The sequence below is a fragment of the Lathamus discolor genome, chromosome 22 (genome assembly GCF_037157495.1).
Source record: "Lathamus discolor isolate bLatDis1 chromosome 22, bLatDis1.hap1, whole genome shotgun sequence".
In the NCBI taxonomy this organism is placed as follows: Eukaryota; Metazoa; Chordata; class Aves; order Psittaciformes; family Psittacidae; genus Lathamus; species Lathamus discolor.
Genome location: NC_088905.1, coordinates 5,050,178 through 5,118,501, shown reverse-complemented (window position 1 = coordinate 5,118,501; position 68,324 = coordinate 5,050,178). Strand labels below are relative to the sequence as shown.

The 68,324-nt window shown below is 50.8% G+C and overlaps 1 protein-coding gene and 3 long non-coding RNA genes across 30 annotated transcripts; 3 read left to right on the top strand and 1 right to left on the bottom strand.

Moving 5' to 3' along the window:
• Positions 1-17,410: 17,410 nt before the first annotated feature.
• On the top strand, positions 17,411-22,856 carry LOC136003532 (uncharacterized). Of its 3 annotated transcripts, XR_010608120.1 has the most exons (5): positions 17,411-17,952; positions 18,052-18,221; positions 18,308-18,361; positions 18,473-19,475; positions 19,831-19,964. It is a non-coding gene; the product is annotated as an uncharacterized LOC136003532 (long non-coding RNA). The 3 variants fall into 3 exon arrangements; XR_010608121.1 differs by lacking the exon at positions 19,831-19,964 and adding an exon at positions 22,675-22,856 and having other exon boundaries at positions 18,052-18,361; XR_010608119.1 differs by having other exon boundaries at positions 18,052-18,361.
• A 35-nt stretch (positions 22,857-22,891) lies between these two features.
• Positions 22,892-24,607, top strand: LOC136003530 (uncharacterized). Its single transcript, XR_010608118.1, has 2 exons — positions 22,892-22,984; positions 23,657-24,607. It is a non-coding gene; the product is annotated as an uncharacterized LOC136003530 (long non-coding RNA).
• A 5,647-nt stretch (positions 24,608-30,254) lies between these two features.
• LOC136003582 (uncharacterized) lies at positions 30,255-51,663 on the top strand. Of its 20 annotated transcripts, none has more exons than XR_010608142.1 (13): positions 30,255-31,652; positions 31,734-31,829; positions 31,912-32,492; positions 33,098-33,157; positions 33,249-33,304; positions 33,398-33,454; positions 33,546-33,601; positions 33,686-33,829; positions 34,052-34,254; positions 34,343-36,026; positions 39,203-39,272; positions 48,951-49,069; positions 51,569-51,663. It is a non-coding gene; the product is annotated as an uncharacterized LOC136003582 (long non-coding RNA). The 20 variants fall into 20 exon arrangements; XR_010608145.1 differs by having other exon boundaries at positions 51,586-51,600; XR_010608146.1 differs by lacking the exons at positions 48,951-49,069; positions 51,569-51,663 and adding an exon at positions 41,738-43,261.
• On the bottom strand, positions 31,266-60,487 carry LZTS1 (leucine zipper tumor suppressor 1). Of its 6 annotated transcripts, none has more exons than XM_065659320.1 (9): positions 60,127-60,487; positions 59,566-59,629; positions 53,139-53,193; positions 45,154-45,641; positions 43,907-44,728; positions 39,325-42,669; positions 35,401-35,495; positions 34,430-34,485; positions 31,266-34,345 (listed from the first exon to the last, which is right to left on the bottom strand). In XM_065659320.1, the coding sequence occupies exons 4-6, from the start codon at positions 45,502-45,504 to the stop codon at positions 42,004-42,006; spliced, it is 1,839 nt and encodes a 612-aa protein (XP_065515392.1). In that variant the 5' UTR covers positions 45,505-45,641; positions 53,139-53,193; positions 59,566-59,629; positions 60,127-60,487; the 3' UTR covers positions 31,266-34,345; positions 34,430-34,485; positions 35,401-35,495; positions 39,325-42,003. The 6 variants fall into 6 exon arrangements, with proteins under 6 accessions (XP_065515392.1, XP_065515395.1, XP_065515394.1 ...); XM_065659323.1 differs by lacking the exon at positions 59,566-59,629 and having other exon boundaries at positions 31,266-34,045; positions 34,309-34,345; XM_065659322.1 differs by lacking the exon at positions 53,139-53,193.
• Positions 60,488-68,324: the final 7,837 nt, after the last annotated feature.

Below are 68,324 nucleotides of genomic sequence, written 5' to 3'. Positions count from 1 at the left end.
AGGGTCTCTAGTGTCTCTATAGGGTCTCTATCGGATCCCTAGGGTCTCTATAGGGTCTCTATTGGGTTCCTAGGGTCTCTATAGGTTCCCTAGGGTCTCTAAAGGGTCTCTATAGGGTCTCTAGGATCTCTACAGGGACTCTATAGGATCCCTAGGGTCTCTATAGGGTCTCTATAGGGTTCCTAGGGTCTCTATATGTTCCCTAGGGTCTCTATAGGGTCTCCAGGGTCACTATAGGGTCTCTATAGGGTCTCTAGTGTCTCTATAGTGTCTCTATAGGGTCCCTAGGGTCTCTATAGGGTCTCTATAGGGTCCCTAGGGTCTCTATAGGGTCTCTAGGGTCTCTCTAGGGTCTCTATAGGGTCTCTATAGGGTCTCTAGTGTCTCTATACGGTCTCCATAGGGTTCCTAGGGTCCCTATAGGGTCTCTATACGGTCTCTAGGGCCTCTATAGGGTCTCTATAGGGTCCCTAGGGTCTCTATAGGGTCTCTATAGGGTTCCTAGGGTCTCTATAGGGTCCCTAGGGTCTCTATAGTGTCTCTAGGGTCTCTCTAGTGTCTCTATAGGGTCTCTAGGGTCTCTCTAGGGTGTCTATAGGGTCTCTAGGGTCTGTATAGGGTCTCTATAGGGTTCCTAGGGTCTCTATAGGGTCTCTAGGGTCTCTCTAGGGTCTCTGTAGGGTCTCTAGGGTCTCTCTAGGGTCTCTCTAGGGTCTCTAGGGTCTCTATAGTGCCTCTAGGGTCTCTCTAGGGTCTCTCTAGGGTCTCTAGTGTCTCTACAGGATCTCTATAGGGTCCCTAGGGTCTCTATAGGGTCTCTATAGGATCCCTAGGGTCTCTATAGGATCCCTAGGGTCTCTATAAGGTCTCTATAGGGTTCCTAGGGTCTCTATAGTTTCCCTAGTGTCTCTATAGGGTCTCTATAAGGTTCCTAGGGTCTCTATAGGGTCTCTAGGGTCTCCCTAGGGTCTCTATAGGGTCTCTTGGGTCTCTATAGGGTCTCTAGTGTCTCTATAGGGTCTCTATAGGATCCCTAGGGTCTCTATAGGGTCTCTATAGGTTTCCTAGGGTCTCTATAGGGTCTCTATAGGGTCTCTAGTGTCTCTATAGGGTCTGTATAGGGTCCCTAGGGTCTCTATAGGGTCTCTATAGGGTCTCTATAGGGTCTCTATAGGGTCTCTATAGGGTCTCTAGGGTCTCTATAGAATCTCTATAGGGTCCCTAGGGTCTCTATAGGGTCTCTATAGTGTTCCTAGGGTCTCTATAGGGTCCCTAGGGTCTCTATAGGGTCTCTATAGGGTTCCTAGGGTCTCTATAGGGTCTCTCTAGGGTCTCTTGGGTCTCTATAGGGTCTCTAGTGTCTCTATAGGATCTCTATAGGGTCCCTAGGGTCTCTATAGGGTCTCTATAGGATCCCTAGGGTCTCTATAGGGTCTCTATAGGGTTCCTAGGGTCTCTATAGTTTCCCTAGGGTCTCTATAGGGTCTCTATAGGGTCTCTAGGGTCTCTATAGGGTCTCTATAGGATCCCTAGGGTCTCTATAGGGTCTCTATAGGGTTCCTACGGTCTCTATAGGTTCCCTAGGGTCTCTATAGGGTCTCTATAGGATCCCTAGGGTCTCTATAGGGTCTCTATAGGGTTCCTAGGGTCTCTATAGGGTCTCTATAGGGTCTCTAGTGTCTCTATAGGGTCTCTATAGGGTCCCTAGGGTCTCTATAGGGTCTCTATAGGGTCTCTAGGGTCTCTATATGGTCTCTATAGCGTCCCTAGGGTCTCTATAGGGTCTCTATAGGGTTCCTAGGGTCTCTATAGAGTCTCTATATGGTCTCTAGGGTCTCTATATGGTCTCTATAGGGTCTCTAGGGTCTCTCTAGGGTCTCTATAGGGTCTCTATAGGGTCCCTAGGGTCTCTATAGGGTCTCTATAGGGTCTCTATAGGGTCCCTAGGGTCTCTTTAGGGTCTCTATAGGGTCTCTAGGGTCTCTCTAGGGTCTCTCTAGGGTCTCTAGGGTCTCTATACGGTCTCTATAGGGTTCCTAGGGTCTCTATAGGGTCTCTATATGGTCTCTAGGGTCTCTATAGGGTCTCTATAGGGTTCCTAGGGTCTCTATAGTGTCTCTAGGGTCTCTCTAGGGTCTCTATAGGGTCTCTAGGGTCTCTATAGTGTCTCTAGTGTCTCTATAGGGTCTCAATAGGGTCTCTATAGGGTCTCTAGTGTCTCTATAGGGTCTCTATAGGGTCCCTAGGGTCTCTATAGGGTCTCTATAGGGTTCCTAGGGTCTCTATAGGGTCCCTAGTGTCTCTATAGGGTCTCTATAGGGTCTCTAGGGTCACTGTACGGTCTCTATAGGGTTCCTAGGGTCTCTATAGGGTCTCTATAGGGTCCCTAGGGTCTCTATAGGGTCTCTAGGGTCTCTATAGGGTCTCTTGGGTCTCTATAGGGTCTCTATAGGGTCCCTAGGGTCTCTATAGCGTCTCTATAGGGTTCCTAGGGTCTCTATAGGGTTCCTAGGGTCTCTATAGGGTCCCTAGGGTCTCTATAGGGTCTCTATAAAGTTCCTAGGGTCTCTATAGGGTCTCTAGGGTCTCTCTACGGTCTCTATAGGGTCTCTAGGGTCTCTATACGGTCTCTATAGGGTTCCTAGGGTCTCTATAGAGTCTCTATAGGGTCTCTAGTGTCTCTATAGGGTCTCTATAGGGTCCCTAGGGTCTCTATAAGGTCTCTATAGGGTCTCTATAGGGTCTCTAGGGTCTCTATACGGTCTCTATAGGGTCCCTAGGGTCTCTATAGGGTCTCTATAGGGTTCCTAGGGTCTCTATAGGGTCCCTAGGGTCTCTATAGGGTCTCTAGGGTCTCTACAGTGTCTCTATAGGGTCTCTAGTGTCTCTATAGGGTCTCTATAGGGTCCCTAGGGTCTCTATAGGGTCTCTATAGGGTTCCTAGGGTCTCTATAGGGTCCCTAGTGTCTCTATAGGGTCTCTATAGGGTTCCTAGGGTCTCTATAGTGTCTCTAGGGTCTCTCTAGGGTCTCTATAGGGTCTCTTGGGTCTCTATAGGGTCTCTATAGGGTCCCTAGGGTCTCTATAGGGTCTCTATAGGATCCCTAGGGTCTCTATAGGGTCTCTATAGTGTTCCTAGGGTCTCTATAGGTTCCCTAGGGTCTCTATAGGGTCTCCAGGGTCTCTATAGGGTCTCTATAGGGTCCCTAGGGTCTCTATAGGGTCTCTATAGGGTTCCAAGGGTCTCTATAGGGTCTCTATAGGGTCTCTAGGGTCTCTATAGGGTCTCTATAGGGTCTGTAGTGTCTCTATAGTGTCTCTATAGGGTCTCTAGTGTCTCTATAGGGTCTCTATAGGGTCCCTAGGGTCTCTATAGGGTCTCTATAGGGTTCCTAGGGTCTCTATAGGGTCTCTATAGGGTTCCTAGGGTCTCTATAGGGTCTCTAGGGTCTCTCTAGGGTCTCTATAGGGTCTCTTGGGTCCCTAAAGGGTCTCTATAGGGTCCCTAGGGTCTCTATAGGGTCTCTATAGGGTTCCTAGGGTCTCTATAGGGTTCCTAGGGTCTCTCTAGGGTCTCTATAGGGTCTCTAGGGTCTCTATAGGGTCTCTAGTGTCTCTATACGGTCTCCATAGTGTTCCTAGGGTCTCTATAGGGTCTCTATAGGGTCTCTAGGGCCTCTATAGGGTCTCTATAGGGTCCCTAGGGTCTCTATAGGGTCTCTAGGGTCTCTATAGGGTCTCTATAGGGTCTCTAATGTCTCTATAGGGTCTCTATAGGGTCCCTAGGGTCTCCATAGGGTCTCTATAGGGTTCCTAGGGTCTCTATAGGGTCTCTATAGGGTCCCTAGGGTCTCTATAGGGTCTCTATAGAGTTACTAGGGTCTCTATAGGGTCTCTAATGTCTCTCTAGGGTCTCTATAGGGTCTCTAGGGTCCCTCTTGGGTTCTATAGGGTCTCTAGGGTCTCTATAGGGTCTCTATAGGGTCTCTATAGGGTCTCTATAGGGTCTCTATAGGGTCTCTATAGGGTCTCTATAGGGTCCCTAGGGTCTCTATAGGGTCTCTAGGGTCACTATAGGGACTCTAATGGGTCCCTAGGGTCTCTATAGGGTCTCGATAGGGTTCCTAGGGTCTCTATAGGTTCCCTAGGGTCTCTATAGGGTCTCTAGGGCCTCTATAGGGTCTCTATAGGGCCTCTAGTGTCTCTATAGGGTCTCTATAGGGTCCCTAGGGTCTCTATAGGGTCTCTATAGGGTCCCTAGGGTCTCTATAGGGTCTCTATAGGGTTCCTAGGGTCTCTATAGGGTCTCTAAAGGGTGTCTAGGGTCTCTATAGGGTCTCTATAGGGTCCCTAGGGTCTCTATAGGGTCTCTATAGGGTTCCTAGGGTCTCTATAGATTCCCTAGGGACTCTATAGGGTTCCTAGGGTCTCTATAGTGTCTCTATAGGGTCTCTAGTGTCTCTATAGGGTCTCTATAGGGTCCCTAGGGTCTCTATAGGGTCTCTATAGGGTTCCTAGGGTCTCTATAGGGTCTCTAAGGTCTCTCTAGGGTCTCTATAGGGTCTCTAGGGTCTCTCTAGGGTTCTATAGGGTCTCAAGGGTCTCTCTAGGGTCTCTCTAGGGTCTCTCTAGGGTCTCTCTAGGGTCTCTCTAGGGTCTCTAAAGGGTCTCTATAGGGTCTCTATAGGGTCTCTATAGGGTCTCTATAGGGTCTCTATAGGGTCTCTATAGGGTCTCTATAGGGTCCCTAGGGTCTCTATAGGGTCTCTAGGGTCACTATAGGGACTCTAATGGGTCCCTAGGGTCTCTATAGGGTCTCTATAGGGTTCCTAGGGTCTCTATAGGTTCCCTAGGGTCTCTATAGGGTCTCTAGGGCCTCTATAGGGTCTCTATAGGGCCTCTAGTGTCTCTATAGGGTCTCTATAGGGTCCCTAGGGTCTCTATAGGGTCTCTATAGGGTCCCTAGGGTCTCTATAGGGTCTCTAGGGTCTCACTAGGGTCTCTATAGGGTCTCTAGGGTCTCTCTAGGGTCTCTATAGGGTCTCTATAGGGTTCCTAGGGTCTCTATAGGGTCTCTATAGGGTCTCTCTAGGGTCTCTATAGGGTCTCTAGGGTCTCTATAGGGTCTCTAGTGTCTCTATACGGTCTCCATAGTGTTCCTAGGGTCTCTATAGGGTCTCTATAGGGTCTCTAGGGCCTCTATAGGGTCTCTATAGGGTCCCTAGGGTCTCTATAGGGTCTCTAGGGTCTCTATAGGGTCTCTATAGGGTCTCTAATGTCTCTATAGGGTCTCTATAGGGTCCCTAGGGTCTCCATAGGGTCTCTATAGGGTTCCTAGGGTCTCTATAGGGTCTCTATAGGGTCCCTAGGGTCTCTATAGGGTCTCTATAGAGTTACTAGGGTCTCTATAGGGTCTCTAATGTCTCTCTAGGGTCTCTATAGGGTCTCTAGGGTCCCTCTTGGGTTCTATAGGGTCTCTAGGGTCTCTATAGGGTCTCTATAGGGTCTCTATAGGGTCTCTATAGGGTCTCTATAGGGTCTCTATAGGGTCTCTATAGGGTCCCTAGGGTCTCTATAGGGTCTCTAGGGTCACTATAGGGACTCTAATGGGTCCCTAGGGTCTCTATAGGGTCTCTATAGGGTTCCTAGGGTCTCTATAGGTTCCCTAGGGTCTCTATAGGGTCTCTAGGGCCTCTATAGGGTCTCTATAGGGCCTCTAGTGTCTCTATAGGGTCTCTATAGGGTCCCTAGGGTCTCTATAGGGTCTCTATAGGGTCCCTAGGGTCTCTATAGGGTCTCTATAGGGTTCCTAGGGTCTCTATAGGGTCTCTAAAGGGTGTCTAGGGTCTCTATAGGGTCTCTATAGGGTCCCTAGGGTCTCTATAGGGTCTCTATAGGGTTCCTAGGGTCTCTATAGATTCCCTAGGGACTCTATAGGGTTCCTAGGGTCTCTATAGTGTCTCTATAGGGTCTCTAGTGTCTCTATAGGGTCTCTATAGGGTCCCTAGGGTCTCTATAGGGTCTCTATAGGGTTCCTAGGGTCTCTATAGGGTCTCTAAGGTCTCTCTAGGGTCTCTATAGGGTCTCTAGGGTCTCTCTAGGGTTCTATAGGGTCTCAAGGGTCTCTCTAGGGTCTCTCTAGGGTCTCTCTAGGGTCTCTCTAGGGTCTCTCTAGGGTCTCTAAAGGGTCTCTATAGGGTCTCTATAGGGTCTCTATAGGGTCTCTATAGGGTCTCTATAGGGTCTCTATAGGGTCTCTATAGGGTCCCTAGGGTCTCTATAGGGTCTCTAGGGTCACTATAGGGACTCTAATGGGTCCCTAGGGTCTCTATAGGGTCTCTATAGGGTTCCTAGGGTCTCTATAGGTTCCCTAGGGTCTCTATAGGGTCTCTAGGGCCTCTATAGGGTCTCTATAGGGCCTCTAGTGTCTCTATAGGGTCTCTATAGGGTCCCTAGGGTCTCTATAGGGTCTCTATAGGGTCCCTAGGGTCTCTATAGGGTCTCTAGGGTCTCACTAGGGTCTCTATAGGGTCTCTAGGGTCTCTCTAGGGTCTCTATAGGGTCTCTATAGGGTTCCTAGGGTCTCTATAGGGTCTCTATAGGGTCTCTAGGGCCTCTATAGGGTCTCTATAGGGTCCCTAGGGTCTCTATAGGGTCTCTATAGGGTTCCTAGGGTCTCTATAGGGTCCCTAGGGTCTCTACAGGGTCTCTAGGGTCTCTCTAGGGTCTCTCTAGGGTCTCTCTAGGGTCTCTCTAGGGTCTCTCTAGGGTCTCTATAGGGTCTCTATAGGGTCCCTAGGGTCTCTATAGGGTCTCTATAGGGTCTCTATAGGGTCTCTAGGGTCTCTATAGGGTCTCTATAGGGTCACTAGGGTCTCTATAGGGTCTCTATAGGGTTCCTAGGGTCTCTATAGGGTCCCTAGGGTCTCTATAGGGTCTCTAGGGTCTCTATAGTGTCTCTATAGGGTCTCTAGTGTCTCTATAGGGTCTCTATAGGGTCCCTAGGGTCTCTATAGGGTCTCTATAGGGTTCCTAGGGTCTCTATAGGGTCCCTAGGGTCTCTATAGGGTCTCTATAGGATCCCTAGGGTCTCTATAGGGTCTCTATAGGGTTCCTAGGGTCTCTATAGGGTCTCTATAGGGTCTCTAGTGTCTCTATAGGGTCTGTATAGGGTCCCTAGGGTCTCTATAGGGTCTCTATAGGGTCTCTATAGGGTCTCTAGGGTCTCTATAGGGTCTCTATAGGGTCCCTAGGGTCTCTATAGGGTCTCTATAGTGTTCCTAGGGTCTCTATAGGGTCCCTAGGGTCTCTATAGGGTCTCTAGGGTATCTATAGTGTCTCTATAGGGTCTCTAGTGTCTCTATAGGGTCTCTATAGGGTCCCTAGGGTCTCTATAGGGTCTCTATAGGGTTCCTAGGGTCTCTATAGGGTCACTAGGGTCTCTATAGGGTCTCTATAGGGTTCCTAGGGTCTCTATAGGGTCTCTAGGGTCTCTCTAGGGTCTCTCTAGGGTCTCTTGGGTCTCTATAGGGTCTCTAGTGTCTCTATAGGATCTCTATAGGGTCCCTAGGGTCTCTATAGGGTCTCTATAGGATCCCTAGGGTCTCTATAGGGTCTCTATAGGGTTCCTAGGGTCTCTATAGTTTCCCTAGGGTCTCTATAGGGTCTCCAGGGTCTCTATAGGGTCTCTATAGGGACTCTAGTGTCTCTATAGGGTCTCTATAGGGTCCCTAGGGTCTCTATAGGGTCTCTATAGGGTTCCTAGGGTCTCTATACGGTCTCTATAGGGTCTCTAGGGTCTTTATAGGGTCTCTATTGGGTCTCTAGGGTCTCTATACGGTCTCTATAGGTTTCCTAGGGTCTCTATAGGGTCTCTATAGGGTCTCAAGTGTCTCTATAGGGTCTCTATAGGGTCCCTAGGGTCTCTATAGGGTCTCTATAGGGTCTCTATAGGGTTCCTAGGGTCTCTATAGGGTCCCTAGGGTCTCTATTGGGTCTCTAGGGTCACTATAGGGACTCTATAGGGTCCCTAGGGTCTCTATAGGGTCTCTATAGGGTTCCTAGGGTCTCTATAGGGTCCCTAGGGTCTCTATAGTGTCTCTAGGGTCTCTCTAGTGTCTCTATAGGGTCTCTAGGGTCTCTCTAGGGTGTCTATAGGGTCTCTAGGGTCTGTATAGGGTCTCTATAGGGTTCCTAGGGTCTCTATAGGGTCCCTAGGGTCTCTATAGGGTCTCTAGGGTCTCTGTAGGGTCTCTGTAGGGTCTCTAGGGTCCCTCTAGGTTCTCTATAGGGTCTCTAGAGTCTCTATAGGGTCTCTATAGGGTCTCTAGGGTCTCTATAGGGTCTCTATAGGGTCCCTAGGTTCTCTATAGGGTCTCTATAGGGTTCCTAGAGTCTCTATAGGGTCCCTAGGGTCTCTATAGGGTCTCTAGGGTCTCTCTAGGGTCTCTATAGGGTCTCTAGGGTCTCTATAGGGTCTCTATAGGGTCCCTAGTGTCTCTATAGTGTCTCTATAGGGTCTCTAGTGTCTCTATAGGGCCTCTATAGGGTCCCTAGGGTCTCTATAGGGTCTCTATAGGGTTCCTAGGGTCTCTATAGGGTCCCTAGGGTCTCTATAGGGTCTCTAGGGTCTCTCTAGGGTCTCTATAGGGTCTCTAGTGTCTCTCTACGGTCTCTATAGGGTCTCTAGGGTCTCTCTAGGGTCTCTATAGGGTCTCTAGGGTCTCTATAGGGTCTCTAGTGTCTCTATAGTGTCTCTATAGGGTCTCTAGTGTCTCTATAGGGTCTCTATAGGGTCCCTAGGGTCTCTATAGGGTCTCTATATGGTCCCTAGGGTCTCTATAGGGTCTCTAGGGTCTCTCTAGGGTCTCTATAGGGTCTCTAGGGTCTCTATAGGGTCTCTATAGGGTCCCTAGGGTCTCTATAGGGTCTCTATAAGGTTCCTAGGGTCTCTATAGGGTTCCTAGGGTCTCTATAGGGTCCCTAGGGTCTCTATAGGGTCTCTATAGGGTTCCTAGGGTCTCTATAGGGGCTCTATAGGATCCCTAGGGTCTCTCTAGGGTCTCTATAGGGTCCCTAGGGTCTCTATAGGGGCTCTATAGGATCCCTAGGGTCTCTATAGGGTCTCTATAGGGTTCCTAGGGTCTCTATAGGTTCCCTAGGGACTCTATAGGGTCTCTATAGGGTCTCTAGTGTCACTATAAGGTCTCTATAGGATCCCTAGGGTCTCTATAGGGTCTCTATAGGGTTCCTAGGGTCTCTATAGGTTCCCTAGGGTCTCTATAGGGTCTCTAGGGTCTCTATAGGGCCTCTAGTGTCTCTATAGGGTCTCTATAGGGTCCCTAGGGTCTCTATAGGGTCTCTATAGGGTTCCTAGGGTCTCTATAGTGTCCCTAGGGTCTCTATAGTGTCTCTAGGGTCTCTCTAGGGTCTCCATAGGGTCTCTAGGGTCTCTATAGGGTCTCTATAGGGTTCCTAGGGTCTCTATAGGGTCCCTAGGGTCTCTATAGGGTCTCTAGGGTCTCTACAGTGTCTCTATAGGGTCTCTAGTGTCTCTATGGGATCTCTATAGGGTCCCTAGGGTCTCTATAGGGTCTCTATAGGATCCCTAGGGTCTCTATAGGGTCTCTAGGGTCTCTATAGGGTCTCTATAGGATCCCTAGGGTCTCTATAGGGTCTCTATAGGGTTCCTAGGGTCTCTATAGGGTCCGTAGGGTCTCTATAGGGTCTCTATAGGGTTCCTAGGGTCTCTATAGGGTCTCTAGGGTCTCTCTAGGGTCTCTATAGGTTCCCTAGGGACTCTATAGGGTTCCTAGGGTCTCTATAGTGTCTCTATAGGGTCTCTAGGGTCTCTATAGGGTCTCTATAGGGTCCCTAGGGTCTCTATAGGGTCTCTAAGGTCTCTATAGGGTCTCTATAGGGTCTCTAGGGTCTCTATAGGGTCTCTAGGGTCTCTCTACGGTCTCTATAGGTTTCCTAGGGTCTCTATAGGGTCTCTATAGGGTCTCTATAGGGTTCCTAGGGTCTCTATAGGGTCCCTAGGGTCTCTATAGGGTCTCTAGGGTCACTATAGGGACTCTATAGGGTCCCCAGTGTCTCTATAGGGTCTCTATAGGGTTCCTAGGGTCTCTATAGGTTCCCTAGGGTCTCTATAGGGTCTCTAGGGCCTCTATAGGGTCTCTATAGGGCCTCTAGTGTCTCTATAGGGTCTCTATTGGGTTCCTAGGGTCTCTATAGGGTCTCTATAGGGTCCCTAGGGTCTCTATAGGGTCTCTAGGGTCTCTCTAGGGTCTCTATAGGGCCTCTAGGGTCTCTCTAGGGTCTCTATAGGGTCTCTAGGGTCTCTATAGGGTCTCTATAGGGTTCCTAGGGTCTCTATAGGGTCTCTATAGGGTCTCTAGGGCCTCTATAGGGTCTCTATAGGGTCCCTAGGGTCTCTATAGGGTCTCTATAGGGTTCCTAGGGTCTCTATAGTGTCCCTAGGGTCTCTATAGTGTCTCTAGGGTCTCTATAGGGTCTCTAGGGTCTCTCTAGGGTCTCTATAGGGTCTCTAGGGTCTCTATAGGGTCTCTATAGGGTTCCTAGGGTCTCTATAGGGTCCCTAGTGTCTCTATAGGGTCTCTAGGGTCTCTCTAGGGTCTCTGTAGGGTCTCTAGGGTCTCTCTAGGGTCTCTATAGGGTCTCTATAGGGTCCCTAGGGTGTCTATAGGGTCTCTATAGGGTCTCTATAGGGCCTCTAGGGTCTCTATAGGGTCTCTATAGGGTCCCTAGGGTCTCTATAGGGTCTCTATAGGGTTCCTAGGGTCTCTATAGGGTCTCTATAGGGTCTCTATAGGGTCTCTATAGGGTCTCTATAGGGTCCCTAGGGTCTCTATAGGGTCTCTATAGGGTTCCTAGGGTCTCTATAGGGTCCCTAGGGTCTCTATAGGGTCTCTAGGGTCTCTACAGTGTCTCTATAGGGTCTCTAGTGTCTCTATAGGGTCTCTATAGGGTCCCTAGGGTCTCTATAGGGTCTCTATAGGGTTCCTAGGGTCTCTATAGGGTCCCTAGGGTCTCTATAGGGTCTCTATAGGGTTCCTAGGGTCTCTATAGGGTCTCTAGGGTCTCTCTAGGGTCTCTATAGGGTCTCTTGGGTCTCTATAGGGTCTCTAGTGTCTCTATAGGATCTCTATAGGGTCCCTAGGGTCTCTATAGGGTCTCTATAGGATCCCTAGGGTCTCTATAGAGTCTCTATAGGGTTCCTAGGGTCTCTATAGGGTTCCTAGGGTCTCTATAGGGTCCGTAGGGTCTCGATAGGGTCTCTATAGGGTTCCTAGGGTCTCTATAGGGTCTCTAGGGTCTCTCTAGGGTCTCTATAGGTTCCCTAGCGACTCTATAGGGTTCCTAGGGTCTCTATAGGGTCTCTATAGGGTCTCTAGTGTCTCTATAGGGTCTCTATAGGGTCCCTAGGGTCTCTATAGGGTCTCTATAGGGTTCCTAGGGTCTCTATAGGGTCCCTAGGGTCTCTATAGTGTCTCTATAGGGTCTCTATAGGGTCCCTAGTGTCTCTGTAGGGTCTCTATAGGGTCTCTATAGCGTCTCTAGGGTCTCTATACGGTCTCTATAGGGTCTCTATAGGGTCTCTAGGGTCACTATAGGGACTCTATAGGGTCCCCAGGGTCTCTATAGGGTCTCTATAGGGTTCCTAGGGTCTCTATAGGTTCCCTAGGGTCTCTATAGGGTCTCTAGGGCCTCTATAGGGTCTCTATAGGGCCTCTAGTGTCTCTATAGGGTCTCTATAGGGTCCCTAGGGTCTCTATAGGGTCTCTATAGGGTCCCTAGGGTCTCTATAGGGTCTCTATAGGGTTCCTAGGGTCTCTATAGTGTCCCTAGGGTCTCTATAGTGTCTCTAGGGTCTCTATAGGGTCTCTAGGGTCTCTCTAGGGTCTCTATAGGGTCTCTAGGGTCTCTATAGGGTCTCTATAGGGTTCCTAGGGTCTCTATAGGGTCCCTAGGGTCTCTATAGGGTCTCTAGGGTCTCTCTAGGGTCTCTGTAGGGTCTCTAGGGTCTCTCTAGGGTCTCTATAGGGTCTCTATAGGGTCCCTAGGGTGTCTATAGGGTCTCTATAGGGCCTCTAGGGTCTCTATAGGGTCTCTATAGGGTCCCTAGGGTCTCTATAGGGTCTCTATAGGGTTCCTAGGGTCTCTATAGGGTCTCTATAGGGTCTCTATAGGGTCTCTATAGGGTCCCTAGGGTCTCTATAGGGTCTCTATAGGGTTCCTAGGGTCTCTATAGGGTCCCTAGGGTCTCTATAGGGTCTCTAGGGTCTCTACAGTGTCTCTATAGGGTCTCTAGTGTCTCTATAGGGTCTCTATAGGGTCCCTAGGGTCTCTATAGGGTCTCTATAGGGTTCCTAGGGTCTCTATAGGGTCCCTAGGGTCTCTATAGGGTCTCTATAGGGTTCCTAGGGTCTCTATAGGGTCTCTAGGGTCTCTCTAGGGTCTCTATAGGGTCTCTTGGGTCTCTATAGGGTCTCTTGGGTCTCTATAGGATCTCTATAGGGTCCCTAGGGTCTCTATAGGGTCTCTATAGGATCCCTAGGGTCTCTATAGAGTCTCTATAGGGTTCCTAGGGTCTCTATAGGGTTCCTAGGGTCTCTATAGGGTCCGTAGGGTCTCTATAGGGTCTCTATAGGGTTCCTAGGGTCTCTATAGGGTCTCTAGGGTCTCTCTAGGGTCTCTATAGGTTCCCTAGCGACTCTATAGGGTTCCTAGGGTCTCTATAGGGTCTCTATAGGGTCTCTAGTGTCTCTATAGGGTCTCTATAGGGTCTATAGGGTCTCTATAGGGTTCCTAGGGTCTCTATAGGGTCCCTAGGGTCTCTATAGTGTCTCTATAGGGTCTCTATAGGGTCCCTAGTGTCTCTGTAGGGTCTCTATAGGGTCTCTATAGCGTCTCTAGGGTCTCTATACGGTCTCTATAGGGTCTCTATAGGGTCTCTAGGGTCACTATAGGGACTCTATAGGGTCCCCAGGGTCTCTATAGGGTCTCTATAGGGTTCCTAGGGTCTCTATAGGTTCCCTAGGGTCTCTATAGGGTCTCTAGGGCCTCTATAGGGTCTCTATAGGGCCTCTAGTGTCTCTATAGGGTCTCTATAGGGTCCCTAGGGTCTCTATAGGGTCTCTATAGGGTCCCTAGGGTCTCTCTAGGGTCTCTAGGGTCTCTCTAGGGTCTCTATAGGGTCTCTAGGGTCTCTATACGGTCTCTATAGTGTTCCTAGGGTCTCTATAGGGTCTCTATAGGGTCTCTAGGGCCTCTATAGGGTCTCTATAGGGTCCCTAGGGTCTCTATAGGGTCTCTATAGGGTTCCTAGGGTCTCTATAGGGTCCCTAGGGTCTCTCTAGTGTCTCTAGGGTCTCTCTAGGGTCTCTATAGGGTCTCTAGGGTCTCTCTAGGGTCTCTATAGGGTCTCTATAGGGTCCCTAGGGTCTCTATAGGGTCTCTATAGGGTCTCTATAGGGTCTCTAGTGTCTCTATAGGGTCTCTATAGGGTCCCTAGGGTCTCTATAGGGTCTCTATAGGGTTCCTAGGGTCTCTGTAGGGTTCCTAGGGTCTCTATAGGGTCTCTATAGGGTTCCTAGGGTCTCTATAGGGTCTCTAGGGTCTCTCTAGGGTCTCTCTAGGGTCTCTAGGGTCTCTATATGGTCTCTATAGGGTCCCTAGGGTCTCTATAGGGTCTCTATAGGTTTCCTAGGGTCTCTATAGGGTCTCTATAGGATCATATAGCCCACTCCAGCACATTTTGGCCCACTTCAGACCTCTCCAGACCACTTTAGCCCACCACAGCCCAGTTTACACACTGCACACCAGTCCAGCCCAGCATATCTCACTTCAGACACTTGACCCCACTTCAGTCCAGCCCCATTAGCCCTGTCCACCCCATTCCAGCTCACCCCAGCCCATTCAGCCCACTTCAGCCCAGCGCAGCCAGCTTGGCCCACTTCAGGAGAGTTTAGACCACTTTGGCCCACTTCAGACCAGTCCAGCCCACTTTACCCCACTTCAACACAGTTTAGCCTTGTCCAGCCCAGCAGAGCCCAGCCCACCCTCATGTGCTACAGGCAAAAGAGCTCGTTTGCTACACAGCATGGCTTGGCACTACTTTGGCCCAATTCAGACCAGTCCAGCCCACTTTAGCTCAGTCCAGTGCAATTAAGCCCACCCAAGAACAGTTTAGCCCACTCCAGCACATTTTGGCTTTCTCTAGAGCTAACGATTTACCTCCAGGCACCCTCTACTGTGTCGTCAGGCATTCTGGCTCAAATACTACATTCTAATGCTACATCTCAAACCCCTTCCTGCCATTCTGACATTGTACCCCACGCCCTCGCCTCCTACAGGAGGCCCTCTACTTACCTTGCGTAGTGCCATTCTTCTCAAGGCCGCCTCTCTGCTCAGAACTCCCACAGCAGATGCCAGTCATGTTGCTGCCCTTGCCAAGTTGCTCTTCGTCATCTGACAGAAACAAAAAAAGGGCAACACGTTGTGCTGGCCATCATCTCCAGCACCCCAGGCATCCAGCCCAGCCTTTTCCTTACCTTCCTTCTGCCTCCTCCCAAGCTCCTCACACCATGCTTGCTTGTCTCAAAGCAACTCCAGAGTCTGATGCAGGGCCTCTTCTCCCCTGCGTGCCCTAGGAGTTCAACAGAAGCCAATTGCCATGGTTCTTTCGTAAGTGACCGACTCCACAATCCTTCTGCTTATCCCTCTGACTCATCTCAAGCACTCGTCCGACTCCCAACATAAAAGACAAGACCTGCAACACCAAACACAAATACTGAATCTTTTTGCCATGTTCTTCTAAACATGAGGGCATCACACTCAAAATGAAGCCCTTTACCTTTTTATAGCTGGAACTGGAAGCTGGATGAAAGCCTTAGAAGGCTCCTGCTGATGTGACTGAAAAGAAAGCTGTTCTCTGCTTTATGTTTGTAAGTAATGAACACGAATGCCTGACCAGCTTTTAACCAGCCAACACAAGCACTCAGTATATAAAGGACTAAGTTCCAAGAACAAGCTTAACACTTTCAGTTCTAGCAGTGAGTTGGAAGCACCAAAACAGCTCACAAGCTAATGCACTCATTAAAACAGTCAAGCTGTACTACCCTGCCCACTATAAGATGGTGCTAAAAAAAGTCCCACTTAATTTTTCTCATCCCCATGGTGTATTTCAAATCTCTTTCTGCTATCCTGATGCTGTTTCCCCCGTCTCTTCTGTGGAAAACTTTTCTTTCGGCTTAGTTTTTATAGTGTCTTAAGTCTCAAACTAAAATTGTTGCTCAGATCTCCCACACTGGACACATGGGTGTTTACTGCACCCACCCAATTTATTTTTATCATTTGCAGTAACAGGAGTAAAAGGAAAAAATAAAAAAACTGCCACACAACATTCTGCAGACTAAGACAAGGAAATTCCCCGAAATATTTATTATATGCAGACTGTAATGAACAAGCACTCTGTAATTTAGAGTTTTAAAATGAGAAATATACAAGCTGAAAAGCATTCTTTTATCTTTCCCTGCCAAAAGTCATCAGTTATTTAACAGTCACTACATCCCAAAAGAACATTAATATTATGTTTTGGTATTCTTTAGACCCAAGTGTCCAACTTAGTTTTTGAAAGAGCACAAACCCAAAGGCACTCTTGAAGTAACTCTGAAACATATAAATGGAATGTTTGTTCAGTAACCACTGTTATAACTATTTTATGAGAAATAAAAGACAAGTAATAAGAACATAAACTGTAAACAAATTTTTCTGTAAGTTCTGTGGCTAAGGGCAATAAAAACACTTACCTGAGCACCACCACTAACAACAGCACCTCAAGTAAAACCACAGCACAAAGAAATTCATTTATACAAGAAGATGCAAAACCGAAGATAGCTTAAAAAATTTAGCCCAGAAAAAATCATTTTAAAGAACTCAAAAAACAAAAGCAATACACACACCATTAAAACCACAAAACACCCCAAAGACCTTACCTTGAATAGCATCAAATCCTAAAAAGGAGCCTTACCCTGAAGCTGTGCCTTATATACCCCAAGCCCTACCCACAACCCCCCCCCCAGTGCCCTGGCTCAGGTGTGGGGCAAACCAGCTGCTGGGATAAAAACAGCCTGACAAGGTGCACCTGGTTTTTGTTGTTTTGGGTTTGGTTTCTTGGCTGCTCTCTGATTTTAACTTCTTGGGTTTCTTTTGGGGGCTTAGATTTCTATTCAAAATTCTCAGATTCCATAGCTTCACTTTTATGAAGCTGGGCTCAAAACTATACTTGGTTTCAGACTGGGTGGGGGTTTTCTGTCTCACATTCTAGGGCTTAGTCTCAAAGAGGTTTTCTTCCACACAGACTGGCTCAGGCTCATATACTTAAACAGCACAGACACTCTAGTTCAGATTTAGGCTCAATTTGGCATTGACTGGCTCGCCCAACCACACGAGTCTCACATCGAGACTAACACAGGCTTCCTGGTTCAGACTCGCTCTCACATTCTAACTAAACAAAGACATTCAGGTGATTTAGCCAAGGTGAGCAAAGCTTAGACCACCCAAGCAGCTATTTATTTTAGGGTCTTGTCATTTTCATAAAGCTGCAATTACTTTTTGTTGGTGGTGTATTCCAGGGGGTGTACACGTTAGAATAAAGGGATGGAAAAGCTCTGAGGGCTAGTGGATGAGTAGTAAAGTGACAGGAGAGAGAGATGGGACTTCCTGAGGGAAGGGTGCAGCTTCTGTATCTCTGTCAGTGTGTGCATGTTCCCTTTTCTTTTCTAGGTGCTGCAGATAACTCGAGGGAGGTGAAGCTGCAAACTCAGGAGGGCTGTGAGAAGATCGGGGGTTGTGTGTGTTGGGGGTGCTTAATTGTTGAGGAGAGCATGGCAAAGGGGTTCAGTATTTGCGCTCCGTGTTGCAGGGCTGCCCTCTACCTTTGGAGTTGGATGAGTGCTTGAAGTGAGTCAGGTAAGGAGGATAGTGGGGTCGGTCCCTTTTTGCAAGCAGGGTGATCATTTGTCTCTATTGTACTCCTAGGACCTGGAGGTGAGGAGAGGCTCAGTGTCGGACTCCACTGTGGGTTTGGAACAGGCAAGCACAATGTTGATGAGCTTTGAAGGAGGAAGAGGGCTGTTACAGAGCAGGCCAGCACTGGTGGGTGGGGTGGTGGTGGTGATGGTGGCCAGCACAGTGTGATCCTGTTTGCTCGTTTGTTTGCTGCAGGTGATAAAGAGAAACTTGGCAGCTGTGGCAAGATCACAGGACTCTGATGTGGGTGTTCTGAGCATCAAGGCCAGCTTGAAACCCATGGCACTATGGAAGCTAAGTAGAGGGATTGCTGCTTGGGACTGGAGGGTGGGGGACAAGGTCCGGATGGCAGGAAGGGGTTTGAAATGTAGCATGGGGCTGAGGGAAAGGCAGGGGGTTACTCTGTAGCATGAGCTTACATGGGTAGGGCAGCTACAGCTTGACTGTGTTAGGGAGGGAGGGTGTCACCCCCAGCCCTTCCCTCAGTGACCTGGGTCAGGGGTGGGGCAAACCCCCAGCTGGGATAAGAGCACCCTGACGATCCACAGCTGGGTCTTGTTTCGTCTGGTTCTGGTTCATTGCCTGCTCCCCAGCTTTAATTTTCTGGCTTTCATTGGCTTAGACTCATATTCAAGACTGGCAGACAGTGCAGGCTCCCTCTCACACAGACTGGCTCAGACTCATACTCACGTTTAAGCTGCACAGACGTTCTCTGGCGCTGACTTCTCCTCACACTCACTTAGGCTCAGTCTGACACTGACTGGCTCATGCATCCACACAAATCTCACGTTGATTCTAACACAGAATTCCTGGTTCTGACTACCTGGCTAAGACTCCCTGGCTCAAACTCATCCTCACACTCGAGCTGAAAAATAACATTCAGATGACTCAGTCAAGGTGAGCCATGCTTGGAACACCCCAGTAGCAACTTATTTCAGGGTCGGCCAAAGCTTCTGTTTTTCTCTCCATGAGTGCCTGTTTCCATTTCTTTTTTAGGTGCCACACTTAAGTCAAGAGAGGTGAAGCTGCCAGCTGAGGAGGGCTGTCAGAAGGTTGTCTGCGTGAGTGGTGAGTAAGAGCTGAGAATAACATGGCAAAGGGTTCAGTAGTAGTGTTGGTTATTGCAGGTCTTGCGTTCTACTTCTGCAGTCAGATGAGTATTTGAGGTGAGTCGGAGAGGTAACAATAATGGTTGTGGGGGTTGGTCACTTTTTACAAGCACCATGGTCATTTCTTTCTATTGTACTCCTAGGTCCTAGAGTGCAGGAGAAGCCCAGCATTGTATTCTGCAATAGATTGGGAGTAGGTGAGCATAATGTAAAGGCGAAGTAGAGTTACAGGAAAGGCTGGCATAGATGGCTGGGATGCTGGAGATGATGGCCAGCACAACGTGTTGCCCTTTTTTTGTTTCTGTCAGATGATGAAGAGCAACTTGGCAAGGGGAGCAACATGGCTGTCATCTGCTGTGGGAGTTCCGAGCAGTGAGGCCACCTCGAGACGCATGGCACTACGCACGCTAAGTAGAGGGCCTCCTGTAGGAAGAGAGGGTGTGGAGGACAATGTCAGAATGGCAGGAAGGGGTTTGAGATGTAGCATTCCAATGTAGTATTTGAGCCAGAATGTCTGAGGACACAGTAGAGGGTGCCTGGAGGTAAATGGTCAGCTCTAGTGAAGGTAGTGCCTCAGAGTTAAAAGACAGGATGCAAAAGTGCCATTTGTGGGGCTTAAGTGTGGGGTGTTGTGTCGGGGACAATAGGTAATGGTCGGTGGTGAAACACACAAAGGTAGGAAAGTAGTGTTTGTTCTCTTTGGCTCCCTCTTGTGGTGTACTGCTTTGGCTTTTCCCAAAAAGTCCAGCTTTGGTGCCTACCCGGGAAGTTGTGCTTTAGAACTGCCTGGAAAAGTGCTGACCCTTGCAGACCTTCCCAGATATTGTTGGCCACTTCTTGCGACGTGGGCTCGCCCCCTGCGTCGCAATGAGCGTGCCTGCTTGTGAGTATGGAAGCCCGAGCCTCATGCTAGGTGAGGGAGGCAGAAGCTCATCCCACCCAGGTGACCGTTGCCTGCGCGGGGACGCCCGCTAAGGTTGAGCCTGCCACCTCGCACGGCCATGATGATTCTCGGAGCTGGTTTGTGTATGGTCCTCACAGGGTCCTTGGGGTTCGTAAGTGTGTTCTCATGGGTTCAGCAGTATCAGTCTTGTTTTCTCTTTCTTAGTAGCTGGTGCAGCGCTGTGTTTTGACTTCCAGCCTGGGAACAGAGCTGATAACACAAATGTTTTAGTCTGACCAAGGACTTTCTGATCCTCATGCTCTGCCAGGGAGGGGGGAAAGCCGGGAGGAAGCAGAGAACAGGACACCTGACCCAAGCTAGCCAAAGAGGTATTCCGTACCACAGCACATCATGCCCAGGATCTAACTGTGAGTTACCTGGAAGGGCTAGAGACTGCAGGGTGGGATGAGGTATGGGTTGGTGCTCGGTTTGGCTGGGGGGCAGGCGAGTTATCAGTCGACTGGTGGTGAGGTGTTGTATTCTCTTCCCTTGTTATTTCCCTTATTATTGTCATTATTGGTGGTAGCAGTAGTGACTTGTGTTCTACCTTAATTAATAACTCTTCTTAACTCAACTTGTGGGATTTGCATTCTTTTCGATTCTCCTCTCTGTCCCCCCAGGAGTAGGGGGAGGGCAAGAAGGGGGGGAGTGAGAGAGCAATTGCGTGATTTATGGCTGACCTTGTATAAACCACCACGGTTGTTTTACTATTAATCTGGTCAGATCTGTTGTTATCTCAACCCTTCGAGCTCCACGTTGGGTGCCAAAAAGAACCCATGACAGTAAGATAAGCAACCATGAGAAGTATCCTTCACTATCTCTATAGTATCCCATGTTAATAAACTAGTTGAGAGTTCTCTGTTTGTCTCTGGTTTTCTTTTAGCTGGAGCTCTTGCGCTCTGGAACATAGGTGGTGGGTTTCTATAATCAGTGTAGCTGTCTACTCCTCGTGATCTGTGTGAATGGACAGAAGAGCTCTGGGAATAAGCTTGTAATTAATGAGTCAGGGCCAGAGAGTCTGCTTGTGAGTGGGTGTGATAGTGTATCAAGAGTCAGTGTCTGAGCCAGAGTGTCTGAGTGTCTCCGTGTCTCCAGGCTGCTTTCATATCTCTGTTATCTTGGCATCCCGTTTCATTGGTTAGGACATTGTCTGTGCATTTTCATGCTCTTGGGTCTTGAATTTTGGGTCGTGCTCATGGGTCTTCATGCTTTTTGCATGTCCATCATGTCAGGTTTTGTGGTTGTTTTTGGAAACACATGGTCATGTCGGACTTTGTTCTCAGGCTCCTGAGGAGCCCTGTTGCGTTGCTCTTGCGGCTGTGCAGGTGATCTGGGTGGATGTAGTGTTCCATCTGGGAGGTAGTCTACTTCTTCAGATTTTTCTCTCTTTTCGGTGTCACAGAGTCTGTAGTGTTCTTTGTGTGTGTGTGTGATTGCCTTGAGTTGCTCTGCTCATGGTCAGTAGTTGGGCCAGGTGGAGCATCTGTAGTGCAAGTCTGTGTGTACTACGATTAGCGGCAAAGCTTGTGCGTTTTCTTGGGATGGAGGTTACAGGTTCTGGGCTCATCAATAGTCTTTAGAGACAAAAGGTTGTGTGGGTATTAACTGAGTTGTTTTTTAGCAACTCGGTGGTAATTTTGCAGCTGTTTTTTCAGTTATCTGTTATGAATCAGTTGTCAACGTGATGAAAGTAGTCTTGCATCAAGGAGCTGTGGCAGAGATGCACAGCAATCGGTAGAGAGTCGTACAGACCCCATAGCGATCACATAACGACCACACCATGATGGGCTGGGGGGGGCGGTGTGGCGCCCGGGTGTCTCGCTGCTGCCATCTTGTGTCCAGAGTTCGGTACTGCAGCCCGGGCTCCGCGCATGAGCAGTGGTGCTCCCTTTGTCCCCGCTGCTGTCCCCGGAAGAGGCCCGTGTCACGTGGTGGCCGCCGCGGTTGCGGGTTGATGTGCGGGCATGCCCGCGGGGTGCTCGTGGCCGCAGCCCGGTGTTGGCGCGCCGGCTCCGGTCCCTCCGCGCGCCGTTTCGGTGCCGCATGCGCAGCGCCCGGGAGCAGCATGGCGGCGGGCAGGGTCCGGGTCCGGGTCCCGGCAGCGGCGGCAGCAGCTGAGGTCCGAGCGCGCCGGGGTTATCGGGGAGGCGAGCGGGCCCGGCGGCCCGCCCGTCCGTCCGTGCCTTGGGCGGGCGCAGAGGGGCGGCTCCTGCCCGCTGGCTGCCCGCGCGGGAAGCCTCACAGCGCCAGGGGCTCGGTACTGGGGGGAGTAAAGACCCGGGGCGGGGGTTACCCGGAGGTCCTTAATTCACACTGTGCCTTCACTGGCAGGGGAAGGGGCGGAGGTGGAAACACCCGATTAGGAAGCAGCCACGGAATTCCCTGTTTGTTTTCTCTGATCTAAACGTGCGGGTGGCTTGGAAATGAGACTGTTCACTGGAGCTTGAAGGTGCTGAGAGATCTGGAGCCTGACATTCTCCCTCCATGAAATGAGTCAGGTCTGCGGCAGCAGGGGCAGGGCTCATTGCCCTCCTTTTGTTCTGCAAATAGACCTTGCCGCGTTGTGCCCTAGGGGACCCCAGCCAGCTCATCGCAGCCTTTCCCTTGAGACTGTCAGTGAGGACTGCAGTTGCTGCTGCTGCTCCCCTGGTTTCCCCCGGTTTGGACACCGGCCTTGCTGCAGTAGCCATCAGGTTTCTTCATAAATGCTTGGTATTCTGGATGCAGAGACGGCGTTGTGAGGGAGCTGATCCAGATCTCAATCTGTCTTGGGAGGTGCTTGTAGCAGGAGACGCATCGAGCTACCAGACTGGGTGGCTTTAGGGCTGCTCTGTTTATGCTGAATGATTTTAAAGTCTCAACCTGTTGAGAACAGACAAAATCTTTATGTGCTCTGCTGTTGATTTGCCCTGGTCGTCGAGCTGAAGGCTTTAGTTGTGGCAGCAGTTGGTCTAAGGGTTGCTCATGGAATTTTCTGCCATATAAAAATTATGCCGTCTGAAGATGAAACGGAGTTTGTCTCGTTAAAGCTTTACAAATGCCCTTTGAATCCTAGTGCTTTTAATGTATGAGACAGCTGTGGATGGCCCAGTGTGCAGCATGTGTCCATCACCCTACAGGACAGAATATGTTTGACCTGGCTGGTCAACAGCCGTGGTTTTCCCTCTCAAAGGGATGGGTAGCTGTCAGCAAAGATGTAGTATGTATGCTGCAAAGATGTAGTATGTATGCTGCACAGGTAGGAGGCTAGACTTGGGCAGGGCAGTACTTCCCGGGGGTGTTAATGCAACCGTGGGCGCTGCTGGCCAGGCCCTGGGCAGCGAGCTGACCTGGCAGGGAAGCACAGCCAGAAAGAGTGAGCAGACACACTGCCTCTGGGGTCGAAGAGCTCTGGGTGAGGGCCGCAGCGCTTAGGTGAGGGGCTTTTCCTCGCTGTTTCCAAACAGCATAAAGAAATCTGGAAGCTGCCTGCTCTGCCCTTGCTGCTGTTGTTCACAGCTCTCAAATACAGTGACCTAAGGCACAGCACTTTGTTCTTTTCTTATCTTGAAACCTGTGTTCTTTCAGGCTCATCTGTCACCGCATCCCTTGAAAGCGGTAATGTCACCACCCTAACCACAGAACTGCTTCAGAAGACCCTGGGAGTGGATGCAAGGGCTCATTTGGTCAGAAAAGGGGTGTTTTTTGAATCACTTGTTTCCCGTGTTAGAATGGGTTTAGCTTCCAATTCCCAGCTACTGTTAGGAAATGATGCGCTGTGATCTTCCAGGTAAAGTGCCCAGAGAATACCCTGGAGTAAGCACAGAAACTGCAAGAGATGACGACCTCCTGCATGGATGTCTGCATCGCAGGGGCTGCGCTGCCACGCAGAAACCAGGTACCTGATGGCTCCCTCCCGCCCCAGCAGGACCCTGAGCAGCAGTTCACAGAGGGCAAGAGAGAATGAACCCCAAGTGGTATTACCTGTAGGTTTAGGGCCACAGAGTCGGCAGCAGGTGTCAGCAGAGGCAGGACGTGTGGGGGCCGTGCAGCCCGGCATCCCAGCCGAGAGGAGCAGGGCCAGCCTGTGGGGCTGCAGGATGGGCACAGGCTACGTGTACAGGGCTGGTGCCCAGCGCCACCAGCTCGCTGGTACTTAAGGGTTTCTCTGGCACCTCCTCCTCCTGCGTAGGAGATTTTATCCCCATTTGGTCTTCAGTGTCGATCTGATGGCTAAATAAATGGTGGCAGAACTTTCCACTTGGCACTTCCTAAACCGGTGTTTGGTGGCGAGCAGTGGTGCACAGCAGCTGTGCTGAAACCTAAGCTAAGCGAGGTGGAAGATGTGATAGCTGGTATTAGACGCACCAGCCTGTCAGCCTCGTCAGTGTTGGTGCTGTGGTGGACTCACGTCAGCGGTTTCTTGAGCTGAAGAAAAACCCGGTTCTTGTTGTTTGGTAAATAAAAGAACCCTTCTGTTTCAGAGCAGGGTGCTCTCACGTGGACACTGTGCGTGCCGGAACAGACCCTTTCAGGAGCTCCAGAAGAGTTTTTAACCTCTTTCTTTCAGCTGCAAGACCAGAAAGAAAAGAGAAGTTTCTGCTAATGGGAAGCAACAGAGGAGAGCGGAGGTATGTCTGGTAATTGTAGCAGATGCTCCTCGGACGTTGCCAAGAGAGGAAATCCATTTACCCTCTGCTTTCACCAATTGGTCTGTAGTTTGCCTGTAGTTATCCTCCCCGTTTCTGCATTTTATAGAATCCTGGAATGGTTCATGTTGGAAGGGACCTTAAAGCTTATCCAGTTCCTACCCCTGCCACGGGCGGGCAGGGACACCTCACAGTAGAGCAGCTTGCTCCAAGCCCCTGTGTCCTACCTGGCCTAGAACACTGCCGGGGATGGGGCAGCCACAGCTTCTCTGGGCACCCCGTGCCAGCGCCTCAGCACCCTCACAGGGAAGAGCTTCTGCCTGAGAGCCCGTCTCAGTCTCCCCTCTGGCAGGTTAAAGCCATTCCCCCTTGGCCTGTCCCTGCAAGCCCTTGTCCAAAGCCCCTCTCCAGGTTTCTTGTGGCCCCTGTAGGCACTGGAGCTGCTCTAAGGTTTCCCCTTAAGGAACCTTTTATTCTCCAGGCCGAACAAGCCCATCTCTCTCAGCCTGGCTGCGGAGCAGAGGTGCTCCAGCCCTCTCAGCATCTCCATGGTTTCCTCTGGCTCACTTGCGCGGCTCCACGTCCCTCTGGAGCTGGGGCCCAAGATCTGGATGCAGGACTTTGTTTCCTCTTACATTGGCATAAATGCAGAGTGTCCCTTCAACAGCTGGACAGATCTAGATCCTCCTATAGAAACACCTGGGGCCAGTAAATCGGAGCAAAACCACGTCCTCTGCTTGAACAAGGACGGAATTATTTTGTTCAACTTGCTTGCTTGCTTAATTCAAGAAGTTTTTTTCCCTTCCAGCCAAGTACATTCATGTAATTGAAAGCATTGTCACAGGAAATCTCAGCTTGATTTGCTTTCCTGATTTGAGACCATTGCATTGCTTTTTGCCTAAGCAGCAATCGGTTTGCTTGCAGGCTGTTTTGCAGCAGCTCTGCGGGGAATTACCACTGTTTTTCTCATCATCCTGTTGGATGTTGTAACAATGCAGCTCCCCAGTTTCCTCTTGACGTTCGGGTACTGCCAGCAGAGTTTACAGCTCTTGGTATTGTCTTTGTTGAATTAGTACCCATGCAGTCTTTCCAACCCAATGGGAGTCCACCAGAGTACTCCCAGTGTGTTGTCCTTGTTTAGGATGTCTTCCGTCTAGGTGATGTGCACGACAACTTGACAAAGCTTTGCTATCCTGACCCGCTTGTGTGGGCGGAGACTCGTGGGGCAGTTTCAGGGCTCAGAGTTGATTTTCCTGAGGGGGATCCCAGCTCTGCAGCAGAGGAGCTGCACTGCTGAGGAGAAGGCAAGGGCCGGAGGGAGGGAGAACCGGGCACTGCAGGTCAGTCCCATTATTTTTCTGTAATGAGGGTGGTAAAGCACCGGCACAGGTTGCCCGGAGAGGTGGTGGATGCACCGTCCCTGGAGACATCCGAGGCCAGGCTGGATGTGGTTCTGAGCCCCCCGATGTAGTTGGAGATGTCCCTGCTCGTTGCAGGGGAGGGGTTGGACGAGGTGACCTTTAAAGGTTCCTTCCAGCCAAAACCGTTCTGTGATCCTATGGTTAGAACCCCAGGGCATGCAGGTGTTTCCCTGCAGCTGCTGAGGGTCTCTTTTAAAACCCCAAAGCCACAGCTATCCTTCTTTCTTACGGAAGGGCTTGTCCTCCTCATGCTCTTTCGTGTGTCTGGTGCGATTGTGCCCTTGCTGAAGCTCATCTTTGGTACCTTGAGCTAAAGTGCTTTGCTGACATGAGGTTCAGTTCATCTGGAGGAACATAGTGTAATGCAGCCAGGGAGGGGAAACTGGCTTGTTTGAAATACTGAGGTCTGCTCAGCATGTGGTTCTCATTAAATGTTTGCTACCACAAGTACTGGTACCAGTGGGAGTAACACCCAGCTCTGGGCAAATTCGCTTGCATTTCAGCCTATTTGAACTGGTCACTTACCAGCATAGCGAGTGTCACATCCTGAAAGAAAGGCTCCTCTGGTGCAGCTGATGGACCCCTGAGCCCAGCAGGAGGCCTGAGGCTGCTTTGCCATCTGCCTGTAAGAACAATGGCACTTGAACCGCAGCAGGGTGTAGAGCTTTCGTGTGCGTAACCCCAAATGTATCTACCTTTCCTAGCCTGCCAGGCATGCAGCATCAGTGCGGGTTTGTAGTTCCCTAAAGGGTGTTATCTGCCAAACATTTTACTGTGACAGGACTTCCGCTGTGCCACAGCTGACGGGGGGCTCACAGACCAGAGCACACGCAGCCTAGTCCACAGATTCGCTTTCCCGGCAGCCCCGGGCACCACTCGCAGGGACAGAGATGTGTATTTAGCCCCCGATTTCAAGGAGGTGCCGTAACAGCGCGGTGCCTGCAGGCAGACAGCACATTTCCAAGGGACCCCTCTCTACTGCTGCCTTTGCCGCAGCCTGGTGATCACAGAGCCCCGCAGGTGATGCGGGCTGCCCGGCGCGCAGTGCGCTCATGAACCCAGCCGTATAGGGACAAAGTCCTCGGGTGCCGCAGTGAAGCACGGCAAAGTGGCACGTGAGGAAGAGTAAGGCCACTGGGGATGTGAATGGAAAACTCTTGTTATTGCCACTCAGTGCACACGCAGCAAGAGCTCTGCCTCTGCGTTCCGTGCACGCAGCAGCATCTCCTCCTGTTCGGTGGCTGGTGCCAGAGCTTATCTGCTCCGTTGGTGGCATTCGTGTCGCCGCGCAGCTAGACATTGATGGGTGGCTGTAACAGGTCGCTGCTCAGCTGCTCGCCTTAGAGAAAGGATTCCCTTTGTGCAGCTGCCTCTCACAGCTGGATGACTGCTGCAAAGGTTTGGAGCTCCACGACAGACAAGACTATTTATATTTAAAGATTCCTGCTTTTAATGAAGTCAGATAGTTGTCCTGAAAAAATAAAGACCTTATCAAGCCAGGAGCACATTGCTTTTGTCTTCTCTAATACTCTCTTTCAGTCTCTTCCCTTCCTGTCTGTCTTCCCGTCTCTTGTACTCTTTTCTCTCCTGTTCTCCTCTATTCTCTTAGTCTCTTCCATTTTCTTATAGTCTCTTCCCTTCCCTTCTGGTTCTGTTTTCTCAGATTCTTTTATATTCTCTTTCCATCCATTCTCCTAGTCTTTTCTAATCTCTATTCTCTTCTTCTCCCTTCTCTTGTATCCTTTCGCATTTTCTTCTATTCCCTTCTCTTTACTCTCTTCTCTTGTCCTGTATTCTCTTAGTCTCTTCCTCTCCCTTATATTCTCTTCTTTTATTCCCTTCTCTTTTCTTTTAAATTCTCTCCTCTTACGTTCTCTTCCCTTATCTTAGATTCTCTTATAGTCTCTTCTCATATATTCCTTTATCTTCTATTCCCTTCTCTTTTGCTCTCTTAAGAGTCTCTTCCCTCTTTTATATTCTCTTCCCTTTTTTTGTAGTCCTACGTTTTCTTATTTTCTCCTATATTGTCTTTCTTACAGTGTATAGTGTTTTCACTTATTCCTGTCTCTCTTCTATATTTGCTTACATGTTGTTCTCTTAGATTCCCTTCTGTTTTATTTGCTGGTATACTCTTACAGTCTCTTCAGTTCCTTTTCTTAGCTTCTCTAAATTTCTCTTCCGTTTTCCTGTATGCTCTTCAATTTTTCTCCCTTGGCTTCTCTTAGATTCTCTTCTCTACTCTTCTAATCTTAGATTCTCTTCTATTCAATGATACTCTCTCCCCCTATATTCTCTTCTTAGATGCTCTTCAGCTCTGTAATCTTAGATTCTGTTAGATCTCTTAACGTTCCCTGGTATTCTTTTCCCCTGGATGCTCTTCTCTAGTAATCTCTTAGGTTCTCTTCCCTTCTATTCTCTTCCCCATATTCAACTGTATTCTTACCTTCTCTTCTATTAGATTGTCTCAGAACCTCTGCTCTTGTATTCACTCTCATTCTGAAGGAAGGAAGGAGGGAGGGAAGGAAGAAAGGAAGGAGGGAAGCAAGGAGAGAGGGAAGGAGGGAGAGGAAAGAAGGAGGGAGGGAAAGAAGGAGCCATTGATGGCCATTTCTATCCCATTTTTGCCCAGTTTTTACCAGTTTAAGCCATTTTTTTGGCTATTTCTCACCCATCTTAAACCTTTTTTTTCCATTTCTAAACCAGTTTTGGCCATTTCTAACCCAAATTTGGCCACTTTTAACCCATTTTATGCCATTTTTTTGCCACTTCTAACCAATTTCTGACCATTTCTAACCCATTTTGAGCCATTTTTTGTAATTTCTAACCCATTTTCCCATTTCTAGCCCATTTTAATGTTGGTTTTTGGGGTTTTGTATTTCTAAAGTGGTTTTGGCCATTTCCAACCCATTTTTGCCAAATTCTGACCCATTTTAACACTTTTAACGCTTTTATGCCCACTTCTAAACCGTTTTAAGCTTTTATTTGCAATTTCTAAACTGTTTTGGCTGTTTCTAACCCATTTTTGGCCACTTCTAACCTGTTTAATGCCATTTTTTTCAATTTCTGCCTCTTTTTGGCCTGTTTCTGACTCCATTTAAACCACTTTTTTCTTTTTCTAACGCATTTTTGCCCATTTGTCACCAGTTTTAAGCCAGTTTTGACCATTTCTAACCCATTTTTTGCCACTTCTAACACCATTTATGCCATTTTTAGCCCTTTGGAACCCTTTTATGTCCGATTCTATCCTCTTTTAAGCCATTTGGCCCTTTCTAAACCATTTTTCTTCATTTCTAACCAATTTTTGCCACTTCAAACACATTATTTCCCATTTTTTACCCATTTTAAGCCTTTTTTTTCTGTTTCTAACCCCTTTTCCCCCATTTCTAACCTATTTTAAGCCATTTTTGTCTATTTCTAAACTGCGCTGGGAGCGGCCGTTGCTCTCACCCCGTTGTCACTTGGGTACGGAAAAGTGAGCGTGTACTGCCACCAGGTGTCCACACTTGGGTACTGCAGCTGGTGGGAGGGGTGGGGCATGGCGTGTCGCGGGGCACGGGTCGCTGCTGCCTTCCTGTGGCCAAAGCTGGGTACTGCAGGTGTTGGAGATGGGGGGGGGCAGGTGAGTGGCTCAGTGCAGCGCTAGCTGCTGCCCTCATGTGGCCAAAACGCGGTACAGCAGGTGTTGGAGACGGGGGGGGGGCGGTGAGTGGCCCCGTTAAGCATCGCCACCACCAGCCTCCCATTGGCTGACGCGCCTGTGAGTCACCCTCAGTCCCGCCCCGTTTCCGCTCTGCCCCCCTGTCGCTCCCATTGGCTGAGGCCTCTGTCAGTCACTCTCAGTCCCGCCCCGTTTCCACTCCGCCCCCCCACGGCTCCCATTGGCTGAGGCGCCTGTCAGTCACTCCCAGTCCCGCCCCGTGTCCGCTCTGCCCCTCCACGGCTCCCATTGGCTGAGACGCCGGTCAGTCACTCTCAGTCCCGCCCTGTTTCCGCCGCGTTTCCACTCCGCCCCCCCACGGCTCCCATTGGCTGAGGTGCCTGTCAGTCACTCTCAGTCCCGCCCTGTTTCCGCCCCGTTTCCACTCCGCCCCCCCCACGGCTCCCATTGGCTGAGGCGCCTGTCAGTCAGTCTCAGTCCCGCCCTGTTTCCGCTCTGCCCCCCCACGGCTCCCATTGGCTGAGGCGCCGGTCAGTCACTCTCAGTCCCGCCCTGTTTCCGCCCCGTTTCCACTCCGCCCCCCCCACGGCTCCCATTGGCTGAGACGCCGGTCAGTCACTCTCAGTCCCGCCCTGTTTCCGCCCCGTTTCCACTCCGCCCCCCCACGGCTCCCATTGGCTGAGACGCCGGTCAGTCAGTCTCAGTCCCGCCCTGTTTCCGCCGCGTTTCCACTCCGCCCCCCCACGGCTCCCATTGGCTGAGGTGCTTGTTAGTCACTCTCAGTCCCGCCCTGTTTCCGCTCTGCCCCCCCACGGCTCCCATTGGCTGAGGCGCCTGTCAGTCACTCTCAGTCCCGCCCTGTTTCCGCCCCGTTTCCACTCCGCCCCCCCCACGGCTCCCATTGGCTGAGGCGCTTGTCAGTCACTCTCAGTCCCGCCCTGTTTCCGCTCTGCCCCCCCACGGCTCCCATTGGCTGAGGTGCCTGTCAGTCACTCTCAGTCCCGCCCTGTTTCTGCCCCGTTTCCACTCCGCCCCCCCCTCGGCTCCCATTGGCTGAGGTGCTTGTCAGTCACTCTCAGTCCCGCCCTGTTTCCGCTCTGCCCCCCCACGGCTCCCATTGGCTGAGGCGCCTGTCAGTCACTCTCAGTCCCGCCCTGTTTCCGCCCCGTTTCCCCTCCGCCCCCCCCGGCTCCCATTGGCTGAGGCGTCTGTCAGTCACCCTCAGTCCCGCCCCGTTTCCGCTCTGCCCCCCCACGGCTCCCATTTGCTGAGACGCCTGTCAGTCACTCTCCGTCCCGCCCCGTGTCCGCTCTGCCCCCCCACGGTTCTCATTGGCTGAGACTCCGGTCAGTCACTCTCAGTCCCGCCTCGTTTACGCTCTGTTCCCCCACGGCTCCCATTGGCTGAGGCGCCTGTCAGTCACTCTCAGTCCCGCCCCTTTCCCCCCCCCCGGCTCTGTTCGGAAAGCTTCGGCTCCGCTCGGGTGCCTGCGCGAGGCCCCGCTCCCTTCTGGAGGCTTCTGCTCCGCTGGGGTCCGAGTGGCTCCGAGTTTGTCCCAGAGGAGTCGACACCTAACAGTGCCCGCTTGTCACGCTCCATTTCCTCCCATTACCCTCCATAGCTGGGAACAACTCGGCACGGCTCGGCTCGTTTCGGCTCGGCTCGGCTCGGCACGGCTCGGCTCGTTTCGGCTCGGCTCGGCTCATTTCGGCACGGCTCGGCTCGGCTCGGCTCCACCCTTGCCCTCTATTAACTCCCTATTTCCTCCCCATTGCCTCCCCTTACCTCCCGCTCTCCCCTAAGGCCCCCCCCCTTTGCCCTACATGGGATTCTGTGGGGGGATTTGAGGGTCTGGAGTCCCACTATGGGGATCTGTGGGGGGATTTGGGGGTCTGGAGACCCTACATGGGGTTCGGGGGGGGGATTAGGGAGAATATGGGGTTCTGGAGTCCATGCATGGGGGTCTATATGGGGCTTTGGGGGTCTGGAGTACAATTATGGGGATCTATGGGTGGTTTTTCTGGCAGGGAGAGGTTAAAGAATACTTTTCAGCTTCATTTCTCATTTTAAAAGTCTAAAGTGTAGAAGGAGCTTGTTCCTTATAGGCTGCAGGGAATTAATATTTCAGGGCATTTTCCTCTATTTCTCTGTCTATAGACCGTTGTTTAGCTGCATTTTGGGGTTTTCTTTTTTCTTCTTACTGCTGTTATTGCAGATAATGAAAATTAATTGGGTGCACGCAGTAAACACCCCAGTGTCTAGTATGGGAGTTCTGACCAATAGGTTTGGTTTGAGACCTATAGCACTACAGAAAACTAAGCAAAAAGACTAGTTTTTGGCAGTAGAGGGGTGGGGAACAACATCAGGAAAGCAGGAATGGGTTCAAAATGTACCATGGGGAGGAAGAAAAGAAACTGGGGTATTTTATAACCTCATTTTACAGTGGGCAGGTTAGTACAACTTAACTGTTTTATTGCGTGCATTGCCTTGTGATCTGCATTGGAGCTTCCCCATCACTGCTTGAAGTAAAGGTACTAAGTCTGCTCTTCGGATCGTGTCCTTTATATCCTGACTGCTTCCGTTGGTTGTTTAAAAATGTGTCAGGCATTTCTTTTCACTCTTTATAAGCATAAACAGAGTAGAGCTTTTCTTTCAGTCACCTCATCAGTAGTCTTCTGGGGCGTTGCTCCAGGTTGCTTTTCCAGCTGTGAGGAGGTAAGAAGTTTGTGTGTGAGTGTGGCAGCTCAGTGTTGAGAAGAGCATGGCAAAGGGGTTCAGTATTTGTGTTTGGTATTGCAGGTCTTGCCCTCTCCCTTTGGAGTTGAATGAGTGCTTGAGGTGAGTCAGGGAGGTAAGAAGGATTGTGGAGTCATTCACCTTTGTGAGAACCATGGTCATTAGCATCTGTTGCACTCCTAGGTCATGGAAGGCAGGAGAGGCCAGGTGTCAGACTCTGGAATCTCTTTGGGACATGTGAGCACAGTGTTGAGGAGCTTTGAAGGAGGCGGAGGGTTGGTAAGAAACAGGCAGAGCTCAATGGCTGGGTGGTGGAGACGACAACCAGCGTGGCATGTTCCCCTTTGTGTGTTTCTGGCAGATGAAGAGGAACTTGGCAATGGCTGCAACATCGCTGGAGTCTGCTGTGGGAGTTCTGAGCAGTGAGGCCGCCTCGAGATGCATGGCACTACGCACGCTAAGTAGAGGGCCTCCTGCAGGAGGCGAGGGCATGGGGGACAATGTCAGAATGGCAGGAAGGGGTTTGAAACGTGGTGTTGCTATGTAGTACCTGAGCCAGAATGTCTGAATGTCTGAGAACGCACTTGGAAGTGCCTGGGAGGGGAATGGTCAGCTGTAGTGAAAGTAGTGGCTCAGAGTTAAATGCCAGGATGAAAAGGTGCCATTGGTGCGTCTTAAGTCCTGGGAGTTGTGTCAGGGAAAATAGGTAATGGTCCGTGGTGAAACACACAAGGGTGGGCAAGTGCTGTTTGTCGTCTTTGGCTCCTCGCAGAGAGTGGTGCTTTGGCTGTTTCAAGACAAGTCCAGCTTTGTTTCCTACCCAGGAAGTTGTGCTTTAGAACTGCCTGGAAAAGTCCCGACCCTAAGAGACCTTTCCAGATATTGATGGCCACTTCATCCGACATGGGCTGGTCCCCTGCGTCGCAATGAACGTGCCCATTTGTGAGTATGGAAGCCCAAGCCTCATGCTATGTGAGGGAGGCAGACGCTCATCCCACCCAGGTGACCGTTGCCTGCGCGGGGACGCCCGCTAAGGTTGAGCCTGCCGCCTCGCACGGCTGTGATGATTCTCGGAGCTGGTTTGCTGGTGGTCTTGGCAGGGTCCTTGGGGTTGGTAAGATAGGCAGCCATGAGAAGTATCCTTGAGTATCTCTGTAGTTTCCTATGTTAGTAAACTAGTTGAGAGTTCTCTGTTTGTCTCTGGTTTTCTCTTTAGCTGGAGTTCTTGAGCTCTGGAAGGGAGGTGGTGGGTTTTTATAATCACAGTGTAGCTGTGTACTCTTGATGATCTGTGTGAATGGAGAGAAGAGCTCTGGGAATAAGCTGGGAATGAGTCAGGGGCAGAGTCTGCTTGGGAGTGGGTGTGATAGTATATGTGGAGTTAGTGTGTGAGGCGGAGGGTGTGAGGGTCTGTGCTGAGAGTGTCTCAATGCCAGTGTGTGACTGCATGTCAACCTAAGTGTCGGTGTGAGTGTGGCCTGAGGCTTAGAGGCAGACTAAGCTTTTTGCTTGGCGTTGCGGTGACTAATGCCAGGTTGTTCTTGCAGATGGCGAGATGGATAGCCACATGTCAGAGGCTGCTGTGGGAGGGTTGAGCGGAGTGGAAGGTACCAGGGGGGTGAACTTGCTGTGTCAGAAGGAAGAAGTTCCAGCTTCCTCTCCTGACTGGCTTATGCTTTGCTGTTTATTTTCAATTAGGAGGTGCAGAAGAAGGAGCTGAGCGAGACCTCTGAGTCAGAGCTGCCTTGGGCAAGGTGAGCTACGTTTAGCGGACTGAAGCAGCAACTGATGCAATGTCTTGCAATTTTCATGAAATGAGAAACATTCCTTGTTGTTGTGTTCTGTAGACAGTGCACGGGCTTGAAGAAGAGAGCCGCAGGCCTGCGAAGACCAGTGGATGAGCAGTAAAGTGATGGGAGAGGGCAGTGGGACTTTGGGAGGCATGGTTGCCACTTTGAATCTTCTCTGTGTGTTTCTAATGACTTGTTTTTCCAGGTGCTGCAGCCAACTCGGGAGAGGTGAAGACGTGAATGGAGGAGGGCCGTGAGAAGGTAATTGGGTTGTGTGCGTGGGTGACTGCTCAGAGTTGAGAGCATCACAGCAAAGGGGTGCAGTATTTGTGTTTGGTACTGCAGGAATAACCCACCTGCCTCCAGGAGAGGTGCCTGTTGCAGTCCTTGCAGCAATAGAGATTACAGGTGATATCCCAGACTGTGTGATTCCCACACTGACTGCAGAAACTGCTGTGACGGACCGGCTGTGAGCCTGACTCTGAGACTGTAATTGCCGCGATGAAACACCCTTTCCCTCCCCCCCGTGCTACATTTCAAACCCCTTCCTGCCGTCCTGACCTCATCTCCTGCCCTCCGGCTCCAAAAAGGAGTCCATCTATTCAGGTTCCTTAGTGCCATGGGTCTCGAGCCAGCCTCATGGCTCGGAGCTCCCATGGCACGGTCCCGGGATGTTGCCTCGGTTGCCAAGTTCTCTTTCGTCACCTGCAGCAAACAAAGAAATAGAAATACGTCGCGCTGACCGTCATCACCGCTGCCCCAGCTGTCAATGCCGGCCTCTTCCTGGAGGATCCTCTGCCTGCTCCGGAGCCACCTGATGTTTTATTCGTCAGCTCAGAAGTGACCGCGGAATACGAAGCCGGGTCTGTCCTCCCCTTCGGGACCTAGGAGTACGACAGCTACAAATAACCACGGTACTGCACAAAGTAACCAACCCTGCAATCTTTCCCGTTACTTCCCTGACTCACTTCAAGCTCTCATCTGACTCCAAAATTTATTCAGGACCTGCAATACCAAACACAAACACTGAACGCCCATCCAATGTTATTCTCTACTCTTAATGGCCACCCATGCTCACAGCCTTCTTACCTTCTCATGGCCCTCCGTAATGTGCGGCTTCACCGCTCCCGACTCGGCTGCTGTGCCTATAAAAAACAGAAAAGGGTGCACGCTTAGAATCCTCCCAGCTGAGGCCTCGCCTCCGGGAGTCCCGTCTCGCTATCCTGCCGCTTATACCGCTCTGTGAAACGGTGCTCGCCCCATCCAAAAAGGTTTCCGAAAGGTGCTCCGGGGCTTCCCTCCCCTGCAAGACCTGAGAGAGTAGAGACGAGTGACCGTAGCTCTGGTGAGAAGCGACTGACCCTGCAGTCGTTCTCCTTACCTCCCCGACTCCCTGCGAGTACTCATCCGACTCCAAAGGCGACTGCACGGCAGCTGCGAGAAAGACCGTGAGCCCCGCCACCATATTGGGCTATGCTGTCAGTCGCCAGCCCGGTACAAAACCCTCTCGGCTTCGTACATCCCCTCTAACTGCGTGGCTTCGCCTCTCCCGATTCGGATGCGAAACCGGAAAAATAAATACAAACGGATGCGTGCCGATAACGGTGCTCGAAATGCTGGCCTTCCCCGTGCAAAGCCCTCCTGCAGCTGAGTTATGTCGCCCTTAGACGTTTCTGCCTGCTCATCACCAGGAAAACACAAATAAAAGAATGCCTTCCGATACTAAAAACTATTTTGCACTGAGCTGCTGCTTCAGCCGGTTAATGGCCTCTCACTTTAACTGTCAACATGGCTGGACAGAGGCAGCTCTGGGAAAATACACATTGAAAGAACAGAGCTGTAGAAACAACCTGGAGCTATGCCCCGAGAGACTAGTGAACTCGAGACTCTGAGGCACAACCCCCAGCTGTGCTTTAGCTTTATAAAGCGATAAAAGCTCAAACTGAATAATAACCTGCTCCCTTTACCTGCCCAAAGAGACCGCCTCTTTAACAGCCTCTCTCCCCCACCGACCTTACAACTCTTTCCTGCCCCACTCCGGGCCCGTTCTTTTAACTCACCTTTCACAAGGGCAGAGGTCCAAAGCGACGCTTGAGACAAACCCCTTTTTGGCTCACCGGTACATTCCTTCTCTAGCCATATACCTTTCCTTCATCTGCAAAAGAGAATGGGAATGATACACAATTAATCAGGGCATCAAGCAAAGATTACCTTTGCCACAACTCCTCCCCCTGAGAACAGCTGTGGGGTTCTTCTTGCCTCACCACCACCACTTACAAACATAACACCTAAAAAAAAATCTACACAAAGATACTTACCAATGCATGCACTAGTAAGCCTTAACATGACCTGCAGGTCTTCACTGAGATAAGACCATTTCAAACCCACCCCCAAAAAACCCACCTGAAACAAACCACAAAGCTCTAAGGCCAGAAAACCTGAGTTAACACCAGAGAACTTACCCTGCTGAGAGCTGAACCCCAAATGAGCTCCCTGAGTAAAGGCTGTGCCTCATATACCACAAGCCTCACCCACAGCTCCTCCCTCAATGGGCTGGGGCAGGCGAGTGGCAAACCACCACCTGGGATAAAAGCACCCTGATAAGGCACAGCTGGGTCTTTGTATTATCTGGCTCTGGTTCTGTGGCTGCTCCCTGGTTGTACCGAAGCTGATCCCTGGCTGTTTGGTGAGTGCCCTGCCTGTTCAGTAACTTCTTGCCGTTTCCTCTGTGGGTGCTTCTTGGATTTGATTTTCTGTTGCTCTTTCTCTGGCTCAGATGGGTGAGACTCGGAGATTCAGACTTTGGTGCTGAGGCTCAGGGACTGAAACTCAAGGGCTGAGACTGGGGCTGAGAATCTAGGACTCAGACTCTGTGGCTAAGACTATGGCTGAGACTCTGTGGGTGAGATTGTGACGGAGACTCTGGGCCTCAGATTTTGGAGCTGATACTCTCGGACTCAGACTCCGTGGCTGAGACTGTTGCTGTCACTCCATGGCTAAGACTATGCAGTTCAGACTCTGGGGCTGAGACTGTGGAATTCAGACTGTAGCTGAGACTATGGAGAAAACTGTGGAATTCACACTGTGGCTGAGACTCTTTAGCTAAGATTCTGGGATTCAGACTTTGGGGCTGAGACTGCAACTGAGACCGTGGCACCGGAGATGTTGGATTCAAATGGACTTTGAGGTAGGAAAGTGAGGAGCGACAGCAATGTGTGTGTCACCATTGCAAAGCTCACTGTGTGCTGAAGATGCCCAGCACCTGCTTCCCCTCCTGGCTCTTCAGCTGTGGGAGCAGAGGCCAAACCTTCGTGCTCTACTAACTCTTGTGCTGCTCAGCCGAGAGCAGCCACCTGAGATGTTGGATTCACATGGACTTTTAGGTGGGAGAGGAGCAACAACAATGCGGGTGGCACAGTTCCAAAGCTCACTGTGTGCTGAAGATGCCCAGCACCAGCTTTCTGGCCTAGTTATTCGGGTATGGAAGTTGAGGCGAAACATTCATGCCCTCTGACTCTACTGCTGCTCAGCTGAGAGCGACCACCAGAGGCTGGATTCAAATGGACTTTAAGGTGTGAAAGCGAGGAGTGACAGCAGTGAGGGTGGCACCCTTGCAAAGCTCACTGCGTGCTGAAGATGCCCAGCAACATCTTTCACTCCTGGCTCTTTGGCTCTGGGAGCAGAGGCCAAATGTCTGCGCTCTACTCACTCTGCTGCTGCTCAGCTGAGAGCGACCACCGGAGATGTTGGATTCAAATGGACTTTTAGGAGATAATGTCAGGAGCGACAGCAATGTGTGTGCCATTGTTACAAAGCTCACTGTGTGCTGAAGATGCTAGCACCAACTTTCCCCCCTGGCTCTTCGGCTGTGGGAGCAGAGGCCAAACGCTCATGCTCTACTCACTCTGCTGCTGCTCAGCCGATAGCAGGCACCAGAAATGTTGGATTCAAATGCACTTTTAGGAGACAAAGCTAGGAGTGAGAGCAATGTGTGTGTCACAGTTGCATAGCTCACTGTGTGCTGAAGATGGCAGCACCAGCTTTCTCTACTGGCTCTTCAGCTCTGGTAGCAGGATCCAAACGTTCCTGCTCTACTCTGCTGCTGCTCAGCCAGGAGCGACCACCGGCGATGTTGGATTCAAACGGACTTTTAGGAAATAAAGCGAGGGGTGACAGCAATGTGTGTGTCACCGTTACAAAGCTCACTGTGTGCTGAAGATGCCTAGCACCAGCTTTCCTTCCTGGCTGTTCAGCTGTGGGAGCAGAGTCCAAACATTCGTGCTTCTCTCACTCTGCTGCTACTCAGCCAAGAGTGGGCACCGGAGATGTTTGATTCAAATGGACTTTTAGGTGGGAAAGCGAGGAGCGACAGCAATGTGTGTGTTACAGTTGCAAAGCTCACTGTGTGCAGAAGTGGCCCAGAACCCGCTCTTTAGCTGCGTAGAAGGGTTGAACAGTTTTAGCTGCACGAAGGATATGTGGTGTGTACTGTGAAAGCAGTGACTGCACTGCCTTTCTAAGGACACAGCTGCTGAGGGGAGAAGTGGATGACCTGGCAAATGTTTTTTTCCTGCTGTTAAAGTTGTCGTGGGATTTTTTCCCCAGCTCTGCAGGTCCACCGGAATGTGTTGAGGCGAGGGAGATACAGTGCTCAGTGTGCCGAGTAAGGGGAAAGACTTTGAAAGTATTTACCAGAGAATACGAGAAGTACTCACCTGGGAAATCTCAAGTGTATTGTGTCCATGCTGCAGTAAACAATACTGAGGGCAATTCCATACCATTTGTTACATTTTAGCAGATTGCAAGCCCTAGCAGATTGAAGCCTACGGCTATCAGGTCTACCTGCACTAGTGCCATAACTGGAGTAGGCCTATCAGGTCTACCCCAAATGGGGGGGGGGGGGGGGGGGGGGGGGGAAGAGGAGGGGCAGCTATCAGGTCTACTCCCACCAGCTACTTGCAGCAGTTATCAGGTCTACCTCTTATGGTGCCAGGCTCATGTCTACCCCAACTGGAGCTATCAGGTCTACCTGCACCAGGGCTATCAGGCCTACCCCAATGGGCTGACCTATGGCTGTGAGGTCTACCCCAACTGTGGCCATCAGGACTACCTGCACTAGGGCTATTCCTGCAGGCCTACCTCTCTTCAGGGCTACCACTCTCTGATGGTGCCAGGTCTACGTGCAGCAGGGCTGACAGGTTTACCCCAGCAAGCTGTCGGCCCTTTTTGCCGTTGGCACTAAGAAGCTAGAGGCTCTGCAGGAAGCAAATCAGAAGCTACTGTTTGGTAACAGGTCTCTGCTTCTTTCCTTTCCCATTTAGTTTTCTAATGGGGAAAAAACATGAGGAAGCCTCTATCCCAAGGGCATTCAGAAGGGGCAGGAGATAGGGAGTGGAGCTTATGGGGGGTAATGGGGCAAGTGCTTCTCCATGAATCCTGACTTCTGAGTGGATGTTTCCATCAAAACCCCGGTCCTTGGCTGATTTCTCACGTAAATCTGGTTTATAGTGGCTGTTCAAGTGCTCAGAATTTCATTCCTGGGGAGATTCATCATTAGTCAGTAGTAAAGTCACTTCTGAGTGATTTACACAAAACCGTGGAGCTGTATTTGACTGAAGAGGCTGCACAGAAGGGGTGAACAATTTTAGCTGAATGAGACCTTTTCTAAACAAAGTTTTCCTTACAAATGTAATAGAAGGACATGAGGTGTGTACTGTGAAAGCAGTGACTGCACCGCCTCGCTCAGGACACAGCTGCTTAGGGGAGCAGAGGAGGACCTGGCAAATGTTTTTTTCCTGCTGTTAAAAAAAAAAAAAAGAAAAAAAGAAAAAAAAAGGTTCGTTGGGGTCTTTTTCCCCACAGTCTGGAAACCCTGCAGATCCACCGGAATGTGTAGAGCCGACAGAGATACAGGCGGTGCTCAATGTGCCAGGTAAGTGGAAAGACTTTCAAAGTATTTACCAGAGAATTTGAGAAGTACTCACCTAGGAAAGCACAAGTGCATTGTGACTCTTTCCAAATGCTGCAGTAAACAATACTGAAGGCAATGCCATACCATTTGTTACACACGTTTTAGCAGATTGCAAGCCCTAGCAGATTGAAAGCCTCGGGCTGTCAGGTCTCAGATTTCAATCGGGTCCAGTGCCACCTCTGCGACGCTGCCCTGCTGGGTCCTAGAGCCCGAGTGTAGGACGTAGAATCCAGGAATGAGTTGGACTGGAAGGGACCATAAAGCTCATCAGTTCCAACCCTCTGCCGTGGCCAGTGTGCAGATGGGAGTTTTTGGTGACAAAATGAGGGTAGATTACCATGTTGGTGGCACCACTGCTGAGCTCACCATGTGTAGGTGATGTCCAACATCATCTTTCTGTCCCGGAGCAGGGGCTGAGGGGCTGGACGTTCACACTTCATGAGCTGTGCTCCGGTATACCCAAAAGCCCTCACCAGAAAGGCAGTCCTGGAGAAGGACATAGTGAAGCACCCTCCTGCATTGCTGCTCCCCGGGGAAGCACACTTCTGATGCCACCAAGCCAGGCACCAAGAGGTTAAATACATTTTACAAAATTTACTTATAAATAAAAATTACCAGTAATACACCTTGGTTGCCAGAAAGAACATCCAAAAAAACCTGGAGGAAAATAATCATATGTACACGTACCAGGAGCGACAGACCTGCAATGCAGAAGGTCACACACAGCATTGTGCAAAGGCAGCACTGCAAGGCCTTGGGTGGTCACACCATAGAGCAGGGGCTGGGAAAGGACACAGGGTTGGGGAGGAAACAGGGACGGGGTGATGGGGACCTGGGATAGTGGCACAGAGGACAGCAGGAGCAGGAACCAGGATGGGGCAGGTAGTTGTAGGCATTGCTGGGATAGAGCAGGCAGGGAGGTTTCCACTCTCCTTGGCACTCCATGTGTTTGGCACTGGAAAGCTCCTGGTCCTTTCTTGTGAAGCTCTCAGTGCAGGACTATGGCTTGAATAATGCAGAAAATCCCTTCTGGCCTTTTGAGCCAGAGTGGAGCTGGGTGCCACCCTTTAACCACCATTGTCCAGCTCTCCAAAACATCCTTCAGCAAGTCTGGGAGAAGGCTGTCAGACACAGTGCGGTTCTGACCTACAGCCACAGGGCTGGAACTGGGATTTGAAATTGGCTTTTCTCCATGGGACCATGGCTAAGGATCTGCTTTGTGCCAGTCGGGATGCTCCAGGGCAGCGCAAATAGGGGGTGCTTAGGTGCATTTGTGGAAGGCACAGACTGGTTTCTGTGTTGCTGTTACAGGCTGGCTGGAATGGTGTGAGGGATGCTGAATTCTTCTGCTTGTGCACAGCTTAGAGCCCTTGGCTGAATCTATGCCATGGGATTGTGCAAGATTCCCCCTGGCAACCCTGGGATGGGGCTTCTCAGGCTGGTGCCCAGCTCGCTAGTGGGTTAAAAAACATATTGTAGGAAAAAAGACATTGCACTAGCACAAATGTGGTCCTGGCTGAAGACCTCCATCCAGGCAAGCTGGATGCTGGCTGATTCCTACTGAGCTGTGATGGGACAGGAGAGTCACCACCGATGACATGCAGTGGAGCCTTATCTGCTTGCTGGCAGCAGGAGATTTTAAGAGAGAGGCTAGAAAACAAAATGAAAGTGGTTGGGTTGGGGTTTTTCAACCAGGTCCAGATGATGGGGTCCTGTGGTTGTAAGGGCACAGGAGGAGAAAAGGCAGCTGGTGCTCCTGGAAGGGATGCTTGCAGCGAGCATGTGAGAGCACATGGGGCAAACACAACCGATTTCCCCTTCAATTCCTTCAGTTGGACTGTGGCTTGCAAATTCCTGTTAATTCTTGAATCCAGTTGCCCATCTGGTAGCTGGAGAAAAGGGACACAGAGTCCTTGTCCATCAGATTGGGGAGCACTGGGCTCACCATGGCTGTGCAGGTGCAGGGACGAGGGATGTGCCAGTGCAGCTGTGGCTAGGGATGGGATGGGTAGGCTGTGCTTGTTGGTGAAAGTGATTTTTGGTGGGCGGCTGTTGGTTGTAATAAGGTGGGGTGTGCGTGTGTGTGTGTAGGGTCCTTCCTGAGGCACTACAGAGGCCAAAGGATGGGAGAAGTGGATGTGCAGCCTGTGCCGGTGGCAGGAAGTGGCTCCTCGGTCCCACAGGATCCCTGGGGATTGGCATCGACTGGAGGAAGGATATGGAGGTGTAAGAGCAGCACAATGCTTCCTCCAGGCTACAGCTGGAAATGTGCCAGGTCTGATTCCTCTTGAAGACCATGAGAAGGGATGTGGTGTCCCAGGATCCCTCCAAGCCTAGAACAGAATGTCCCCTGGGAGTTTTGCATCATCTTGATACCTGACAGATTATTCGCTAAAGTCCTGTTCCCTGACTACCTCCCTTGCCAGCTTCTCAGCCCAACAAGGGGGCAGAAGGGACACTGCTGAGGTGGGAGCAAGAAGGAGCTGCTGGCATGTCACCATTGGCACGAGTTGCTTGGTCACCTCTAACACAACAGGCTGTGGTGCAACACAAGGAGGGCTGTGAGCTGGCCGGGCCACCAGCTCTACTAATAAATACATGGCTCATCTGAACTGTACAAGGTGCGGGGCAGTGCTTCCTGCCTGAGAGAGACGCCCACCCCGAGCTGCAAGGAGGAGAAAGCAGACCTGGCTCAAATCTCGGTGGCAATGATATCCTCGTAGGGGACATCTGTGCCAGGTATGTCCAGCTCAATAGGTTCCCTGCCATCTTCCCCTGTGGCAAGCTGCTGCAGCATCTTCTCCATATTCTGGTTCCTCTTGTACATGTGCAGGTAGCTCTGCTGCAGCTGCTTCTGGTAGTGAATCACTTTCTCCTTCTCCTCCTTCCATGTCTGCCGCTCATGCTGGAAGCTGGAAGTCATCTGCTCGTTGTTGTCCTGCTCAGCCTTCAGCTCTGCCCTCAGCCTCTCCACCTCTCCCTGCAGGGCTTGAGCATTGTCCATCATGGGGCAGGGCCTGGCCACCTCCCGGGCTTCACTCAGCTGCTCCTTGAGGATGGCTAGCTCTGTCCGCAAGTCCACAATCTCCTGCTCCAGCAAGTTCACCTTCTCCCTCAGCAGCTCAGACTCGTTCTTCTTGCGCTGGAGCTCGTTCTCACACACCTCCAGCTCCATGGCCTTGGTGTGCAGGGAGCTCTCCAGGTCCTGGGTCTTCATCTCCAGCACTTCCATCTTCACCCTTATCTCCTTCAGCTGAGCCTTTAGGCTGAGGATTTCAGTGGTCTTGCTGTTGAGCTCCGTTTGGGATTCCTTCAGCTGCTGCTTCAGGAGGGAGATCTCCCCTGACTTCTGGCACACCTAATGGGAGGAATGCAGCACCTAAGTTAGGGCTGCATGTCAGAGAAAGCCCACAGCACCCATGGTACCCCATGCAACCCATGCTGGGCACAGCTGGCACAGCACGTGGAGACCCTGCCCATGAAATCCTACCCAGGGAGATGCCCCAGCACAGGGAGCAATGCCCTGGGCTCTTTGTCAGCTGGAGGGGACCCCATGCTCTCCATGCATCAACACCTCAGCTGACACAGAGGGCTGCTGGTGAAGATTTAAGGAGCTGACACCCTCAGGTGAGGTGTCGAGATGGAGGGTGCTGAGAAAATGCTCAAGTCTCCATATCCTGTCCAACATGTTTGCTGAAACCACTGCTCACATGGTCAAACTGGCTGAGCTCATTTCACAAGCAGACACTCAACAGCACCCCTCAAAACTGCAGCTGGGAGCAAAGCACATAAATCCCACTGGAGCCTAAAGCATGGCTGGTACAGGCACTCTTGGGGACAGCTTCTGGGGGCTTGGGGGGACACTGCAGCTCCAATTTAGGGAGGATCTGAGAACAGCCTGGAAAGGTGGCTTGAAATGCAAATAAACTAGAAATATTGAAAGTGAGAAATCCTTGCATGTGAGGGGGTGAAGCTGAGCACCATGCTTTTTGAAGCATGCTAGGCAACAGCTATAGTAAACTATAGTGAAAACAGCTGTAGTGAAATGACATTGATGTGTGCTGTTCAGGCTCACAGGCTCACATCTGAATTTTCAGCAGTTTAATGGTCTTTGTTCAGTGATGCAAAATCAGTGGGAAAAATAAGCTTAAGCAGAGAGTGGAAGGCTTTACTGCTCTCTAATAAATGGCCCTGCAAGTCCAAGTAGTTCCTATTTACAGGTGGGAAGGCAGCTTTACTACTCCTTTGGGGGAGACAGCCAAAGCTGTTTTAGTGACTGGGGTTTTTTATGCAGCAGTTGTTTCTTTATAGGATGTGAAGTGCTGAGGAGTTCAGAGGGACAGAGTCACTCAGTTACTGTTTACAGAGCCTTACAGTGACAGGTGAGGGCTTTCCATTGATTTAACATCTCCTACAGCCTGGGCTTAGTGAGTGCACCATCTGCTCCCTTCAGGCCCTCTGTGGTCTGAGCTGGGTGCAGGCATGGACATGGAGAAGGGCTATGTGGTTTATTGCTGGTGCTGGAGCTACCTCCTTCCAGGCACATGCTTTGCTTTGGGCATTGGAAGCCCAAGATGCCGCTCGGTGCCACTCACCTCCCACTGGGTCTCTTCCAGTGCTGGGGCAAAGCTGGTCTTCTCCTTCTCATAGGATCTCAGCTTGGTCTCCAGCAGGTTTTGCTCTTTCATGAGGTTCTCCAGCTCCTCCCGGAGCTGCTGCTTTTCCTGCTGCAGCTGAAACACCTGGAGATGAAAGACCTGCTGTGTCCGCTGGGTTTTCTGTAAGGTTTGCTTGAGCTTGCTATTGCATTTCTGCTTGAGGCCCTCCATCTCTTCCTTGCAGTGCCTCTGCTTCTCTTCATAAGCCTGGCAGGAGCTGAATTCCTTCTCCTCGAAGCTTGACTGAAGCTCCTGCAGCTCCCCTTCCCTCTCTAAAAGCTTCTGCTCCAGCTCCTGGATGGTGGACTCATCCATGGAGATGGGCGAACGAATACAAGTGGTCTTCTCGGCAGCGTGGCTGGGGGGGGCTTTCCCAGGGTTAAGGATCTTGTTGCCTCCATCTGAGAAGGACATGGCCTTGAGGCTCATCATGTTGCTGTCCTGGATGATGGTGCACTGCAAGATGTTGTGGGCCGAGCCCCCGAAGCGGCTGATGGGTCCCATTGGTGTGACAAGGGGATCGAGCTGGTGGCTGCTGCTGGTGCTGTGGGTGGGGAGGCTGGACATGGAATTCCTGCCGGAGTCAGACAGACCCCCTGAGCACAGCACTGGCTTCAGCTCCTGCTCCTTGGCTTTGTCAGGGGGCTGCAGCTGCTGGGGGAGGTGACCCCCATTCTCTGCAGATGAGTGCAGGATGGCGCTGGGCCGTGGCAGCACCGGCTTGAAGGCGGTCGGTCTTGCAATTGGCTTCTCTGCACCCTGGGGAGAAGAGAAAAGCAGAGACATCAGCATGGACCAACACCACATCAACACCACCACCACCTCCCCATCCTTCTGTCCCCAAGGACAAGACCCCCATGGCTGGGATGGCTCAGGTCTCCATCAGGGACCAAAAGCTCAAGAGGATGCCGATGGCCAAAATAGCCTGTTGGGAGGCAAATGGCACATTTGGAAATTAAAGGATACAGATCATATTCTTGATCCGAATTCCTGAAAGCAGAAGGTGTCAGAGTGGCTCCAGCACCTCCCTGCTGCCCCCCTCATCCCACTTCTTCAGCACAAACTTTCTCTGAGCCTTCTCCTGGACCAGAACACCCCTGCAGTGGGACCTGCACCCACTTGGAGGGCAGATGTGGTCCAGTGGGATACCCCCCTGATTCTGGGATGCCATCTCCCCTACTAACCACTTCCAGCTGACTAGGAAAGGGCATCAGCTTCTGCGGTGTGGGTGTCCCAAAGTCCATAGCACTGGTCCCGGCTTGGCTGCCCAGCTCCACACCAACAAGCGAGGTATAGTCTGCTTGGTGGGAGCCATGAGATTTCTGGCTGACCTTGATGTAAAAGAAGTCCTCATTCTTGCTGCTTTTGGAGCTGGATTTGTGGCTGGAATCTTGGGAGAAGCCAAAGCGGAGCAGCCCATCTGAGTACCTGTTGAGCTTCTTCAGGTGGGATGACTTGCGGAGCTTGTACTGGGAGGCTCGGCAGTGCTTGCTGTGGAAGCTGTGGCCAGAGATGAGGCTACTGACGCTGCCCATGCTGCTCCCAGGCAGTGGGCATGCGGCAGGGGGAGCAGAGCCCAGAAGAACCGTGGCACGAGGGCTCCCGGCAGCAAGTACAGACAGCAGCTGCTGCAATCATAGCAAAGACCTCACTGTGCTAGGGAGCTGCGAACCTGAGGAGGCAAAGAGAGGAGCAGCGTGAGGAAAAGGGGCCTGGAAAGTGGCCACGATGCTGTGCCTGTGTTCTGGGCATCAGTAACTTCTGATGGTCATACCCCACTGCCAGCCCAGGGGAGCTCTTCCCCATCCCTCTGCAGAAGCCCTGTGTAAAGGAGGATGGCAGGCAGAGAAGAACAGGGCTTTCCTTCGTGCCTGTGGATGGCTCCAGGAGCCTCTCACAGTCTGTGTCCCCCAGGCTGTCTGGCACCTGACATTGCACAGTTCCCAGATGGATGGGTACATCCTGCCTGGTGCCCAAGTTCATCACGAGCTCCTGGGTACAGTGCACCCGGATGAGGCCAGGAGGGTTGGAAGACACAGGAGCCCCTGAAAATAAGTAGTGTAGTAGTTGTAGTGATTTTTAGGAGGCTTATAGGCACTAATTTCAATGAACACCCATGCTTCCTGCTTATTCCATGCCAGATGTATCCCATCTCCTGACAGCCACGCTCGGGACTGTAAGCTGCAGTCGCAACCTCTCCTGCATCAGCCTGTCTCCCTAATTTCTCTCCAATTTTCAGTGCTCCTCTTAATCTACCTGAAAAGGGCTGCTGTGAGGCTTAATTACTCTTAATGTCTGTGCAGCACTTAAGATGAGAGGCGTTATGTGCGTGCTGAGTATTGTGAACACAGTTCAGAGGTATGCAGAGCTGTGCATTAATTCCCTTTGCTATGGGAAAAAAACCCGTAAAGCCCCAGCTCCTGGTGGCCTTTGGATGCTTGGCTCCCTGCGTCAGAGCTATAATGGAGATGCACCTTCCATCTAGATAATCAAAGGATCAGGAGACCAGGAAAATGCTGCTCTTAGGCAGAAGTTAAAGCATAATCAAAATGAGCTAAATCTTGTTTGCACAGGATGATGACAGAGGAAATGTTTCTGTATGGAAAAGAGCTCAAAGCTCCTGCTTTCGGTGGTGACAGTAATGCAAGGTCCAGTTCTTCTCCAGAGCTGCCCATGGTAGGTTCCTATCAGCCAAACAGGCATCCAGGGGGTAAAATGTCCCCTAGCAACTGGGAGAGGGTTGGGTGGTAGAAGAGGTGCGGGCACAGTGTGCCAGGGCATCCTCACTGCCTCATCCTCATGGTCTAGAGAGTTGCTCCTATGTTTTTCCCATTCTTCATATCCTGCCTTATGCTCTGGTGCAAGCTCCTCTGCATCCCAAACAGGGTAACACAAACTGTGCTTATCCCTCAGCTTTATTTTTTTCCTTTTTGTCTGTGCTCTGAGGATCCAGGTTGTCAAAGTCCCAGAAAGACAGAATATCCTCTTTAATCCCTAACTCCATTTTGGGGGGATTAAGAGAAGTAAGAACTGAGGTGTGAACTGCTGCCTGGATGCTGATATGCTAAAAATTATCAATGACTTTGCTTTCATTCATTTTTACTGTGTAAGAGGCATAATGGAGGAATAATGGAAGGGGAAGGAATTGCTGCAGGGAACAGGATAATTGGCACAAGAGGTGGCTCTGCCAGCACATGTTCCAACAACATGCTGGTGTGTGTGAGCCTGCACAAGAGGAAAGGCAGCTGCACAGCACCAGAGCTGCCAGCTATAGTGACAGCATCTCAGAGACAGCATTCAACGTGTGCAAGTAGAGGGGGAAACAGCTGCTATATTTATGTGCACCCATGGCAGAGGTGTCAGGGAGGTTTGATGCCTTAAAGCACAGCATTTTGCAGAGTGCATAGCCCTGGTACTCTGGGGATGTCGGGCTCACTGTCCCCATGGCCAGAGCATCAGTTCCTTTGGAGAGATGCACCCTTGGGTTTTGCTTTCCTGCAGAAGATAGGAGAAACACAGGGAGGGAAAGGCAGGACTTTCCAGCCTTTTGGCAGTAGGTGTTTCAATCAATCCCAGCCCTCCTACACATGCCTGAGAGGGTTGGGCATGTCTTTTTCTTCTCCTTCCCTCTTTTGATTTAAAAATGAGTACTTGGAAAGCCATGGAGTTGGTATCCATGCACATCAGCAGAAAGAGAAAAGCTCTGGAGACAGCACAGCTTGGAGCACACCAAGCGAGCAGAGGGCACAGGCTTCTGCTCCAGCTCCAGGGCACCTCCAAAAGGTCTTGTCCCTCTTCCTTGTTCAGGCCCTGGGGCACATACTTGTGTCTTCCGCTGTGTCAAATCTAGTGACTGTGACTGTACAGGGAACCAGACTTGTTTGTTGAGACACACAAAAACTAGTCGTGTATATACATACATATTTAGGTGTTTGTATGTATTTTAAGAGGTTCCGCATGCTTGGCAACAGCCACAGTTCAGTTAGGTTGAACATACTGCAAAGTTTGAAGGAGGGTGGAAAAAAAATATAAATATGTAAGTGATACTGAGAGTGCAGGGTCTGAAAATGCCCCAGGAATGGTAATTTGGGGCTGGAACTGTGCATGTCCATGGGGTCTGTGTGTGGCTGATGGTGTGTGATGATGATGCCACTGTAGCAGCCTGTCTCTGCGGCTGAACCCAGATGCTACAGCCCCATACATTTAGCCCTGTGCTCAGTGTGATTACTTTGAATGCAGTTTGCCTTGTCACTCACCAATTAATGATGACAGAAAGCCAGAAAAGGCATGAGCTTTTCCTTCTCACCCTGCTGCCTCCAGCAAATGAGCCCTTTAAAACTCTTTTTGGCACTGTGGTGGGGAGGGGGCTCTAGGGACAGCACTAGCCCCTCAGTTGGATTCCTGGGGTGATGCTGTGCTGAGGGGGCACTGCCTGTGCTCCATGAACCTTTGTGGGACTGCTAACAAAACCCATTGAGGTGGAGTGGTTAGTGGGGGTCTGGCAGCGGTCACCCATGGGACAGACCCCAAATAAACACCCAGGCAGTGTGGGCTAAACCTGCGGGATCAGGGGTGAACACATGGATGCACCCACTCTTGCTTTTGCAGAGACAGAGGGGAAAAAATTAACAGCATCTCAACAGTCACTGCAGTCATGCCTACCCTGGGATCACACACAGGAGTGCAACCCTCCCCATCACCTCCTTTCTGAATGGGCTCCGGAATTTAATCTTATCTCCTTTGCTGCACTGTTTCTTTGAAGCCTTTTCCTCCTCCCTGCAGAGTTTTCACAGCCAGTAACTTTCTGCCTTCCCCAGACAGGTCACCTTATAAAAGCCTTCTTTTCCTTCCTGGCTTTGCCTTATTACTCCCTCCCTGCTGATCCTGTTCTTCTCTCCTCTGTATGTGAAAGCTTCCTTCTCCCCTGCACTCTCTCACCTACTCTTTTTTCCCTCTTGAATCATTAATAATTTCTGTGCAGATGCACCCACACATTTTGGTGCTTGTTGGGAGAGGTACCGATAATACAGAAGCAGTAGCAGCTGCCAAGAGCCTGGATCCAGGAGCAGCCTCCTTCCTCTTTCCCTCAATCACTGCCAGGTAATGTGCCCTTTTACTTGGTAATTTTGAGTCTTTGAGACACCAAGAATGTGGCCCCAGGTTAAAATATGGGCATTTCCATGGTAAAAAAGCCATCCACCTGCTACTTGAAGCATCTAACATGTTTTAATGAAGAGAATGGCTTAATCCAAAACTTGAGTGCAGCAATCCCAGTAAACTGGATTTGGGATCTGCAGCCAAAGCTGGGTTCTAATTTCATGACCCCCAAATGCTATGTAACACCAGGCTGATGAGACCGACACACCTCAGGCTGCATGAGCATCTGCCTGTCCCTGCTCAGACTTACTCTCCCCATGCCCAGCTGGAGCCAGGGTCCCTGAAACCTACTCATTTCAGTCTCCAAAGAACTGGCATCAATAGGGCTTGGAAAGCCTCATCAGCAGAGCCGACCTTGCCCCCACCCTGTAATCTTCCCCCTAATGGTGCTAATGGGTATGAATTAAAACACCCGCCCAGGCAGATGCCGTCCTTGTGGTGTTCAACTGTGGCTTGGTGTCGGCAAAGAGCCCTGTTACAAGCCCTTCATTCACTCTAATTCATTGTCCCCCACTCATTCACTGACATTCATTGGGATCATTTTGATTGGAGGCAGGGAGTGAATTGAGTACGGGATTCACAAAGCACACCATGTGTTCTGCCCTGATATGTCGTTAGTGGAGGGGGACACTCCAGATAAAGAATAACCAGCCTCAGTTACGTTACATCTACTCTAATAGTCCAGGAGTCCATCATAATGTTATTTCAATGAACACTAAGAGAATTCGCACCCACTGCCTGGTGCTTGTTAGAGGATCCAGCAGGCTCTCTGCCTGGCTTTGGCAGGCGTTTGGGTGGGCTTCATGCCAGTGCAGCAGTAGGAGACTGTGCCATGTCTCTGCCAGTGTCCCTTGGCAGCCAGGCTCTTGTGCTCTTTTGCTATGACTGGTCATCCTGCTGCAGGCCCTGCAGGTGAAGGTGCAATGGCTCTACAGGGAAAAAAGCAACCAAGAGCAATCTGCATCCATTTGGAAGTCCATCAGCAGCACGGAGCACTGCCTCTTTGCATCCAGTTCCTGCATGGAGGGTGGCTCAGGTCAAGGTCACTTATCACAGAATCCTAGAATGGTTTGGTTTGGGAAGGACCTTAAAGCTCATCCAGTTCCAAATCCCTGCCACGGGCAGGGACATCTTCCACTAAAACCAGGTTGCTCCAAACTTTGTCCAGCCTTCTTCCTGCCAGCCATACTGGGAAATCTAAAAATCAACACTCAATTAAGCATTAGCTTTGGAAAGAGCTTTGAAGGAGCTGTGTATATCTCTCCTCCATCCATCAAGCAAACATGGCACCAATCGTGACCAGGCATGAGCCAGTGAGTGGCTTTAATAGGAGAGCAGGGCAAAATCATATGTGTGATGATCTAAGCGGCACTGAAGTGACTTGGCTTGAGCTATGTTTGGGGAAGCCAGCACTAGAATGAGAGGAATTTCTCAAATTAACAATGAATCATATTGTCAGAGTGAGCTTTAGAGGATATCAGCTCAACACCTGCTGTGTGGTGCTTGATTCCATGCTGTCTGGTCCCTTTGTGGAGAGACAGCAGTGTTTTCCTGTGCCAGAGCCACGGCTGAGTAGGGGGAGACTCCTGTCCCTGCCCAGGGGCAATTGCTCAACCACAGCAAACTGATGTAAGTCAGTAAAGTCCCATGACTTCCAATGTCTGTGTTTCTACAGAGCCTCGTGCTTTCTCTTCTGCAAATGCTTACTGGACAGTTAACCTGAGCACAAACTAGTAGCACCAGCAAATGTGTGGGCTAGAAAAAGTAATGCATTACTCTTCCTGTCTCCCGAGCCTGAGAGGACATTAGAAGTGGAATGAACCTTATTGCTGGGGGCTGAAAAGCTGCATCCTCAGCAACAGCAGTTTACTCCCAGGAAAAGCTGATGCTTGCCCCAGCAGCCCACAGGAAAGTCAGGAGATGAGCAAAGGGACTTGCTGGGAGAGCGCTGGGGGCAGCATAATTGATTCTTGAGCTCAGAAGGTCACTAGATGATCCAGTGATGGGATGCTGAAAAGCCCCAGCTTGCCCCTGTAGAGCTGCAGTTTGTATTAATTAGCTTCATATGAAAGCAGATCCTAACAGTATTAGCAAGAGTTGGGCTTGAGACAGTCCCAGCATACCTCCCACTGTCACTGTACCTCAGGGAGAGTTATTCCCAGGAGGAGCTGGCACCTCAGGGAGTTATTCCCAGGAGGAGCTGGCCCCATACAATGTCCTGCCCTTGCCAGATGCAAGCACAGCAGCAGCAGGGCATTGTGGGAATATCCCAGCACTGCTCCAGGAGCCTGATCCTCCATTTATTACCACCTTAGTCTGGTTTACAACTCTTCTTTATGGTCCTGATGCCATGTATTTCTGCAAGTAACCTTTGGTCCTACCCATGACATCCCCAGTTCTCTGCTCATCCCAGAGCCCAAACACTTTCTCACTCTGTTCTAGGTTAAATGCAACTCCAGGAGTCTCCAGTTCTGAACCTTCACTGCAAAGAAACCCCACCTGTTCCACCCAGAGCTCCTCATAGCTTCACCCCAGCAGCCTCACTTCACACAGATTTTGGAGCTCAGCGGTGATTCAGCAGCCAAGCACAGCACCCACACAAGTCACATCAGTCATGCTGCTGGTACAGAGGTGATGCTTGTGTGAGACATAGTTAAATATTCCTGCGGTGGAGAAACAGATCTTTTCAGTTTACTTAATTCCTAACAGCATCTGTCTTTTCCTGCTAATGAGGAACTAATACTGCAATTAAAGCCCTGCTAACTGGAAACTCAGAAGTGCTCTACTCACTGCTTTTGTCTTTTGCAGGTCTGCAGAGTCCTGGGGCTGTGGCAGGCACACCTGAATAGTGATGCCAGCACCAGGGAATGGGCACCACCTCCAAACTGGTGAAGAGAAGTCTCAGGGGAGACCTTATGACAATATCTAACAGGGGCCACAAGAAATCTGGAGAGGGGCTTTGGACAAGGGCCTGTAGTGACCGGACAAGGGCAATGGCTTTAACCTGCCAGAGCAGAGACTGAGATGAGCTCTTAGGCAAAAGCTCTTCCCTGTGAGGGTGCTGAGGCGCTGGCACAGGGTGCCCAGAGAAGCTGTGGCTGCCCCATCCCTGGCAGTGTTCAAGGCCAGGTTGGGCACAAGGGCTTGGAGCAAGCTGCTGTCATGGAAGGTGCCCCTGCCCATGGCAGGGGGTTGGAACTGGATGAGCTTTAAGGTCCCTTCCAACCCAAACCAGTCTGGGATTCTGATTTCACACCCTTCCCATGACAGATACCATTGCTCCATGGGAACAGCCAGGGCAGCCCTGCTGTATCACAGCACCCAGGTCACCAGCAGCCCCTGGTCTCCATCAGCTGCTCGCAAGACCCCTCTGTTAACAAGGCAAGTTTTGGGGAGGGGGTTTTATGTCCTGGGGATGCTGTTGGGGTGAGGGGACTCCTATTCCCACTGAAGTCATTGCACAAGGTACTATCCGTACTGTTCCATCCCTGTGAGGCTGGCAGATGAAAAACAACCATTCCTTCCCTCAGAGGAGTGTGATTGGGCCCTCACATCCCCACCACGGATTAGTTATTTTGGGAATTGTCTGGAGCTTGCAGCTGGTGCCAGGGTGGGTGACAGCTGAGCACGGTTTTCACTTGGGATCTGCGAGGTCCCTTCTCGCGCATCTATTTCCAACCCTGTAAAATACAATCTGCCAGGGTTTGGGGTGGGGTGGGCATCCAAAAGAGCTAGTTGCAAGGTACTGGCTTGGATTAGGCAGCTCAGGAGCTCTGTACATCTTTCAGGTGCTTCTGAGCATGGTTGGGAAGGTGTTGCCCTTCTATCTCTGCCTGTGCAGCACTGATGCAGCAAGGTCTAATTGTTAGCAGTAGCCCCTGTTACGAGCCAGACTGGCGAGGTTTGGTGTCTACACATCCCTCATGTGCATTCTCCAGGGTCTAATTGATGGAAAGGGTTTGCCTGTCCACCTATAAACAACTTCATGTAACTTGAGATAAGCCCGAAATACCTTTTCTCCCAGCTTTCCGCTTCCGCAGGCTTTGCATGTGTGTTCTTCTGTCTCCCTAATTATGAATAAAACAGCAACAAGTGACAGTAAGCACATTTCTTCTCAGATTATGACAAGATGGAAGCATCAAGAGTTTCTTCTACAAGCCAGTCCTTCACCAACCTCCAGGAAATACCTGGACTAAAGCTCTTTCTTTAGGCTAAAGCTTCAAAACCCCCACACCAGCACATGGGAAAAGCATCCTTTTCACGCACAGGGAAAATTTAGAAGTGGAGCTGCAGGCTGCCATAGAGACAAGGCTCTATTTGCAGTCTTCTTGCCTTTTATTTTCTCTCCTCCTCTCCCAAGTGGTTGGGAAGCAGCCAGGAGCACAGCACCATTCCCTCCCATGCTCCTGCTAGCCATGGCTGCCCTCTAAAGTGCTTAAGAGGCTTTGCTGGGTCCTTCACCCCCTCTAGCCTTTTGGCACCTCGTTGTTATATCTGGGGATCATAAAACAAATCTGTGCTGCTTCTCTCTCAGCTTTGATGGATTCATGCGCAACATCAGCACTGCCACAGTGCACTGCCCCACCGCTTGCTCTCCCTTGCTCTTGGTGCTGGCCAGGCAGCTGAGGACGTGAGGTTAAGCTAGAGCTGGGTCTCTTGAGACATACTCCTGAAGTTATAGGCCTGCTGCAGTGGGAAGATTTGGCCGCTTCCCTAAGAAACCTGAGAGGAAATAACTGACCCTGGCAGCAGCTGAAAACCCTCAATCTCAGTCCTTAGCAGTAAGGCTGCAAGTATCAGAGAAAGAATTTCTCTGAGGTAGGACCTGAAGATCTTCCAGTAAACTCAACTTCTCCATGTCAAGTCTATGCTTGGCTTCATAACATCTGACTCCACAAGACGTGCATTATTCATGTGCTGCCTTTCATTGTGATACCAGTTATGCTGTGGTTTGTCTAAATGCTGGGTATTTTTGTACCCTGCATGATGTTCAGCCAAGTGGGAGCTGAAAAAAGGCAACTTCTGCATGCTGATCAGAAGCCAATCTCAGCCCTTGCTGTGAAAAGCATCTGCTGCGCTGCTGCTGTCTTTTCATCCTTCAACTCTCTCTCTTGCTTTCCAGCATGCTACATGTCCCTGTCCCTGCTCTGCTCAATCAGGCTTCAGTGCAGCAGCCACAGAAACAAAAAACCAAAACGCAAATTCAGTTTTTGCTTCCTATTTTCCTCCTCCTTTTTTCCTTTTCAAACTTGGCCCATTGTGAAAACCACCCCTTTAATACCTGGCTGCCAAATAGAGCAGTTCTCTCCAAAAAGAAATGTACATCAAAGTTGCAAGGAATATCCAATTAACCTTTAAAGGAGAACATCCGTAACTGGCTCACAGAGATGTCATTTAATTGTGTTTTAAAAAATATATAAAAAACAGGCACTTGCATTTCAAAGGAGCATGTCAAGACAGTTCTGGCTGATGTCTTGCTCCAAGGCAATTAAATACCTAAACATTCCAACTTGCAATCTGAGATAGAATCAGATTTTACCTGAGATTTTCTCTGAGGTTATCTTTGCTTAGGCAATAGGACAAGTGGCCAGATTCATCCCTTCTGCATCTAGGAAATCTCAATAAACTTCATAGGATCATGTAATGGTTTGAGTTGGAAGGGAGCTTAAAGCTCATCCAATTCCAACACCCTGCCACAGGCAGGGACATCTTCCAATAGAGCACTTGCTCCATGCCCCTGTGTCAAACCTGGCCTTGGACACTGCCAGGGATGGGGCAGCCACAGCTTCTCTGGGCAACCTGCGCCAGTGTCTTACCACAATCATAGTGAAGATTTGTTCCTAATATCTAAAATACCACTCGTGGCAAACAGCTCTGTGTCACTGCACAACGTCAAGAGAGACCTTTGGGAGGCTTTTACTCTTTCAGCAAGAGGGAGGTAAGTGCTGAGCTGCAGCTTCTCTGGCTCTCTGCCAGTGTCCCATGGGAAGAGATGCTCTGCTCCAAAAATCAGAGGCTCAGGAGATGAGGCTTTTTGAACAATGAATAAAACTCTTCATTGCTACCCTCTACTGGAAGGAGCCAGCTTTCACAGAGGCCTTACGCTGCTGAGGAGATAAATAGAGATCTTTTAGCTCAGGAGAAAAACTTGTGAGGAGGTGGAAGGTCTGAACCAGAATGCTGCTCTGGAAAGGACCTGGTTGCAAAGCAATGCAAGGTTGGCATTTGCTCCTGCAGCTCTGGAGAGATCCTAGCTCTGCTTGTGCAACAGGATGTCCCTTTCCCCCAGATTCTGCTCTCCAGACCAGGCAGTGGCCCTGTGTGCACATTCAGGACTTCCTAGAAACAATTTGTCAAGCTTCCCTGCTCATTTGGGAGCTTTTAATTAGTGAGCAAGCACGAAACCACAATGGTAGCAAACAGTCTGTGTAGGAAAGACTTTGTGACCCATGGGATATAGCCCTGGAGGGCAGGGGGGGCCAAGACTGTTGGCTGATATTCAAGGATCACCTGCTACAAGCTCAGGAGTGTTGCGTCCTAACTAGAAGGAAGTGCGGCAGGAGGGCCAGGAGACTTCCATGGATGGATAAGGAGCTGCGGAGGAAACTTAGAGGGAACGAAGAGGCTTATGAAAGGTGGAAGCAAAGACAGGTGGCCTGGGAAGAATACAGGGATGCTGTCCGGAAAACTAGGGACCAGGTTAGGAAAAGCCAACGTCCAGTTAGAAGTAAACTTGGCTAGGTATGTGAAAGATAACAGGAAGGGATTCTATAGGTATGTAGCGAATAAAAGACAGACTGGGGACAATGCAGGCCCCCTCCAGAAGCTATCAGAACTGGCTACCCTGGATTTGGAGAAGGCAGAGGTTCTTAATGACTTCTCTGCCTCAGTCTTCACTGCAAATGCTGAGACCACACCACCCAAGTCTTGAAAGGCAGATGCAGGGACTGTGAGAATGAAGACCTTAGGCCCACTGTAGGAGAGGATCAGGTCTGAGACCATCTTAAGAATCTGAACAAGTCCATGGGACCTGATGAAATCCATCCACAAGTCCTGAAGGAGCTGGCAAACGAAGTTGCTAAAACACTGTCCATCACATTTGAAAACTCAAGCCAACTGTATCCTGGGCTGCATCAAAAGGAGCGTGACCAGCAGGTCGAAGGAGGTGCTCCTGCCCCTCTGCTCTCGTGAGACCTCATTTGGAGTACAGTGTACAGTTCTGCTGTCCTCAGCAAAAGGACATGGAACTGTTGGAACAAGTCCAGAGGAGAGCCATGAGGATGACCAGGGGACTGGAGCACCTCCTGTATGAAGACAGGCTGAGGAAGTTGGGGCTGTTCAGCCTGGAGAAGAGAAGCTGCGTGGAGACCTCATAGCAGCCTTCCAGTATCTGAAGGTGGCCTATAGGGATGCTGGGGGGGGACTCTTCATTAGGGACCGTAGTGATAGGACAAAGGGTAATGGGTTCAAACTTAAACAGGAGATGTTTAGATTGGATATAAGGATGAAGCTCTTTACTGTGAGGGTGGTGAGGCACTGGAATGGGTTGCCCAAAGAAGCTGTGAACGCTCCATCCATGGTGGTGTTCAAGGCTGGGCTGGACAGAGCCTTGGGTGGGATGGTTTAGTGTGAGGTGTCCCTGCCCATGGGAGGGGGTTGGAACTGGATGATCTTAAGGTCTTTTCCAACCCTATGATTCTACGATTCTATGTGCCAAATCTTTGTACATTTCCTGCTAGTTTTAACTAATCTCTAATGGCAACAATCCACTTAGGTCCTGCAGCACGCCTTCACCACTGCTCTCCGTGAGTGCTCTGTGCCTCTTCCCTGTATCTTACCCCTTCCACAGGGAAGCTTTCTGTACAGGTCTGGAAAACCCATGACAGCAAACCCAAGGACAGATGGTAAACGCATAAAAAAACACATCAAATAAACTGCAGGGGGAGAGGGGAGGGATTTTTAAGACATCTCAAGAGAAATATTTATAACCACCCCTGCAAGTCAGTGGTTAGAGGGATGAGGGGAAAAAAAACCCTCCAGGTTTCCCATCAGTGCTAAGCTTTTTCTAAGTACTGGAGGATTAAGAACCTGTTCCTTATGGTGCAGGGCATGGGCAGGTTGTGTGGCTCCGTTCTCAAGCAGTACAGGGACACGGTCCTGTCTCTGCCAGCCTGTGTTGTTTGAGAAGCAATTATAGCACCAGTTTCCTGTAATGGCTGCAGTGATACTATCTTTTCGCACTTGTCCACGCAGCACCTTGCACTGCAGGCTCTGAGCTCTGCTGGGATGTCTGTGGGTGACTGAGAGTCCCAGTGAGTGAGCCTGGAGCTCACTGCTGTTGGAGATGGGAACAGGATTTTGAATGGTCTCAAGGAAAGCAGGTATGTGATCCAGCCCCGACCTGGATCACACCAAGAGAGGCTGCTCTGCGGCTGCCCACCTCTGCATGCCGCAGATGCCTCACCTAAGCTTGTGCTGAGCATGACTGTACCTGCCCGCAGCAAAACAGAGGCTTTCAAAGAGGGAGAAAAATTGTGATTTAGGGCAAGGGATATCATCAGAGCCAGAGCTGCAAGAGGCACGGAATGGGAGAGCAGCAGCTCGCTGGGAATGCATCCCTGTCTCTGCCTGGTCCTGCTCTGCAGTGGAGCGTCTACAAGAGCTTGACTTTCCCCCTCCTCCAGTGCCATGGTCCCTCTGCCCAAGCCTGGGGTGAAGGTCTGTTCTATGCACCCTCAAGTGAGGAAACCTGCCCTGGAAGTCCCAGCGCCTGTCTCGGTGGCTCACAGCAGAGCTGGCTTTTTCTGAAATCTCATTTTCCTGCCTGAATTTCTCATTCATTTGCCTCCCACCACTCCACAGCACTGCCTGGAAGGGAAGAAGTGACTAAGGGGTGGGTGGAAAACAGTGACTGAAAACCAATTTAGCACCCTGTGGTGCCAAGAGGAGGGGGTCAGCAGGGAGCAGGAGGGACACCAGAGCAGCCAGGGGCTCTGAAGGTGCAGGAGCTGCCCCTCAAGCATGTGTGAGCCACAGGGCTGTGGCAGGAGGCCTAGCAGGGAGCTGAGAGGATCTCCTGTACCGACTGTGCTCCCAAGTGCGCTTTTGCAGCTGCCATTAATTACCCCCACAGCTAATTTTGTACTTACAGTTCTTTGTCCCACTGATTGATGGCCCTTTGATTAATTGTACAGGTGATGCTGCAGAATGGCTAACGGAGGGGGATGGGGGTGGTGTCTACGGACCCTTAGAAAAGCCTGGTTGTGGGTGTAGGTGTGAGCTGAGTAGGTTGATGTGATGCAGAGGGCCTCTGGAGATGGTGTATGACAGTGCATGCTGGTGTGGGAGGCTGGGGCCAAGCAATAATTTCAAAGGGAAATTCATCAGTGCCTGGAGTGATGGCATCAGGAAGACAGAAAGTGGAGACTAACAAGGACATTTTTCCTCTGTGATCATGTTCCACATATTTCCAGTGAGGAAAACAAGCTCTCAGGAAGAATTTTGACAATCACAGTCATTACTGTGGAAACGCAAGCCTGCTTAGAAAAACAGGTCAGGTGTTGGTCCCTCTGTGGTGAGCACACTGAGTCACACGTGTAATGAGGTCACAGGCCTCAGCTCACTTGTGAACACAGGAAAGGGAGAAATCCCTCCTCAGTGCAGCTCTGCTGGGGTAGCCATGGCTGAGGGGTATCTGGGGCCTGGCACTGCTGGAAGGGGCCAGGGGGGCGTTAGCAAAAGGGGACAACAGGAAATCAAATGCAAACTCCCTGGAGAGAAAGGGGTTTATGGCAGGGATGCTGAGGTACCACCACTGCAGCTGAGTTTGAGGTATGTGGGCACAGTGGTGCTGGAGGGTCTAAATGGGAGCTGTCAGGGCTCTCCCACAATCGTGAGTCAACCTCTGCATGTGGAACCCTCCTGCCATGCCACTGGGAAACCTGAACCTGTGGCTCAGCTGGCTGAGCACAGAAGGGAGCATCGGGCAGTGAGCTTGGGCCCCGGTTCCATGCTCATTCCCACTGGAACTGGCAGCTGCCAGGCTGTGTGGATCTGGCACCGACTGTCAGCAGAGTGAGAAGTAACAGCCCAGAGGTGGCTACTGCTCCAGTCACCCTCCAGCACTGCTCCTAAAGCAGAGGTTAATCCCTGGCTTTCCAGGACCAGAGCACCCAAGAGTGTTCCTCTGGTCAGCAGTGACCTCCTGGCCATGCACACTGCAAGGAAAGCCTTGACAGACCTGCCTGGCCATGACTGCAGGCACCCAAAGGATGGTTAAACCTCTTCCAGCTATACCTGGCTGTGCACTAACAAGCAGTGAAACCCGCATCCAGATACAACCAGTATTTGCACCCAGAACTGATGCCCATGCAAACCCCAGCCTCTGAGCTTGCAAAGTCTCTTCCCACCCCCCATTGTCCCTTCTACCCCACACTCACAGGAGCTACCAGCAAATAATTTCCACGGTGGGCAGGCAGTCCCTTCTCCCGAGGGTGGCTCCATCTGAAGACAACAAACCAAAGGCATCTGCTTGCTCTTTCTCTTCCCAGAGAGTTTTGGGGCTGTGTGACCACAGCAGCCTGAACCAAGCTGCCAAACAGGCAAAATTTTCTCCTTGTCTTGGAAAGTTGTTTTCCAGACTTTCGAGGGAAGTGAAGAGCCGGAGCTGAGCCCCGTGGGAGCCGCAGGAGGCTCTAACCTGGCAGAGGGATGCGCTCCGTTTAACCCGCTGTTCCGGCCAGCTGTAATATGTTATGCCCAATCCGAGCACGCTGCCACCGCGGCGTCGGGCCGGTACCGTACTGAGCATCCCAACCCAGGATTTGGGGTTAACCCGGAGCGCGTTTAACCCCAAACCGACGCGCTGCCGTCGCAGGCTGGGGATCCCGGCCGCGCAGCGCAGTCCCGTGCCCCCTCTCTGTCCCGAGGACGGATTCCCGGGGCTGATCCCCCCCCATTTCCCTCATCCCCTCCGTCCGCAGCCGCGGGGCTTCTCCCACCTCGGGTGTCTGCTGCTTCCTCCTCCTCCTCCTCTCCGCGGCGGCGCGGAGCTCCGCGTGGTTCCCGATGCCCGCCCGGCAGCAGCATCCCCGGCGCGGAGGAGGAGGAGCCTGGAGCCCCACGCCCGCCCCGCCGCAGCCCCCGGCCTTTGTGTCCCGGCCCGCGGGGTGTCCTGGCTCCGCTGGTATCCCCCGGGATGGCCGCAGCCCCGCCGGGGATCGGTGGGACGGTGCAGGGCTGAGGGCCGGGCGAAGGGGCCCGAGGCGTCTGGCGCACCGGTGCGGCCGCTCCTATCCGGCGCTGGGATCGTGCCAGCGCCTTGGAAAGCACTTCGGGGAAAGAGGAGAGAGCCAGGGGAAAGCAGCCATCAGCCAGGAAGCTCACACGGCCGGAAAAGGCCTGGGCTGAAGTTCCTGTTTGGCTTGATTTAGAGCAGGGACATGAATCCGAGTCTCCAGTATCATAGAACCTTGGAATCATAGACTAGCTTAGGTTCAAAGGGACCTTAAAGGTCATTCAGTTCCAAACCCCTGCCACGGGCAGGGACCCCTTCCACTGGAGCAGCTTGCTCCAAGCCCCTGTGTCCAACCTGGCCTTGAGCACTGCCAGGGATGGGGCAGCCACAGCTTCTCTGGGCACCCTGTGCCAGCGCCTCAGCACCCTCACAGGGAAGAGCTTCTGCCTAAGAGCTCATCTCAGTCTCCCCTTGGGCAGGTTAAAGCCATTCCCCTTGGCCTGTCCCTGGAGGCCCTCTGTCAGAAGTCTCTCTCCCCAATTTGGGATAGGCCCGGGTGTGTCTAGCTAATGCCACAGCTAGTCCTCCCAGCAGGAACAAGGACGTGTTACCCAGGCCTCTGACCACAGGGAACCAAATCGCTGAGGCCATGGCCAGAGCCATCCTAAGTGCAGATGGGGAAACTGAGGTACAGTACCTGCAGAGCTGCTTCAGCTACTTGGGGTGCAGAGGCAACAGAGCTGTCAAGCAAGTGTTAACAGAGGCAGATAAATGCAGGACAAGGAATAGCTGAGCCCGGAAGCCTACACACATGTGGCTGCTCCCATCCTGGCTCCAGCAGTGTCAAACCCAGCAGGAGTCTGCTCTCTGGACAGCCCTTTCTTCGGGTAGAGAGCAGTAGGGCCAGGTCAGAGTGAGCTGAGGAGCACCCCCAGGGCTGGGAATTGCTGTGCCAAGGTGCAGAAAAGAGTGGGACCAGTCTGTGACCTCTCCTGGCCTTGCTTTTGGTGCTGAATATGGGGAAGGATGCTGTAAAGAAAAAATGCTGAGCATCTCTGCTAAATCACCTTCCTGATGCAATACAGGCCAGGGCCATGGAACTGATTTCTGTAGCCTGTGCAGGCTGGGCTTGTTCACAGGTAAGGCCCGTTGTGCTGGTGCAGGTGATAAGCAGGTATCCACACACACTGAGACTTCAGAAGCACCAAGTAGCATTCAGTGTGTCCCACTAGTCACTGGTAGGGTGGAAGAGGCTTGGAGGTACAGTTACGTTCCTACATCCCTTCCCTCCCTGTAAGTCTACCCCTGGAGAAGTCTGCCTCCTTCCTCACCTAGCTGTTAATCTGCTTCTATGCAGAGGCAGGTTTCCTGCCTGTGTGCTTTGAGCAGGCCTGTTTGCCATTGACGGCTGACGCAGTGCTCAAGAATTCACTGGGCAGCTAGCAGCACACCTGTACTTGCCCCATTCATTGTGCAGTGTGGCTGCATCCCTGTCAGGTGCCCAGTGAAGAGGTTTCCTGTTCTCCAGCACACACCTCCGCATGCTGGGGAGCAGCCAAATCCCATCCCCAGTCCCCACATCAGCTTTTGCCCCTCTCAGCACTGAGATGGAGAAGGGCTGGGGAAGATGGGAGCCTCAGCATGAGCTGGAACATCACAGCATGTGTCTAGCTGTGCATCAGGAGAGCTGTGCTGTTCCCGTCCCAAAGCCAGCATGGGAAACCATCCTGGGCACTGCACTAGTGTGCACACAAGAGCCCCAGCAGTGGCACAGGGAGAGGCAGGTAGGTTGAGCAGGACATCCAGGAACAAGAAAGGACTAAACCAGTCTCTAACTGGTTTGTGCATCCAGCAGGTCCCCACTGGATTGTGCTTGTGTCCCATGGATGATCACACCACGACTGCCAGCCTTTGGCAAAACTCAAGGAGGGTGATTGGGGCTCAGCACCCAGGTTTGCTTTGATCCTGTGAACTGGAGCAGCCAGGTCTGCTGCCTTCCTCCCAAATCCTAGCACAAATCCCAGCCCTCAGCTCCCACTAGCAGGGCATTTGACACCGAGTGAAATAGTTTTGCCAGGGTGGAGCACAGGAGAGTGTGCAGTTTTAGCTCTGCACAAACTGCAGGGCTTTGATTTATGGCAGACGAGATCCACCCCCCTGCTTTTTTTAATATTGTTTCCTGGCAGCTTAGTTGGCTTCTCTGCTGATTTGAGCAATGCTCCCACAATCTTGCAAGTGCCTTGCTGCCTTGAAAGCAGTCAGATGGAATTTGCTATTTTAGGATGCAAAAATTGAAGAGAGGAAGAAGAGGGAGGAGGAGAAGAAGAAGAAGAAGGAGGAGGAGGAGGAGCAGGAGAAGAACAAAGCGTGTATTCATGTGAGGAATGGTTTAGCAGGATTTCACTCAAAGGGAAAAGGCACCAAAAAAAAAAAAAAAAAGGTTAATTTTCAGCCGCTCAGAGGTTCCTGTTTCTGTAGTAAGTCATAACAAAACAAGGCAGCAAAACCAAGAAGTTACTTGTACCAGATGGGCTGGTGGTTCTGTCTGCAGCTTTTCAAGAACTGTCCTGCCTTGGGCAGATTAGCTGGAAGCTCAGGAGTTCAGCCATCATCGGGGAGTAGGGTGGCCCTCCTGTGTCGCTTGGCTGGCCCTGCCTGGCTGCAGGGGGGCTGCTGTCCCCTAGTCTGTGTCGCCCCGTCAGCTCCTCCTGTGCTGAAACTTGTCCTCTCCGGCTCATTCATCCCGTTCATGTCAGCACTCGCCCCATCTGGTGTGTCTTCGCTCGTGCAAACGAGTCTGACTATGTGGTATTGCCTCATTTGGAAGAAGCTTTCCCAGGGCAAGGGAGCCCTGGAGAGTAATAGTAAAGGGCTCTCACGGAAATTTGAGTTATTGAGGAGCACAGCATGAATTCCCAGCCCTTGCCTGCCCATGGAAGGCTGTCCTGCAGTGTGACATGTAGCTGAGATCTCCCAATGCTGGGAGCTGGGCCCTGCTGACAGATCCTGCTGCAAACATGCCCCTGCCTCCCACCTTCGTTAATAGTGAGATTAAAAACTCTTCCAACAAAATGCAACTGAAAATGATTCAAAATAATTCACTCTTTGCACCCTCACTGCAAACAGGTGATGAAGAACCAGTGGCTTGTTTCCTTGCAGGAAAAACTGGGCAGAGAGTGTATGGACCATTCACCCATCTCCCTGGAGTCTGGCACCTCCAGGTGCTGCTGGCAGAGCAGGGACCATGCAGGAGTCACTGATCTCTTCCACTATACTCATCTTCCTTAATCACTTAGCATAGTCATCCTGTACACAGCCCTAAGTGGATTTGCATAGATAGATAAGAGCCCCTTTTCCCTTATATTTTGGGATAAAGGATGAGCAGAAATGAGAAAGACAGGATTTTTTCCTCTTCTATTTTATCAGATTATTTACAAATCCATTGAAATTGGATGTAATTCAGTTCATACTAATTTAAGGCTCTGTAAGGGAATTACAAGATAATAAAATCAGTGCTAAAAGCAAGAAGGAGGTGTATTTAATGACTTTTTCCCCTATATAGCTATGAAACAATATTGGAAGAGTGGGACAAGTGTGGGAAAAGGAAATGAACCCACAAAATGTTTCAGAGGCTTGGAAGGCTCAGATGGTACCCAGAGAAACAGGATGAGGATTCCAGTGTAATAAATAGTACCTTTATTTTTGCACATGAATTTTAAACAGCAAAACGTGCACCAGATGTGGAGCCAAGCTGAGAAGTGCTGGCGGTGTGGGGAAGGGACATCCCTGGTCTGCCTGCACTTGCCCTGCTTTGCTTCCCAAAGCTGCGTGGCTGGGTATTTCCATTCCAAGTGGTGTGGAAGTGGCAGCAGGGAAAGCTGGAACGTGGGAATGCTGCTGTGGGGCTGCACAATGTCTTAGCCTTTCTATAGGTGACAGAATGGGAACTCGGGGTGTCAGGGCTGGGGTATCCCCTTGGGATTGTTGAGTGCTGGAGAGCATCATCCCTTATTCCTCTCAAAAAAACAGCTCCTGAGCAAACCATAATACATCCCCACTGTGTGTTTACCCTCCCTGGAAGCTCACACTGTGGGAAGTCCTGTGCTTAGCCCTGCCTGGGGATTTGGAGATGAAATGTAGCAGAGAATGAGAGTTTGGTGTTTGATCATTTTTGGTAGGCAGGTGGATTGCAGATGACAGTAAGCCTGCTTGGCACCATTGTGGTGGAGCTGCAGGGACATGTGTGTGTTGACATGGGATGCTGCAGGATCAAAAAGAAGCCACTTAGCTGTCCTGTCAATGGTATTACAGTAGTGATCTGCAAGATAGTGAGAGAGGAGCTTATGTATGAGGCCAAGAAGGATCTTGGCTGATGCTTGTGGTGGCGACTGATGTCTGCTGTGGGCTTTGCTTTAAGCTCTGCAAGGCTGTTGTGCAGAGGGTGATGCATATCCAGCAGCTGAGCCCCACTGTGGCCAAGCCACCAGCTGATATCTCTGATGTGCCTGTGATATTGTCCTCATTGCGCTGCAGAAAGCGATTTGCAGTCAGGGCTGGGGATTTTTCATGTTTTGGTTGAGGTGGAGGAGAGGAGCCATCCAGCTAATCCCTTCCTGATGGGGTTCAAGGAGCAAGCAAAGTGACGTGGCACCAACGTGACACTTGTCTCTGTGCTCTCTCCTTTCATGCTCTAATTTTAGGTAAAATAAAGCCAAAGCCGTAATGAAAAATACATGGCTTTCCCAGCAGGAGAATTTCACCTGGTGAGTTCAAGCCTACTTAGACTGGACTTTGCTCTCAGCTCCCTTTCTTGGAGCCCTGAGAAGAGGCCAGCAAATCCTGGTTTCAATCCCAGCCAGTTTAGCAGCAAAAAAAACCCCAAAAGGTCACGGGAAAAGTGTATCACATCTGAACTTACATGAGCAGACTGAAATTTCCTCTTCCACTTCTGGGATTCATCCACTCCTTTCCCATTAAAATTAATTACAAGAGCACATCTCAGCTCCTGGGTAGCTCTTCGGCCTCTTCCTTTGCTTGATGGCAAAATAGTGACAAGCCCAGGCTATGTCCCCAGAGCCTCAGAGCAAAGTTTGTTTTCATATTTTAAACAAAGCAGCTTCCTCTGCTGGTGGAGCTGCAAAACAGGGAGACGTTTCTGTGTAGTTCTTGGTATTGATCAGTGATGCTAATCTGGGTGTCTGTTAGCTGGACATCCCTGTCACACCACAAAGTCTTGCTTGTCTTGTCCGGATCTCATGCAATCAGAGATCCTTCTAAAGCATCACCCTGGGACTGTTTCATCACACGAGCTCTGATAGTAAATGCGGTTTCTAGTCCTCAGGGCCAGAAAGAAGCTGGAAAATTTGGCTCCTTTGGGCATTGAAGACAAAAGGCAAAACCATGCACAGACCCTCAGATAAATTATCTTAGAGCATTGTGTGCTCCAAGCCCTGCTGTGATTTGCGGAAGGAGCTGATGGATGATATCTCATGGGTGAAGGTGGGGAGAGTGAGCAGGTGATCCCAAACTGCTGGAGCTGGGCCAGAAACATCCTGGGTCAGAAACAGCTGCAAAGCCAAAATATCCCAAGCCCCTGTGCCATCCTGACCCTGGAGCTCAAGTGGGATTCTCATCCCATAAAGAGGAGCAGAGGTTTTCACTCTTGCAGCCTTTTCCTCCTGCTCTTCCCCTCCTTCTCAGCATTACTCAGCCTTATGCAATGATTATCTTCCAGCCCTGTGCACACACCAGTAACCAGTTGGGCAGCAAAAATATCCTGCTGGAAAAAGCAGTTTGACTCTGCCTCCCTGGCCCCCAGGACTCTGTCCCAATACCATCCAGACTGCTTTTCTACTCATTCCCAGCAGGAAAAGAACAGGAAAAAGGGCCTGGCTCTCTCTTGGGACTATTCAGTGTGCTGCTCTGTTCAGTTTGCTTCTGCTTCATCGGCCTACAAAAGCAAGCCCTCCTAAATAATTCAGCAGAGCTGCTGCACTACAGGTCTAAATAATTAATCCTGGATCTTTAACGAGGGAAATATGGTTACATCACCTTTCAGAGCAAAGCTTTTGGGGCTCTTCCACTCCCTTCCAGAGCAAAGTTTCCCTCTGATCAGGCCAAGATGCTGTCAGGGCTGTTGGGGAAATGCTGCTGTGCAATGGGATTTGAAAGGAGCTGGATCCCATGGAGCCACCAAGGGCTGCGGTCCTCTCACATCTCCCTTTGCCATGGGAGATGGAGGTGTTCAGGACTTCCGGGAAGAAGGGAGCAAAAAGGCAGCATGAGGGGCTGGTAATGGGGGGCTGCACCCGTGGGGAGGGCAGTGCATACTTGTGGTTTAAACCGAGTCACACAGCTTGTTCACTCACTGCCCCCCCCTTTTCTCCCTCTTTCTTTCCTTCCCCCTCTCCCCAGCTCCCGGAGGGATGGGGAGGAGAATCGAGAGAATGTAACTCCCACGGGTTGAGATAAGAACCGCCCAGTAACTAAGGTATAACACAAACCACTGCTGCTACCACCAATAATGATAATAATGATACGAGAAAATAACAACGGAAGAGAGCACAATACCCCCGCCGAAAGAGTTCGACCCCCCCGAAGACAGCCCGTGCCCTTCCGGGTAACTCCCAGTTACCTCCCTGGGCATGACGTGCTGTGGTATGGAATACCTCTTTGGCTAGTTTGGGTCAGGTGTCCTGTCTCTGCTTCCTCCCGGCCTCCCCTCGTCCCTGGCAGAGCATGAGGCTCACAAAGTCCTTGGCCAGAATGAACATTACTTAGCAACAACTAAAAAACAATCGGTGTTATCAGCTCTCTGCCCAGGCTGGAAGTCAAAACACAGCGCTGCACCAGCTACTAAGAAGGAGAAAAATGGCTACTGCTAAACCCAAGACAATACTCCAGCTTCTCCCTTTGGAAGTTAGGGATCCCGCTGTGCAGGGAGGGAGGTGGATGAGGCAGCCTGGTCCTCAGGCTGTACGAGGGGAGGGAATCAGACAGGAGAAGGGGAAAGGTGCCTTTAGGAGGGGGTCATAAACACCCATGTTGTGTGTTCAAATCTCTTTTGCCAGAGATGAATCTCCCATGGGGAATAACTGAGCAGCTCACATCTGCAGAAAGCTGATTTCTCCATTGGCAGATATATATGCCTACTCCTCCAAGGAGCTGCTTAAATTATGAATTTGCTGTTGGTGGCCAGGGCAAAGAGGTGATCATTAACCCAGCTGGGGACAGCCTGGTTGCAGAGGGATGTGGCACCCACACAGTTATCCCGATGTATTTCAGTGTCGGTGTAAGCACACCGTACACATACCGTGCTGAAAGCATTTTGTTTAAATATTGATGAAATCCTTCCAGGCCTGAAATACAGCCAGTTCTGGAGGTGTGCAGAGCTCTGCTGCCAGCTCAGGGAGCTTTTGGGGTGATGCTGTGCCATGCTAGGCAACGAAGAGCTGGATGTTTCTGTCACTTAGAAACAGAAGAAGCAGGATGCTGACAGATGCTTTTCCCTGCCCTGCCAGTGCAGTCCCAGCCTGGATCCCAAACCCATACTGGTTTGCACCCTGCACCCCAAATGTGCCCTGGCTTGGGGAGGAAAGAGAAATGCAGCCAGAGGCTCAGACCAGGCTGAGGGTAAGAGTATTCTCTTGGAGGAAATGGGGGTGAAAGAGCTTGAGTAAAGGCAGGGAAAAAACCTGATTATTCTCTTCCACTGGTCAAGTCCTCTTTGTTTTCCCAACCAGCAATGCCCCACTCTGCAGGCTGCAAAAAGATCACCTTAATCTTGATCTGGTTTCCTTATATTTCCCAAACCTTTCCCCTCTGCATCACTCCGATAAAAAGCTGTTTTCTCCCCACACCATTCCTCCCCCTGAGTGGGGCTGGGCCTTGGCCTTATCTCTGCACAGAGTAATTTCACCACCGTGGAAGCATTGGCAATTAGCACAATAAAAGAAGAGATTT

What these genes read in the sequence shown, in the direction of transcription:
- LZTS1 (XM_065659320.1), bottom strand. Translation starts at nt 45,504, where the DNA reads ATGGGCAGCGTCAGTAGCCTCATCTCTGGCCACAGCTTCCACAGCAAG. An exon ending in TTCCTAGTCAGCTGGAAGTG is followed by an intron (nt 44,729 to 45,153) that starts GTTAGTAGGGGA and finishes TCTTCTCCCCAG; the next exon opens with GGTGCAGAGAAGCCAATTGC. An exon ending in TGGAAGAGACCCAGTGGGAG is followed by an intron (nt 42,670 to 43,906) that starts GTGAGTGGCACC and finishes TCCTCCCATTAG; the next exon opens with GTGTGCCAGAAGTCAGGGGA.